Here is a 72,089-nt window from a genome sequence, read left to right on the forward strand (position 1 = left end):
TAGGGCCTAGTATAGGAATTTTCTGTACTCCCCTTCTTTGTATATAATTAATGAAGAAGATTTTTATTCAACTTTCGTTCATGTTGTCTTTGTTTTACTTTATTCTTTTTGTGCTTGCCATGAGAGTTTTCAATAACAAATAGTTAGAGGGAAAACAGAATAAATAAGTATAACTCCTCCATGGAAACAACTATGACTTCAAAACAGCCACATAACTTAGTCTAGACATCAAATAATGTCACAGTTAGACAACTGACATGACAGTTAAACCTTTGTAACTTGACATATTGCTTTCAGTAGGATGTAAGGTCCGAAGACCATTCCTTACAAAAATTTTGCTTAACACTTAAAAATGAAGAAACTTGAGATCCAAATTAATGAATGGTGAGATAATGATTTCCACAAAACGGGTGATCAGAATAAGAACAGTGACAAAATATTAAGAACAGTGACAAGGTTTGTGGTCCGAGGACTATACTTAACCAAGTTTTTGTTTGATTTTTAAGAATGGTAACTTCAAGTGTTAATTTCCCCAAAGTAGGAGGTCCGAGGACCCGGCATAACTAAGGTTCTGTTTAACAAATGACAAGACATCAATTTCCACAAGGTTTGTGGTCCGAGGACTACACTTAACCAAGTTTCTGTTTGATTTTTAAAAATAGTAACTTCAAGTGTTAATTTCCCCAAAGTAGGAGGTCCGAGGACCCGGCATAACTAAGGTTCTGTTTAACAAATGACAAGACATCAATTTCCACAAGGTTTGTGGTCCGAGGACTACACTTAACCAAGTTTCTGTTTGATTTTTAAGAATAGTAACTTCAAGTGTTAATTTCCCCAAAGTAGGAGGTCCGAGGACCCAGCATAACTAAGGTTCTGTTTAACAAATGACAAGACATCAATTTCCACAAGGTTTGTGGTCCGAGGACTACACTTAACCAAGTTTCTGTTTGATTTTTAAGAATAGTAACTTCAAGTGTTAATTTCTCCAAAGTAGGAGTTCCGAGGACCCGGCATAACTAAGGTTCTGTTTAACAAATGACAAGACATCAATTTCCACAAGGTTTGTGGTCCGAGGACTACACTTAACCAAGTTTCTATTTGATTTTTAAGAATAGTAACTTCAAGTGTTAATTTCCCCAAAGTAGGAGGTCCAAGGACCCGGCATAACTAAGGTTCTGTTTAACAAATGACAAGACATCAATTTCCACAAGGTTTGTGGTCCGAGGACTACACTTAACCAAGTTTCTGTTTGATTTTTAAGAATAGTAACTTCAAGTGTTAATTTCCCCAAAGTAGGAGGTCCGAGGACCCGGCATAACTAAGGTTCTGTTTAACAAATGACAAGACATCAATTTCCACAAGGTTTGTGGTCCGAGGACTACACTTAACCAAGTTTCTGTTTGATTTTTAAGAATAGTAACTTCAAGTGTTAATTTCCCCAAAGTAGGAGGTCCGAGGACCCGGCATAACTAAGGTTCTGTTTAACAAATGACAAGACATCAATTTTCACAAGGTTTGTGGTCCGAGGACTACACTTAACCAAGTTTCTGTTTGATTTTTAAGAATAGTAACTTCAAGTGTTAATTTCCCCAAAGTAGGAGGTCCGAGAACCCGACATAACTAAGGTTCTGTTTAACAAATGACAAGACATCAATTTTCACAAGGTTTGTGGTCCGAGGACTACACTTAACCAAGTTTCTGTTTGATTTTTAAGAATAGTAACTTCAAGTGTTAATTTCCCCAAAGTAGGAGGTCCGAGGACCCGACATAACTAAGGTTCTGTTTAACAAATGACAAGACATCAATTTCCACAAGGTTTGTGGTCCGAGGACTACACTTAACCAAGTTTCTGTTTGATTTTTAAGAATAGTAACTTCAAGTGTTAATTTCCCCAAAGTAGGAGGTCCGAGGACCCAGCATAACTAAGGTTCTGTTTAACAAATGACAAGACATCAATTTCCACAAGGTTTGTGGTCCGAGGACTACACTTAACCAAGTTTCTTTTTGATTTTTAAGAATAGTAACTTCAAGTGTTAATTTCCCCAAAGTAGGAGGTCCGAGGACCCGGCATAACTAAGGTTCTGTTTAACAAATGACAATACATCAATTTCCACAAGGTTTGTGGTCCGAGGACTACACTTAACCAAGTTTCTGTTTGATTTTTAAGAATAGTAACTTCAAGTGTTAATTTCCCCAAAGTAGGAGGTCCGAGGACCCGGCATAACTAAGGTTCTGTTTAACAAATGACAAGACATCAATTTCCACAAGGTTTGTGGTCCGAGGACTACACTTAACCAAGTTTCTGTTTGATTTTTAAGAATAGTAACTTCAAGTGTTAATTTCCCCAAAGTAGGAGGTCCGAGGACCCGGCATAACTAAGGTTCTGTTTAACAAATGACAAGACATCAATTTCCACAAGGTTTGTGGTCCGAGGACTACACTTAACCAAGTTTCTGTTTGATTTTTAAGAATAGTAACTTCAAGTGTTAATTTCCCCAAAGTAGGAGGTCCGAGGACCCGGCATAACTAAGGTTCTGTTTAACAAATGACAAGACATCAATTTCCACAAGGTTTGTGGTCCGAGGACTACACTTAACCAAGTTTCTATTTGATTTTTAAGAATAGTAACTTCAAGTGTTAATTTCCCCAAAGTAGGAGGTCCAAGGACACGGCATAACTAAGGTTCTGTTTAACAAATGACAAGACATCAATTTTCACAAGGTTTGTGGTCCGAGGACTACACTTAACCAAGTTTCTGTTTGATTTTTAAGAATAGTAACTTCAAGTGTTAATTTCCCCAAAGTAGGAGGTCCGAGGACCCGGCATAACTAAGGTTCTGTTTAACAAATGACAAGACATCAATTTCCACAAGGTTTGTGGTCCGAGGACTACACTTAATGAAGTTTCTGTTTGATTTTTAAGAATAGTAACTTCAAGTGTTAATTTCCCCAAAGTAGGAGGTCCGAGGACCCGGCATAACTAAGGTTCTGTTTAACAAATGACAAGACATCAATTTCCACAAGGTTTGTGGTCCGAGGACTACAGTTAACCAAGTTTCTGTTTGATTTTTAAGAATAGTAACTTCAAGTGTTAATTTCCCCAAAGTAGGAGGTCCGAGAACCCGACATAACTAAGGTTCTGTTTAACAAATGACAAGACATCAATTTTCACAAGGTTTGTGGTCCGAGGACTACACTTAACCAAGTTTCTGTTTGATTTTTAAGAATAGTAACTTCAAGTGTTAATTTTCCCAAAGTAGGAGATCCGAGGACCCGGCATAACTAAGGTTCTGTTTAACAAATGACAAGACATCAATTTCCACAAGGTTTGTGGTCCGAGGACTACACTTAACCAAGTTTCTGTTTGATTTTTAAGAATAGTAACTTCAAGTGTTAATTTCCCCAAAGTAGGAGGTCCGAGGACCCGGCATAACTAAGGTTCTGTTTAACAAATGACAAGACATCAATTTCCACAAGGTTTGTGGTCCGAGGACTACACTTAACCAAGTTTCTGTTTGATTTTTAAGAATAGTAACTTCAAGTGTTAATTTCCCCAAAGTAGGAGGTCCGAGGACCCGGCATAACTAAGGTTCTGTTTAACAAATGACAAGACATCAATTTCCACAAGGTTTGTGGTCCGAGGACTACACTTAACCAAGTTTCTATTTGATTTTTAAGAATAGTAACTTCAAGTGTTAATTTCCCCAAAGTAGGAGGTCCGAGGACTCGGCATAACTAAGGTTCTGTTTAACAAATGACAAGACATCAATTTCCACAAGGTTTGTGGTCCGGGGACTACACTTAACCAAGTTTCTGTTTGATTTTTAAGAATAGTAACTTCAAGTGTTAATTTCCCAAAGTAGGAGGTCTGAGGACCCGGCATAACTAAGGTTCTGTTTAACAAATGACAAGACATCAATTTCCACAAGGTTTGTGGTCCAAGGACTACACTTAACCAAGTTTCTGTTTGATTTTTAAGAATAGTAACTTCAAGTGTTAATTTCCCCAAAGTAGGAGGTCCGAGTACCCGGCATAATTAAGGTTCTGTTTAACAAATGACAAGACATCAATTTCCACAAGGTTTGTGGTTCGAGGACTACACTTAACCAAGTTTCTGTTTGATTTTTAAGAATAGTAACTTCAAGTGTTAATTTCCCCAAAGTAGGAGGTCCGAGGACTCGGCATAACTAAGGTTCTGTTTAACAAATGACAAGACATCAATTTCCACAAGGTTTATGGTCCGAGGACTACACTTAACCAAGTTTCTGTTTGATTTTTAAGAATAGTAACTTCAAGTGTTAATTTCCCCAAAGTAGGAGGTCCGAGGACTCGGCATAACTAAGGTTCTGTTTAACAAATGACAAGACATCAATTTCCACAAGGTTTGTGGTCCGAGGACTACACTTAACCAAGTTTCTGTTTGATTTTTAAGAATAGTAACTTCAAGTGTTAATTTCCCCAAAGTAGGAGGTCCGAGGACCCGGCATTACTAAGGTTCTGTTTAACAAATGACAAGACATCAATTTCCACAAGGTTTGTGGTCCAAGGACTACACTTAACCAAGTTTCTGTTTGATTTTTAAGAATAGTAACTTCAAGTGTTAATTTCCCCAAAGTAGGAGGTCCGAGGACCCGGCATAACTAAGGTTCTGTTTAACAAATGACAAGACATCAATTTCCACAAGGTTTGTGGTCCGAGGACTACACTTAACCAAGTTTCTGTTTGATTTTTAAGAATAGTAACTTCAAGTGTTAATTTCCCCAAAGTAGGAGGTCCAAGGACCCGGCATAACTAAGGTTCTGTTTAACAAATGACAAGACATCAATTTCCACAAGGTTTGTGGTCCGAGGACTACACTTAACCAAGTTTCTGTTTGATTTTTAAGAATAGTAACTTTAAGTGTTAATTTCTCCAAAGTAGGAGGTCCGAGAACCCGACATAACTAAGGTTCTGTTTAACAAATGACAAGACATCAATTTCCACAAGGTTTGTGGTCCGAGGACTACACTTAACCAAGTTTCTGTTTGATTTTTAAGAATAGTAACTTCAAACATAAGAGGTACTTATAACTTTGAAATGTTAACTAACAAAAGCACATTTTATTAATAATAATACCTTCTAAGATTATTTACATTCCATGGGCGTGGTACAATTCTTTCATCTAGGTCAGCTAGCCGATATGACCCTATGCCTGCTACTGAAACAATTCGATAGGGGCCTTCCTAGTTGGGTCCTAGCTTACCCTAAGCTGGGTTCTTAGAAGCGCCTACAACTTTTCTTAGTACAAGATCACCAGGTGCCAGTGGCCTTAGCTTCACGTGGGCATCATATCCCCATTTTAGCTTCTATTGATAATAAGCCATTTGGACCATAGCTGCCTCGCGTCGTTCCTCGAGTAAATCAAGACCTTTCTCCAGGAGTCCATTGTTATTCTCCGGGCTAAAAGAGCTCATCTTTAGGGTGGGAAAACCAGATTCCAGAGGTATCACCGCCTTGGCTCCATAAGTCATAGAGAATGGCGTTTCTCCAGTGGACCTGCGTGGTGTAGTCCGATACGTCCATAGAACATGAGGGAGCTCTTCTACCCATCTGCCTTTCGCATCGTCCAACCTTTTCTTAAGCCCACTGACTATGACCTTGTTAACGGCCTCGGCTTGCCCATTTCCCTAAGGATAAGCCGGGGTGGAGTATCTATTTATGAGACCCATGTCACCACAATATTGCCTAAAGGCCTTGCTGTCAAATTGAACACCATTGTCTGAGATAAGTGTGTGTGGTATACCGAATCTAGTGATCATATTTTTCCAGACAAACTTCTTGGAATCAACATCTCTGATATTTGCTAAGGGCTCGGCCTCAACCCATTTAGTGAAATAGTCTGTTCCCACAAGAAGCCATCTTTTGTTTCCTGCAGCTCTCGGAAATGGCCCCACTATGTCCAATCCCCACTGGGCAAAAGGCCAAGGACTGGAGAGAGGGTTAAGAACCCTACCAAGTTGATGAATATTAGGGGCGAACCTCTGGCATTGATCACATTTTCTGGCATAGTCCTAAGCCTCTCTCTGCATATTGGGCCACCAATAACCCTGAGTCAGAGCTCTATGGGCCAAGGACCTTCCCCCAGTGTGGCTTCCACAAATCCCCTCATGCAGTTCCTCCAGTAATGCTTCCGTTGATTCAGGGTGCACACACAACAAGTACGGTCCTGAGAAGGACCGTTTGTACAGCTTCTGGTCCTCGGACAACCAGAAACGTGGCGCCTTTCGACGTATCTTTTCTGCTTCAGATTTGTCCTCAGGAAGGATATCATTCTTAAGAAAAGATACAACCGGGTCGATCCAACTAGGTCCATGCCTTATCAGATGAATGTGAACTGTGCTGACAACGGTAAGAGTTGGCTCCAACAAATCCTCCACGAGGATAACCCTGGGCAAGTCCTGATCCGAGGACGTCGCCAACGTAGCCAAAGAATCTGCATGGGTGTTTGCACTCCTAGAAATGTGAGCTAAGACGAAGGAGTCAAATTCAACTTGCTGACGCTTGACCTGGGCCAAATATTCCTGCATTCTGGGGTCTCTAGCCTTCATGGTCCCCATGACTTGGCCGACCACTAATTGAGAGTCCGAGAACACATGGATTTCCTTTCCACCCATCCTACGTACCGTCTGCATACCTACCAAGACTGCTTCATATTCAGCCTCGTTGTTAGTAGCCGAGAATGCCAATCTCAAAGATTTTTCGAAGACAATTTCCTCAGGGGACATTAGAACAAGTCCAATACCAGACCCTCTCTGATTAGCAGCCCCATCCACATACACTCTCCAAGTCGAAGGCACTGCGGCCGTGATCACTCCAACTGATTTTCCATCCATGTGTGCTTCTTTTAGAGTTTCTTCTAGCAATAGTTCAGTAAACTCTGCCACCAAGTCAGCGAGGACCTGACCCTTCACCGAGGTGCGAGGCTTGTATTTAACGTCAAAAGCCCCTAAAATGGTTCCCCACTTTGCCACCCTACCAGAGTAATCGGCGCTGCGTAACACCGCCTTGAGAGGCAATTGGGTCAGAACCACTACGGTGTGAGACTGAAAATAATGAGGAAGCTTGCGCGTGGCGTGAACTATGGCCAGAAGCGCTTTCTCCAGGAGCAGATAGCGCACCTCGGCCTCATTTAAAGACTTACTAACGTAGTAGACCGGTCTTTGCACCCCGCTTTCATTCCTTATAAGGACTAGGCTGATCGCATGGACGGCCACTGCTAGATAAGCAAACAAGACCTCGTCCGCCTCGGGGCAAGACAAGATGGGTGGCCGAGAAAGATATTGCTTAAGCTGCTGAAAAGCTAACACGCAATCCTCGGTCCATTGAAACCCTTTCCATTTATTCAACAATTGGAAGAAAGGACGGCATCGGTCAGCTGACCGAGAGATAAACCTATTCAATGCGGCAATCATTCCGGTCAATTTCTGGATTTCTTTTGGGTTCCGAGGCGACTGCAAATCCTGAATAGCCTTGACCTGCGCTGGGTTCACCTCTATGCCTCTGTGAGTAATCATGTATCTCAAAAACTTTCCGGACATCACGCCAAAAGAGCACTTTGAGGCGCTAAGGCGCAGCTTGTACTTTCTCAACACCTGGAAGGTGTCGGCTAGATCTTTGACGTGTGAAGGTATTGTTTTGCTCTTCACCACCATATCATCTACATACACCTCAATGGTCTTCCCTAGTTGCTGTTCAAACATTCTAGTCATCATTCTTTGGTAGGTAGCCCTAGCATTCTTCAACCCGAATGGCATGACCTTATAGTGGTAGTTCCCTGTTGGAGTAATGAAAGCAGTTTTCTCCTAATCCTCCAATGCTAGTGGAATCTGATGGTAACCCTGGAAGGCATCCAAAAAACTCATTCGAGGATGTCCGACAGTGGCATCCACCAGTTGATCAATACGCGGCATGGAGAACGAATCCTTGGGGCAGGCCTTGTTTAAATCTGTGAAGTCCACACATACTCTCCACGTTCCATTCTTCTTTTTAACCACAACCGTATGCGCCAACCATTCGGGGTAGAAAATTTCTTTAATAGCCCCAGCCCTCTTGAGTTTAAGCACCTCTTCCTTTACAGCCTCGGCATGCTCTTTGGAAGAACGTCGAGGTGGCTGCCTTCTCGGCACAATGGCAGGGTTGACATTCAAACGATGACAAATGAAGTTCGGATCTACGCCTGGATCCTCATAAGGGTCCCATGCAAAAACATCAATATTGTCCTTTAAAAATTCCAACAACTCCATCTTCTCCTGGTGTGGCAAACGTATGCCTACTTGGAAGAACCTCTTTGGATCATCGGCTATCAGAAACTTCTCTAACTCCTCACAATGAGCCTCCTCTCCTGTCACCATTCCAGGTGCATCAGGAGCTGTTAACTGCTATAAGTCTTTGGTGATCAGAGCCAAAGACTCGACTTCCGTCTGGTGCAGCACTGCAGCCGATATGCATTGCCTGGCCACCGATTGGCTGCCGAGGACCTCTTCAACACATTCCCCAGAGGGGAACTTAACCTTAACATGCAAAGTAGAGGAGACAGCTCCAAGAGCATGCAGCCATGGCCTGGCGAGGATGGCTGTATATGGAGAGTGCGTCAACCACAATGAAATCTACCTCAACCGTTTCTGAGCCGGATTGAACAGGCAAATGGATCTGTCCCTTCGGCACAACGGCTCTACCTTCAAAGCTAATAAGTGGCGAGTCATAAGGAGTAAGATCTTCCAGTTTCAATTTTAACCCCTTAAATAGATCAGGGTACATGATATCTGCACCGCTGCCCTGATCTATCATCACCCTCCTCACATCATAGTTCCCTATCCTAAGCGTAACTACAAGAGCATCGTCATGGGGTTGGATAGTCCCTACCTTATCCTCCTCGAAAAATTCCAAGACGGGCAAATTTAGCTTCAACCTCTTCGGCCTGCAGCCCGACTCCTCGGCCTGAGGATGTGAAACTGCCATCACCCTGGTGGGACCCGAGCCGGTCCTGCCAGGTGCAGCAAAGTTAACATTAATTGTTCCTAACGCCGGCCGAGTTGAATTATTCCTCTGATTGTTTGAGCCAGATTGACTGCCCTGCCCGCTAGGTTGGCACAAGTGCTGCTTCAGTTTTCCTTCACTGACAAGCTGCTCCAAGTGGTTCCAAAGGGTCCGACAATTCTCAGTAGTGTGGCCCACATCCTGATGGTATTGGCAGAAGAGGTTCTGATTCCTCTTTGTGGGATCTCCTGCCATCTTGCTAGGCCACCTGAAGAAAGGTTCCTTACGAACTTTCTCCAGCAACTGATGTACTGGTTCTCGGAACACAGTGTTCACGGCCTGAGGTAATGCCGAGCCCGACTGCCCAACGTAATCTCTCCTCGGCTTGTTATTGTGGTATCTGTCCGACCTGAAATCCCTTCTCTCCTGCAGGATAACCTTCTCCTTACCCTTTCCTTGCTGTTGGTCTTCCTCCACCCTCTTGTACTCGTCAATACGGTCCATGAGACGACGTGCGTTGCAAACAAGCTTTTTAGTCAAAGACTTTCTCAGGTCGTGATCAGTAGGAAGACCTACCTTAAAGGTATTGAGAGCCACCTCATCAAAGTCGCCATCTATTTCATTAAACATCTTCTAGTAACGATCGGAGTATGCTTTCAACGTCTCCCCTTCCCTCATGGTCATGGATAACAACGAGTCCAATGGCCGAGGTACTCTGTTACACGTAATGAACCGCGAGGCGAATGCTCTAATAAGCTCCCCAAACGAACCTATAGACCCCAATTTAAGGCTGTTGAACCACCTCATAGCAACAGGCCCCAAGCTAGAGGGGAAAACTTTACACATCAAGGTCTCGTTTTGAGAGTGCACCGCCATCCTCTGGTTGAAGTGACTCACGTGCTCCACCGGATCAGTCCGGCCATTGTAGATGGTAAAGGTGGGTTGAGTAAACCTCCTGGGAAGCCTCCCCTTCTCAATCCTCCGTGAAAACGGAGATTTGGAGAGTTGGTGCAACGCCCGACTCATAGCATCGTTCCCTAAGCCCCTAGAAGGAAGCCTCTTGCGTCTGCGAGCTGGCTGGTCGTCCTCCTTACCAGAGGACATTGCACTGGGGGGTGAGCATGACCTTGAGCTGTAGCTACCTCCCCGTACCTCCTCTAAGGAAGGATCGGATGAGGACGGTGAAGACCTGCGCCTGGCACGACGTAACTTTCTCTTCAAATGATTAATCTCCTTCTGCATGACTTTAGCACCATCCTCATGGGTGGTGCTACCCCCACCATGAGTATGGCTAGCCCCGGGGTATTCTGTATGGACACTTCCCTCACGATCTCTTCGACGCTCAAGACGCTCGAAAAGATCCTCCGGTTGTGATCCCTGTGACTCTGCATGGTGAGAACCCAAGCCTGCCATAGTATCCCAACTCCTTCCAGACTAGATTTCCCACAGACGGCGCCAATTGTAAGTGCACAATTGCACCTGGACCCAAAGACAACTACGGGCTCAGGCCCAATGAGCCTTAGACAATAAAATTTGTAGAGCGTGGGCTTGTAACCTAGATTAGAAGTGCTGAGAACTTAATAACGGGTTAAGAGTTACAAACACATGTAGATAACAAAAGATAACTAAAAATAGGCTTCCTCAGACGTAAGCCGAGGACCACTTCTGTATTATTAATATTTCTTCCTTAGAAGTTACAATTCTTAGTTTTTTTCTTTGTTCCTCCCCCCTTTTTTTCTGACCTCCACCCCCCTTAAATACTTCATTCCCTGATATCCCTTGGACAGTGACTAGAAGTTTCAGTCTTATTGTTCAAGGGTCACTTCCCCATTAATGCGGCCAGGGAGGTAGGTGCAGAGCCTTTAATGCGGAGGTGGCAGCCTTTGCACTTGATATTTTCTTTAACACCGGTGCATCTAGAAGGTTCAGGGTGTCCCCCTTTAACCATTAGTCCTTCCAGAGTTATGCTTTGACCTTCACAATGAAGTTTTGAGTTCTCTTGGATTTGTCCGAGGAGAAGCTCGTTCTCGGCTGTACCCTCGGATCCTCGGCGTATGGGCTAACTTGTAGAGTTTAATTCTAGAGCAGGTCAGCCCTCCATGCTACAGTCCAAAGGCCCATATGCCCATTTGGGTCCTTCTACCCCCCACACTAATTATGTGTGTTTTTTTTTTTGGAAAAACATCTAATTATATATATATTAATTAAAAGAAAGAGACCACCTCTCTCTCTCTCTCTCTCTCTCTCTCTCTCTCTCTCTCTCTCTCTATGTGTGTGTGTATATATATATATATATATTTATTTATTTATAAAAGTTAGATCCATAAAGTAATGGATGCCCAAAATGGTGACACGCCTCCTTTAGAAAAAAAAAAGGAAAATATTAATTAAGAATAGGGTGATATAAATAGTTTTGGTGAAACTATTATTATTGTTGTTGTTGTTGTTATTTTATTATTATTAATATGTGGACTTAATCATTTTTACTAAAATTTCAAAATATTTATTTTTACTAATTAAAATATGTGGAGATGATAATGAAGTTATTCAAGAAAAGTACTAAAATATCTTTCTTTTAATTTTGTTTTGTTATGTGACTCCTTGAGACAGTTAATTTACTTTAAGTAAAATTTTATTTATATATTTTAAAATGACTCACAAATTATTAGTATAGTTTCAATTCATTTATATATAATTTTAATTAAGCTGTGTATTGCACGAGAATAATATTAGTAATTTAGGGGTGGCAAAATCTGACACAATTCGCGAACTTGACACGACTAACCTGTTTATAAATAGGTCATGGGTTGTGGCTAAATGAGTTTGGGTCATATTTGGGTTGACACGGCTAACTCGTTTAATAAACAGGTCGGGTTCGTGTTCAACATGCAAACCCGCTTGACCTGTTTAGCTTATTAAGTTATTAGTTTTTTAGTTTATTAAGTTATTAGGTTTTTATTTATTATTTATTTATATATATTATTGCTTAATTTATGGTTGTTTTTATATGTTTATTACTATATTTATGGTTGTAATTACATTTTAATTTTAGATATATAGAATTTGATAAAAATTATATAGGTTGGGTATGACTTATTAATCAAATAGATTATTAAACGAGTTATTTGTATTGACTTTTATATGACTTGTCAATTAAACAAGTTAAACATGTCAGGTCGGGTTGACCTGTTTAATAAACAGGTTGTGTTCGGGATGAGGATTCCTGACACGTTTACTAAAAAGGTCGGGTTTGGGTCAACCCATTTAGCCAAATACTCATGGCTTGACATGACATGAACCCGACCTGCGAACACGAATTGCCACCCCTAATTAGTATATACCTAAAAGATGAAGCATAACATTTACTGTTGCTGTGCTCTTATTGAGCTACCTTATCTGCCATATCATTGGCCACATTACTCATCCTTTTCATATTTATTTTTTTACAATATTAAATATATAAATATATTGGTTTTACAAATTCATTTTAGGCGGTTTTAACTTTACATATTCATCTACTTTAATTTTGATGTTATAAATAAATAGTAAATCAATTGAAAATCATTACAAAAGTGTTGTCTATATATATTCCTCTTGTGTGATTTTAACTTTAAATATTATTTTTCCCATTTATCTTCCTTTATTTTGGATTTTCTTATTCTCATCATTTTAATATAAATTTTCCACTCTCTCCAATTCTATGTATATTTTTCCCATACAAAAAAGGTTATCTCTCTCTCTCTCAATTTTTTTTTTCATTTTTTGAAGGTTTTTATTTTATTCTTCTTGCATCTCTACCTTAGATTAATGAATTTTTGTGTTTTTTTAAAACTCTACTTTTGGTTTTTTGTAATTGAAAAATGAAATCAATGAATAATAAAAAATATTGTTCTAAAATTTTTCTATAAAAAGGCATTTACATGTCTTGTTTAATCTTTGATGGTAGAAAAGTTACAACCTGATAACTAACCATAGGAGGATCTTCCTTTAGAGGTTTGTACTTTGTAACTCTTATTGGCATATTATTGACTAATTCATATGTGTTTCTTGATGCAAGTTTTTTTTAAAAATAATTTTTTATCTTTTTATTTGCAACACTAAATATTGTTAATGAATGATGTTTGTTGTTGATCTGATTTGGGGAAAATTCATATTATAATATGTCATATTTTGTGTTGTTGTCTGGTTTTACTTTATTTGGAAAACAATAAGATAGTCTAAACAAGTTGATGTAGAACAATCAGTGCAGTTGAAGATAATGGTATTTGTGCAATTTTCTTTTACTGTTTGTAAATATTTTGTTTAACAAATTAGTAGCAAATTATCATGTCTTTATTATATGATTTTCTTAGATGCTTGAGTAATTTTTTTAAGCATTTACGAATATTTTATATTGTTCTTCATCTTCCTTATCATACTAGTGCATTCTATGAGATTTTAAAGAAAACAAATTTAATTTTGTGTTTAAAATTATTATTTATCTATTGAGTTTTCACATGTTGGATTGGATATTACATTAGATTAACATCATTAACACAATACTTCTTCTTTTTTTTTTTAAATTCTCTACTGTTCTCCCCTTTGGAATTGTACTCTTGGTTTTCTTTAAGGAAAAAGAGTTACAATCTCTTATTTCCCCCTTTTTTTTTTTTTTTGAATTTTAGTTTTGTTAAGTTTTATTAAATTTTAGATATGTTTTTCTGTGTTTTTAATAGAATGGTAGAAAAAATTGGGTTTGAGCACGTTTGTTAATTTAAAACTAAAAGAATATTTTCTAAATTTTATATACTTTTTAATGATACACAAAATATTATAAACAACTTTTATTAAAAAATTAATATTTTCACTAACTTACTTTTTGAATTCTTGAGAAAAATTGTAAGGGTGGCAAAATTGGACGCAACCTGCAAACCCGACACGACATGAAATTAGTAAATTATGGATTGAGATTTAATAGGTTCGTATCATATTCGGATTGACACGATTGACTCATTTAATGAATGAGTTGAGTTAGTGTTCAACATATGAAACTTATTTGACATGGTTTATTTTCTTTGCTATATTGTGATTGATTATTTGTGATATTGAGATATGCTTTAGTGTTGAATGATTATTTGTGATACATTTATTCGTTAGTTTTGAATTTTATATTAAAAATATTTATTTGTTTTTTTTTCATAATATATATTTTTTCATTTGTAAAATTTGATAAACATGTCAACACGACTGACCCATTTAATAAATGGGTTGTGTTAGGTTAAGGAATCTTGACTCATTTAATATGTTGGGTTAGTGTTGACTCATATAGTCAGATACTCACGAGTTGACACAACACGAATCCAACACACGAACAAAAATTGCTACCCTAAAAAATTGTATTGTTTTTGTTTTGATACGATAGAAATCATATATTTTACATTTGTGATTATCTCTATAATAAATGAAAATATCTCTATAATAAATGAAAATATGATTATGAATTATATTAATATTTATTAAATTAGTCTAAATAGAAAAAAAAAATTAATGAGTCCACTCTAATAATATTATTACGCGCAATGCGCAGGGTTGACTAGTTACATGTAACAACTAAAATTGTACATGCACGTATTACATGCAACAACTAAAATCGTGATTTGAAGTCACGATTTTGAATTTGAAAAAGTGACTTTAGCATGTTTTATATATTTACCTTCGTATATAAAATAAATCAATTCTTGACCTTATTGCTTTGGCTCAATACTTTATAGTTTTCTTTTTTGGCTGAAATGACGACTATTTATTATGGGTAATTCTTGTTGCACACAGTGTGTACGTGTGTAGACACTACATGCAACAACTAAAAATATGAACTTGAAGTCTAGATTTCAAACTTGAAAATATGACTTAATCACAACTTTAGTTGTGTGGCGATCACTAGTCATATTATATATATTTTCCCTCATGAATTAACATTGCAAAATTGTTATTGGCACTAAAATCTAGATGACTAGAGAGAAGTTATTTTATTTTATTTTTTTGATGGACACTAGAGAGAAGTTGGACCAGTATTATACTATTTTCCTTACCTACTAAATAAAAACAACTACTTTTGGAGCAACAGTGCATTATTATTATTATTTTTTTCGATAGGAGCATTATTCATTCTTAGTGTTGCAAAATGAATAAGAAGGATCTTGTCAAGCAAGTAATATTTGTTCACTCATGACATGCATAATTTGTTTTTAGTTTTTTATAGTCAAAATTGAGACTAACAATATTATTATTTAATTAAATTAGTCGCTAATCCGTACTATGTATGGAAACCTACCTGTTTGTGAGATAGACTAAAATAATTTTATAAAATCTTAAATTGATTAAGAAACTACACCATTATATGATTTGCTCTTATATGACTTTAATTTTGTTACAATTATTGAAACAAAGCAAAATATATATGACTAAACAATAGAGAAATATAAGAGAATAATGTGCTACATTCAAAAGAATAATCCATAACTATAACTATTGAAATGAATTAAAAAATTCAGAGCCTAAAAATTACAGATAATATATATATATATGTGTGTGTGTGTGTGTGTGTGTGTGTGTGTGTGTGTGTGTGTGTGTGTGTGAGAGAGAGAGAGAGAGAGAGAGAGAGAGAGAGACTACAAATTCAGATGCTTAAACTTCCAAAATACCAAAAAAGATATATAATTAAAGAATAAGTTATTAAAAAAATTCAAAAAATATATAACTATTCAAAAGAAAAATACAAGGAAAAGAAAAAAGTATACGAACTCATACAGTAATAAGTTTTAAATTTTAACGGGTCTAAACTTTAAACAAACCTTATCAGTATGTGACCTACGTAAAAAAATGTTGAGCAGTAGACCACGTTGAAATAATGAAAGCATAACTTGAAGTTTAGATTTCAAACTTGAAAACATGATTTGAAATCACAATTTTAGTTATGTGGCAATCACTAGTCATATTATATATTTTCCCCGATAAATTAACATTGCAAAATTGTTACTGGCACTAAAATCTAGATGACTATAGAGAAGTTATTTTATTTTATTTTTTTGATGGAGACTAGAGGGAAGTTGGACCAAGATTATACTATTTTCCTTACCTACCAAGTAAAAACGACTACGTTTGGAGCGACGGTGCATTATTCTTTTTTTTTTTTTTCTTTTTTCGATAGGAGCATTATTTATTCTTAGTGTTGCAAAATGAATAAAAAGGATCTTGTCAAGCAAGTAATATTTGTTTACTCATGTTGAGACTAACAATATTATTATTTAATTATTTAATTAAATGACACGCCATGTAGTACGATTATATTATTATTTAATTTTTATGTTGACAAATAGTTATTTTAGCCTAGGAGAGAAAATTCCTTGACGTAATATATATATATATATATATATATATATATATATATATATATATATATATATATATATATATATCTGCTATCAGAGCCATTCTTTCCTTGGCCGATAGTGTTGTTGTGTCTTTCATCTTTTGTCCGTGTCTACCTGACCTTGTGATACTTTGTTGTTGTGTCGATCTCACCGTCGTTGGCGCCACCGCCATTGTAAAAAGTCCCAGATCCGAACAGTAAGGCCCGTGAAGCCAGGAGAGCGTGAGGGCGTGAGAGGAATAGGGTTGATGTCCGGTATGTGTTATGAAATGCAACGGTTGTGAGAAAAACATAATAATTGAGTGTTATAACTAAGTTAGATATTGATAGGATGTGGAGATCCAACTCCTCTGTTAGCTCTAGGACTAGTTGTCCTCCTGATATTGTAAATGAAGAAGACCACACTGTTGAAGAAAGTGAGTACCCAGATTTTAGAAAATGGAATATTCCTAAAGTTTCTACTAAATCTGTTTATGATCTTAATTGGACTGAAAAAAGTATTTTCTCTGAATATAGAGCTCGAACTGTTGAACAAACTTTTTCTATTTCTAGAACTCATGAAAAATGTTGTTTATTTTCCAAGAAAAATATTAACGAGTTTTTGTCCAAGAAAAATCTTAAATATTTACACATTGGCTTGGTCCAAGTTACTGTTAAACCTTTAACAAGAAAAGGAATTGATGCTTCTGTGCTTATGTGTTTACGTGATGCTAGATTTAAGAAATTTAATGATAGCATTCTTGGCATGATTAATGCTTCTTTGTATGATGGTCCTGTTTATTTTGACTGTTATCCTGATCTTGCTCTTGCTCTTGATGATCCTAATATTATTAAAGCTTTAACTTTGAATATATTGACTTCTGGATATGATATGGATGATGGTAGTAGACCTTTTACTCTTATTTATTGAATTTTTTATAGATTGCTTGATTCCCAGCTAACTCCTCGGTCTAGAGGACGTGATCCTGCTGGAAAAACTATGTTGATTCAATGTTCCACTCCTGATGCTAAGATCCAAGTCCCTAAAATGATTCAATGGCAAGATATTACTCTTCCCAAAGAATGGACTTTGGAACAAGTTGCACCACCTGTTAAACCTGTTTTTGATGAACTTGATCTCACTAAAATTGCACAATATTATGATGGAACTGTTAAAATATTTTTTGATGATATCAAATGTTTTCCTACTCACAAACCTTTGAGAATCAATGAAGGAAGAAAATCCTTTGTTGGATCTGAAAGTATTGTTAAAAGAAATGCTGATGTTGACGAATTTTTGAAAAAGAATTTTGAACCACTTGATTTAAAGCTAAAAGGAGTTGCTAGCAACAATTCCCAAGTTAGCAATACTTATTATTCAACTAAACCCGAATCTCTTCCAAAAGATGATCACGAAGAAGAAGAAGATGCAAAATCTGAAGCTCCTTTTGGATCTGATTTTCCACCTATTGAAACTCCTCCTCCTTTTAAACATTTGCGTGTGATAAACTTGATGGATATGGATGTTGAAACCCCTGCTTTTCAAATTGATATGGTTGCTTTAAGTAATGAATTCTTTTCTAAAGCAAACCGTGATAAAAGAAAATATTACCAAAGTACTTTTGCTTAGTCTGAGAAAGACAGAATCAAAAGGAAATGGAGAGAAAAAATTAATTTGTTAAAACAACATATTTTGTTTTTTGATTATCTTGAGAATTATTATGTTTCAAGAAATGAGGTTCATACCAATTACTTGAATGTAATAAAAAAGTCTGCTTTTGTTAAACATGATAGAACTGTTGCTAAATCCACTCCCTCACCCCTTGAAACTGTTTTAATTACTTGCAAAAGTGATAAAGAAAGCACTGAGGTGAAAGCCTCCCCTTTCAAAATTGCTGATGATAAAACTCCTGTTTCTGCCATTATTGAACAAAACAATTTTACTAATAAAATTTTGCATATTATTGGTCAACAGCTTGACCGTATTGAAGAAAAAATTGATGAAAAACCTTCTATTTCAAAACCTGAGAAACCTTTGATTGATTTACCCAGTCAAAGAAAAAATATTGATTTTAAAACTTCTCAGAGTAAGACTTTTGATTTAGTTAATTCCCAATGATCAACTGTTGAAAAGATTAAAAAAATGCTTGCTGATTTAAAAGTGAAAACCGAGCAAAGTTCTACTTCTAGAAGCGCTGCTTATGCTATTTCAAGAAATGAGAAAGAAGTTGTTTCTGATGCCGACACAAATTCTGACTCATTATCTTCAAAATCTTCCAAAAATGCTTTTGATGATGACATAAGTTTACCAGAAATTAAAAGATTTGTTGGAAAACCCAACCCCACATCCTTTACAAAAAATTGGTATACTAAACCTACTCCTCCTGATGTACAGTTTGAAGAAAGATCTTCTTAAACTCAGTTTTCTGTTTCTGCTGATAAACTTTATGAATGGAATATTGATGGTTTGTCTGAACAAGAAATTATTAACAAAATGGCTCATATGTTTATGGTTGGTATTGCATACATAAATAACCATGACAGTCTTGATCATCCTGATATTGTTGATTTGCTTGCATCTGGTTTTACTGGTTGTCTTCGCGGATGGTGGGATTCACATCTCACAGAAGAATCCAGAGAATCCATTAAATATGCTGTTAAAAGAGATACTAATGGTATGCCTATTTTTGATCAAAATATTAACCGTGGTGTTCCTGATGGTGTTAATACTTTGGTTTACACCATTCTTAAACATTTTATTGGTACTCCTTCCAATATTTCGTCTCGAATTTCTGATTATTTAAATAATTTGAGATGTCCTACTATGTCTGATTACAGATGGTACCAAGATGTATTTACCTCCAGAGTCATGCTCAGAAAGGACTCTACAAAGCCTTAGTGGAAAGAGAAGTTTATTGACGGGTTGCCTCCTATTTTTGTTCATAAGGTAAAAAATGAATTAATTGGTAAAAATGATTCTATTGACTTTGATAATTTAACCTATGGTGATATTTTCAGCACTATTAAGAAAATTGGAATTAATATGTGCAATGATGAAAAATGGTTAAAACAACAGTTAAAAGATAAAAAGAAAGCTAAATATGAAATGGGTAATTTCTGTGAACAATATGGTTTACCTCCTATTGCCCCTTCCAGGGAAAAAGGAAAAAGCAAATATGATAAGGTTTACAAAAGTTATTCCCAAAAAAAGTATAAAAGACACAGAACCCACTTTGTTAAACCTAATGATTTTTATGCTAAAAACAAATCTACTTTTCGAAAACATGATAAACAGAGATCAGGTAAAGGTAAGTGCTTTAACTGTGGCAAATTTGGCCATTTCAGTAAAGACTGTACCCAAAAGCCTGGTAAGTTGAAAAATAAGTTGAACATGCTGAACGTTAATAATAGTGATCAAAATGAATTATTTCAGATTCTTGAATCTGCTGCTTCAACTGATTCCTTTGAAGAGGATTTTTCCTCCTCATCTGATTCTGATTACCACTCCCGTAGTGATGTTTCTAAATCTCCTAATATTAAACTTGGCTGTAGAGATTCTTGTTGTAATGTGATTAAATCTGTTAATATGTTAACCAAAAGTAAAGAAAATGATGATTTACTATTGACAATGATAAGCAAGATTGAAGATCCTAATTTGCAGAAAGATTATCTTGATAAGTTTTTGAAAAACTTAACAAAAGAAGATAAGGTTAAAAGACCTAATTCTACGATAAGTTTTGAAGAAACTCTGAAAAGATTTAATAAAAATAAATCAAATGAGATAACTGTTAATGATCTTCAACATGAGATAAAAACTGTTAAACAAGAAATAATCCAATTAAAAAATGATGTTACAACTATTAAACATGATAATGATCATCTTAAACAAGAATTGTTAATTCTAAAAATTGATAAAACTATGGATAAGCACCAATCTGATGATGATGAGCAAAAAGACGGAGATGAATCCGATCAACAAGTTTCTCCTTCTGGTGATGTTTCTGATCGAACTTTGATTAATTTGATTGATAATCAATTGTCTCTTGTTAAACATATGCTGCCCAAATGGCACACTAAAGTCAAAATTGTTGTTGCTCATGATTATGCTTTTGATGTTGTTGCTATGATTGATTCTGGTGCTGATGTTAATTGTATTCAAGAAGGACTGATTCCTTCTAAATAGTTTGAAAAATCTACTGAAAGATTAGTTTCTGCTAATGGAACTACAATGAAAATAGAATATGAATTAAATAATGCTCATGTTTGCCATGATGATGTTTGCTTTAAGATCCCCTCTGTACTTGTTAAAAACATGACTGATAAAGTGATTCTTGGTTTGCCTTTTATTAACTCTTTGTATCCTTTCATTACTGAGAATGATGGAATTACTACTGATCCCTTTGGATAAAAAGTAAAATTTAAATTTTGTACAAAGTGTGAAACCCATATTAAACGTCTTAACTTTATTAAACAAAAGGATAACTCTACTCAATTGTTGCTAACAATTATTGCCGATAGTCACAATGTCCTGATGAATGATAGATACTATGATAATATGGATATCTCTCTTGTTGACCACTTACATGATGACAAAATCTTTAGTGAAAGGCATATCTTCACCAAAGCTTTTCATATAATTCCTACGAATGCTAAAACTCATGAAAGTCTTTCTTGCATGAGACTTTTGACCAAGTGTTTCCTTTGGTTCATAATCCTCCGTAGAATGATATCCTACTACAACAATGATTCCCATCACCTATCCTACTACAATAATGTTCTCCATCACCCTTTTCACCTTATTCCCAAACACAATCATGGTCATCCTAGTATTCATTGTCCGGCACAACTATTACATATTTTTATTAAACTTTGGTTTTTAAAACATACTTTTCAAAAGAATTTTATTGATACTATTGACTCACACTTTTCAAAAAAATATTCTATTATACTATTAACTATGGCCAACTGGCTTAACATCCTCTCCCTTACTTGGCAGGACAAAATAAGATTTAATACTACCACTACTAAGTGGAATATTATGACTTCTTCGGCAGAGAAGAGGGACAAGGGGAAAGCACCTGCTCAGGACTTTCCTCAAGAAGAAAGGTTCCCAGCGGGATACCCTTTTGTAATGCATGAAGGCGCATCTTCTGGAGTAAAATCCAGTAATGCAACATCCCTTCAGGAATTTGTCCCGGCAGAGGTGACATATTCCAGTGGTGATATCATGTTAACTTTACAGGAAGTATTGAACACAGACTTGCAATTCCATAATGGAATCTATAGTGAATTACCAGATTCTATTAAATTCATTCTAGACAATCTTCAAGCTGCCTATTCTTCAGACCACCACAAACTATTCAACAAAACCATGAGAGCACTTGAAATTCATCTTGTTAACCTTACTACCCAAATTATTGACCCTAATACTGAAAATGCAGCCCTTGCCGACCAACTTTTTAATTGCCTTATTTACGCTCAAAACCATCATGGTGAATCACACATGATTAGTCAACTCTTTGGCAAAGAGGAAATCCATTCAATGGATAGAAAGACTATAATGGGTACTGATTTTGCTAGATTGAGTTTAAAAAATCAATCTTTGCTTAAAAGTGTTGTTGCCAACTTGCCTCCAGAAGTACAAACTTGTATTTTTGAAAGCAAGGCTATGACTAAAGATCTTGATCTTTGGTTAAAACATTTCAAAACTCTTGTTTCAATTGCTCCTACCATTGTTGAACCTGATGGCCCAAACAGAGGCTACCTGAAAAAGAAATGGGGAAAATACTTTGGGAGCAGTCTCAGAGTACATGAAAAAACCCATCCTTTCCCCGGCCTTTTGATTAATTATAAAGATGGTTCTGATGATGATCCTTTTTGGCTTTCTAAAATGTTTGAATTTGGTTTTTTCAGACTCATCAAATTAACGAGTCATAATCAAATTAACCAATTCCCTAATATTATCCAAAAAGCTGTTGCAGATGTTGCAGCAACCCCTTATGTTTCAATCCGATGTTGGAGTACTTTACCCAAATGGGAAAAGAATAATTGGATGAATGTTCAACCTTCCAAGCATCTTGTTCTTATTAACAGATATACTCACCAAGGCCAATGGTATGAAGGCAATGCTTATGTTTCCCATAAACATCCTTATGCTCTTGTTGAATGTTGGAGAAGTTACTTTAATAATCAAATTATTGATGTCTCTGAAGAATTATGGAAAGACTACCATTTCTTTGGCTATACAAATAGAATTTATGTTTTTGTTAACAAACCATATATTTCTGCGGTCCGGCACTTACAATGGGTAGAACATGATGACCCAAGAATATTCCTCACAAGAGATCCTATTCACGAACCATTAATGTATTGTGGTTTCTGTAACCAATATTCAACTTATCATGAACATGAATGCAATGATGATCCCCCATGGGATCCGTTTCCAGGAGACCCTTATGCTGGTTACCTGTCTGATACAGCATCTACTTAGAAGCATATTGATCCAGCTAGATGATGTTACTGTTTGTCGACAATACTTTCCTGACAATAATGACCCATTGTTGACTATTCCAAGACTCAAGACAAAATTATTCTGCTGATACTTTTGGCACTACCAGCCATCTTACTTTCGATCTCAAAAGCCGATTTGATTCCTTCCAGATATTGCACTCCTTTTGCCCCTCACGGGTCCTGATGCGAATAATAAAATGTCATTATTTACTTTGTACTGTTTACTACTTTATTCACTTATATAAGGGGGGTTGTCCCTTATTGTTAAACTCAGAATCTTTTTCTAGGACTTCCCTTAGAACTCTCTAGGACCTCCTTAGATCAAGATATCTCACTACAAAGCTTGTAACTAGGAACCAGAACTAGCTTTCAAGCCTTGTACTATTTACCCAACCTGTTGATTACCCAACCTGTTGATCACTGTAATCTTGTTGCTACTACTACTGTAAGTACTTTGATGTATATTCAATAAACAACTGCTGTTTTCAATACTTTGAATTATTTTGATATACAACTACTTGGCTGGTTCTACCGCCTTACTTTCAATTATTATTTACTTTGAATTAATCCATATATCTGCTATCTGTTGTGCTTCCGCCTTCTGCGCTGTCGTCCTTCCCCCTTTATGGTATATATATATATATATATATATATATATATATATATATATATATATATATATATATTACTTTTGCTTAGTTCTCATAGACAGAGTCAAATGTTCACTTTTGCTTAGTTCTCATAGACAGAGTCAAATGTTCAACATTGGAAATGTTGCATCCTAAGGCATATGTGCTTTTATCAATAGTTACTGATTTACTGGTTTTAGGTCATTGGTTCAATCACGAGATTAATAATTCATATATTTTTAAAATTTATTCATAAATAAGTTCAAAAATACATTAAAAAAGACAATAAAATATAAAATATGAGATGATGTCCAATTTAAAAAATATAAATTTGCAAGGATACTAAATATTGAAACTAATAGAATATTATTATTCAAAAACTTATATAAAGATAGATTTTAATATTTTATATATTGAAATGATATTTTTCTATAAAATTGTCGATTTTTCATGGTTTAATTGGTTTCCTTGCAAATTCGATATTCTTTTCATACCAACCTTGAATTTTGTATTGTTTATAATTTGAGAGTTTAATTGTTGGTTTGGTACAATTTGGATAATTATGATTTTATCAACCTATGTGCCCCTAAGCATTTTTAGCAGTTTCTCCAAATTTTTGTATTATTTGAAGAATGAATAGTTACATTTATCTTTTACCTACTGATTATTTTAAATACACTTTCTAATAGACTCTATATTCTTTCTCTGTCCCATACAAATATTTTTTTTTTCCATTCATTCTTTATTCTTTCTTTGAATGAAATCAAAGAAGAAAGAGAAAGTATTGACAAAATATTTAGCTATTGGAATTTTCTAATGAAAAAAAAACTTCATTGCTAAACTACAGTAACCCTTCATGCTTAGAGAGATTGTTGGGGCAATGTTTTATGGTTTCACTCTATCCTGTAAAGAGTATTTTGGGTTTAGCTAGATTATTGGAGATGCTCCGTTAATTTATAGTCCAACTAAGTTATATCAAATTTTCAATATCTTTACTTTTCCTTTAGTTTGACTTCTACTCTCTCTCTCTCGTGCGCGCGCGCACACACACAACAATCTTCCTTTTGAATGTGAGTTATTGCCTCTTTGTGGGTTTCACCATCATTCTCTTTTCGGGCCAAGAACAAGTCTTTACTAACTACCATATAATTTCATATGGACTTTTTTACTTTGTACGTATATCAATCATACGCCATCTATGAGAGCTCATGTTAGAGAGCACAAACTACGAACTAACACCCTATATGACGATGCCACTCATAGTGATATACCCAACACAATTTGGTACAGTATAAATATATGAAATTTTAGTAGTAAATCGTGTTGGGATCAAACTTGGACAAACATACGTACAATGATTCTTTTTCCACACCTTATTGGATAATTAATGGACATTTGTAAAAGACAATAGTAATACAGATGGAAAAGATAAAGAATTAGCCTACGTCAACTCCATAGTTTGCGGCATTAAGTTAAGTATTAATTTACTTGCTATTATGAATAAGTGTGACTTCATCAGTTGAACATAAGCAAAGTTTATACATACATATACACAGCTCTTTCTACCCTTTTTCTTGCAAGTTGAGGCTCTCCAAGTTCAACGAAAATGGCTCAGATGATTGGTACAGATGATATAGAGTCACTGAGAATTGAGTTGGCAGAGATAGGAAGAAGCATTAGATCATCTTTTCAGCGTCGTTCCTCAAGTTTCCGAAGCAGTGCTTCAGGATTGAGTTCTACAAAGGGTGGTGATGTTGATGCTGATGCTGTATATGCATTGCAGTGGGCTGCCATTGAGAGATTGCCAACATTTGAGCGGCTCAGATCATCCTTATTTGATGAGGATGGTGATGATGTTGGTGCTAATGATACTAAAGAAAAAAGGGTTATTGATGTTACCAAGCTTGGAGCTCAAGAACGGCATGTCTTCATAGAGAAGCTCATCAAGCACATCGAGCACGACAACCTTCGCTTATTGAGAAAAATTAGAAACCGGATAGACAAGTAATTGAGCCTTCTACTTTCTTGTTTACTTTTTTCTAGTAAAAAATCATACATGCAAGATATGAATGTAGAATCATTGTGAATGGAATTGATGCCATAGTAAATCATACATATATAGAGAAACAAAAACTTGCATTGCAATATGAACATTCGTACTATGCAGTATTTGAACATTAATTGGTATATCATGCTGCTATTTTTCCTAGTAAAAATCATGTGCAAGTACATACAAGAAACTCGTATGTAGAATCATATTTGAATGGAATTGATGCCATAGTAAGTCATACAAAGAGATTAGAGAAACAAAAAACTTGCATTTCAAGATACGAACATTCATACTACTATTCATTATTGCTGCTATTAATTGCTCTTAGGATTATTTTTCATTGCTCAACGAGCTAATTAATGTATATATTGCACTTCTTTTCATGTATTCATTTATACTTTTGTTCTTGTATATATGAAGGATTCATTTTGTTGAAACTGAACTGTATTTGCAGAGTTGGTGTAGAATTGCCCACTGTGGAGGTGAGATACAAAAATCTGCGTGTGGAGGCAGAGTGTGAGGTGGTTCATGGCAAACCATTACCAACTCTATGGAATTCTTTTAAAAACATGCTTTCGGTAAGTACTTTCTTTTTAAGAGTATTTACTATTCAGAGCTTGATCAGATACTATTTTGTCAATGGATTCTGGACTACCTACAGTATGAATATGGCCAATTAGCAAAGAAAAATGGATTAAGAGTTAGGACCGATGAGCAAAAAAAATAGTGCAGATGCACGGGAAAATGCATACAATTATGCAAATTGTCTGTACTCTGATGTGGCTATCTGACATTTGACAATTTTTTATTTTTTTTTTTTGGGGTAAGACAGTTGACAATTAACCTAACCGAGAAACCTAGATTTTGAGAATCTTCTTGAATTGAATAAACTATAATTTATTACAGATATAAAATGTTTATATTATCTACTATATATAAAAAAAAAAAAATTTAAAAATTTTACTTTATTTTTTCCAGTTATTTTATAACAAGTATTTTTTCTTTCCTTCTTTCTTAATAGGTATTCACTAAACTCCCAAGTTCGAAGTCACGACTGGCTAAGATAAGCATAATTAACGAAGTTAGTGGTATCATAAAGCCTGGAAGGTAACTTTATGCCTTTTTTTGAGTCAATTTTATGATTTAGGTTTTATAGTCTTTTATTCAATATACTAGTAGTATATATGTGCGGTGTATAGATTAGTTAAAAATTCTATGTAAAAGATAATTGATTTTAAAATAGTAACAAGATTTTAGTGAGTAACTTGAAATTTTAAAATAGAGTTTCATCTAGATTAAATTATCGAAATACAAACATATATTAAGCTACTTGATATAAGGATGATATTTAATGTAAATTATATTATATTAAATTAAAATATTATGATAAATTATCAAAATAATTGAAACAAATTTTAAATTTTATTTTAAAATCTCAAAATTTTATTGAAATAAAATTTTAAATTTTTTGAAACTTAGCTAATAGAGTTTAGCTGAAATAAACCATAGTTGGATTAGAATTTTAACCTTCTTGAAACTTAACTAGTAAATTTTTTTTTCTCAAAAAAAAAAAAAGACCTTATACCTAATAAATTAAGGGAAATGTTAACGAATGCTCTTAGGACATTAGTTAATAATCCATTCAAAGAAAATTTTTATGGAAAAAGAAAAAAAAACAATTAATATTTTGACAGTTTTTTTCATTTCCCATAAAAATTGTGTCAAAACTTTTCTAAAATGGATTGTTAACCAATGCTCTAAAGGCACTCGTTCGCATGACCCATAAATTGATAGCCATATTGAAAAAGGAATTTATAAAGCATATGATATGGCTATCTTCTGTCACCTTACATACATTTTTGTCTTCCTTGTAAGCTTTAAACTAGGCAGTAGGGCTATAAATGAGTAGAGCCCAAGCAAAAAAAGAAAAAAAAAAAGAAAAGGGTTAATGAATAGGCTCGTGATCAACAAGGCTTGATAAAAAACAAGTCGTGCCTAGGCTCGTTTGTGGGCTTATTAATAAGTTTTATATGGGCTTGAAAAATAGATTCATATCATAGTAAGTTTTTCCATTCATTGGGAGTTGAGAGAACACTCTTCCAAATCAAATAGGCATGAGAATATGCTTAAAATAGGTGTGATAATGTATTTGTGTAGGATCTTAAGCTCAAGATCTTTATATTGAGCTTGAGATTGGCTTGAATAATGAATTATGTTGAACAAGTTGAGCTTTAGCTTTTAGACATTTTGATAAGCTCGAGTTCAAACATTCTTTATAGGCTTGGTTTGAGCTTGAACCAAGTTTGAACATTTTACTTTTGTTGATGAGCTGAGTTTGAACATTTAATACTTGACAATGTTTGGTTTATTCAAGCTAAACCCTTTTTAATCTGCTAAAATATATTTTCGAAGGACTTGCAAGATGAAACTTTCTAAATTTTGGGGGAAAAAAATCAAAATTAAACCAACATTTTAAGAACAAAATTATGTTTCAGCCTTTTCAGTTGTCATTGTAGTCCCTTGAACTTGGATATATCATTTCTCGTTAGTATTCATTCCCATCTTTTCCCCTCTGATTCAATTGTCTTTGAGCTTTCATCTTGCTGCTAATTGCTATCTCAAACTTATCATGGATGCAGTCATGTTGTGTACTATCATTTCTTGTACATGTCACCCTGTTCATCTTAGCTGCACTTCAAGTTGATTTTTTTCTTGAATGCCCATTAACATACATAATAAACATAATCATTAATTGAAAAGGAAAAAAACCTGAAAGATTTTTGGTAAAGGAAATTGCAATAGTTAAAGTCCAATGGATCTCTTTTACTGGATAAAAAAAAGTTAAATATGTATTTACTGTTTCTATGGTGCATATCAGCACATGGATGAATAGAATTATAGATATACTTAAATTTAGGTTCATCACTTTGTTGGCTTGTCCATAAATCTTCGAAATGGTATTTATTTTAATGATAAAATTGGATATTTTCATTGCAGAACTTTCACTTGGGAAGGTTATAATACTTTGATATTTGTGATCTTCATTGATATACTACCCTCATAATTTATGATGCTTTGGACTGGGAATATTATCCCTTCAATTTGCACTTTCTTGTATAAAACAACAAGAACAATAACAACTACATTAGAGTCCCAAAACTTTGTGGTCAGCTATGAATCTTCCAACACTAATCTGGGCAGGAAATTTGTAATCTTTTCTATCAATCTAAAAATCATACTCTATTGCCTCCTCAATTGACATGTTCTCGTTCATAAAAAGCCATATGGGAATTTTTTTATAGAAATAAAGAAGTTGAAAGAAGTGTATTTACATTGTTTTACCTTTCTTGTAGGATAACTCTACTGCTTGGTCCCCCGGGTTGTGGGAAGACCTCCCTTTTGAAGGCTCTGTCAGGAACTCTAAACCAATCTCTCAAGGTTTCACACTTTCACAATACTGAAAATGACTATATAAACCATCAGAATGAAGATATAAAAATCAAGAGAATCTCAAAGCTAAACCTATCTACATCCTGGAAACTTAAATTTTTAAAATTGAAATATGCTTATCCCCTTGCCTTAAAATTAAAAATGCGCATAAAAATGAATAGATTTTTTGAGCTGTTAACTTTTTCGATGGGATGTACTTTAGTCTGTTCGCAAGTGCTGTATTATTTATCTATTTTTTTTTTTCCAATAGATTACTGGGGAGATTACTTATAATGGATACAAGCTAGAAGAGTTTGTCCCTCAAAAGACTTCAGCTTATATTAGTCAAAATGACAAGCACATTTCAGACATGACTGTCAGGGAAATACTAGATTTTTCAGCGCGTTGTCAGGGTGTTGGAAGCCGAGCAGGTAAGCATTCCTTAGTGTTCACATTATAGATGATTTAGTTATGATGTCCCTTCACTGCACAACAGTGACAATAATAACAGCACCATTGGTTGTTGGCCTAATGAAGATATTATGGTGGAGGTCAGTAAAAGGGAGAAGGAAGCTGGAATTATTCCTGATCCAGATATAGACACTTACATGAAGGTACCTGTTGCATCTCCCGTCTTCTTTTCCTTCATGTTTGTGTAGTCATATGTACTTCTGTAGCATGGCTGAGTTTTTGTTCTCTATATGTATTATAAGGAGAAGCCAACTGATTTTGCTACATGAAAATCAACATCAAAGGTTAACTTGCTTATCCTAGTTTTTAACAACAAACTTGGAAACAAATCCCATAAAACTACACGAGAAAACATTTTTGCTAAAATGATGGAAACAATCATATTATTAGCAAAAGACATTGAAATGTGTAGGATTCTGATTGTGCAATATTATATTGCTTTTGGAATGACAAAAATATGACGTCAATTTAGTTTCCTTTTAAATTTAGATTCTTACTTCATAATGTTATGTGTATTTCGCATCTGATCTATGTAATTCTATTATGATTTTCATTTTGGATTTTAAATCAAACTATAAATAAGAATCAACAGGCCTATTTTTTTTGTTGTTGGTAATTTAAAGTTTTCACTCAATGCATTTGAATGTTTTCATTAGAATATGTTCTATAGCAGCATGGGTTACATGTGTGCATTATAATGTGAGTTGATATAAATCAATGTACAGAAGAGTATATTTTGTATATTTATTGATTGATGTCAAATGGAATACTTGAAATACTATAATTCTTATGCAAGTCTATTTAATACTTCACTACACAGTCATGTTGATATTATTTTGTTCCTACTCTTAATGGTATTCATGAGATTAGATGTTGTAATATTGATTATGCTATTTGTTCTGACAGGCAATTTCAGCCAAAGGACTAAAAGGAAACCTTCAAACAGACTATATACTAAAGGTCATTCTTTTTTAACAGAGCTGAAAGTAAACATGTATTCTGTAATTGATATTTGCCTTACCAGTTTATATATGTTGCTGCCGTGGCTTCTCAGATCCTTGGACTTGATATCTGTGCCGACACTCTAGTTGGAGATGCCATGAGAAGAGGTATCTCTGGAGGTCAGAAAAAGAGATTGACAACAGGTAATTTGAATAGAAGACTGATAGCTGTTCTGCTATCTAGTAGTTTTAGTTATAGAGAGAACTAAACCCAGTTTCCGATAAGAATTTTGACCACAGGAATCAAATTAAATTTTGGCAGGGGAGATGATTGTAGGACCTACAAAAGCCTTGTTTATGGATGAAATAACGAATGGATTAGACAGTTCCACTGCATTTCAAATTGTTACATGTCTTCAGCAGCTGGTGCATATCACAGATGCTACTGTACTTGTTTCACTTCTTCAGCCAGCACCAGAAACCTTTGATATTTTTGATGACCTTATTTTAATGTCAGAAGGGAAGATTGCGTATCATGGTCCACGTGATCATGTTCTGAATTTTTTTGAGGATTGTGGTTTTAGGTGTCCTGAGAGGAAAGGGGTTGCTGAGTTTGTCCAAGAGGCAAGTGAATAGAAGCCTATACTCGTCTTTTTTTAAAAAAAAATTTTTGTTTGAAAGAACTACTTCATCCCTTCTTTATGCAGGTTATCTCTAGGAAAGATCAAGCACAGTACTGGTATCAAATGGAAGTACCCTACAGTTATGTTTCAGTTGATATGTTCTCTAGGAAGTTCAAGGAATCTCCTTATGGAAAGAAGCTAGATGAAGAGCTTTCAGAAACATATGATAAATCCCAAAGCCATCAAGATGCTCTTTCTTTTAGTGTGTATTCTCTTTCTAAATGGGAACTATTTAGAATATGTGCTTCAAGGGAGTATCTTCTCATGAAAAGGAATTCTTTCATCTATATATTCAAAACAACTCAGGTGAAGATTCATACTTTGGCGTTTGTTTCTCATTCTTTTTTTTTCTTCTTTTGGACAGCCACCTGGTGGGGAGGTAAACCTATTAATCTGAAAATATGTTTTCCTTTTCTTTTCTATCTGCAGCTTGTCATCACTGCATGTATCACGATGACTGTATTTTTACGGACCCGGATGGATATTGATATTCTTCATGCAAATTACTATATGGGTTCCCTGTTTTATGCTCTTATCATCCTTCTTGTTGATGGAATTCCAGAGTTGTCCATGACTATTCAAAGGCTTGAAGTCTTCTACAAGCAAAAAACATTTTGTTTTTACCCAGCTTGGGCATATGCAATTCCATCAAGTATTTTAAAGGTTCCAATTTCATTTGTGGAATCTCTAGTTTGGACATGTCTTACTTATTATGTTATTGGATATAGCCCTGAAGCCGAAAGGTGAGGTTGACATGAAAATATGTAGATTTATTATTGCATTTCCCCCTATTTTGGTTCATCAACTAGCAATTGCATATCCAAAGCTTCTCAAGTGCTATAACCTCAAAAAAGCATTTTATATTAGTACATTCTTTTGCTCAAGAAGTCTCATTATTTTTAGTTACGAATCTTTGATCGTTTTCTGTGTGCTCAGGTTCTTCCGTCAGTTCATTCTTCTTTTTGCAGTGCATTTTTCTTCATTATCCATGTTCCGTTTCCTGGCATCAGTCTTCCAGACCAATAATGCTTCCATGACAGCTGGTAGTTTTGCAATATTAATAGTGTTAGTATTCTCTGGCTTCATTATAACTCAATGTAAGGTTATCTTACCTCTTCTCCAATCTCATTCTAATATAATCAATTAAAAGGATGAGCTGAGCTGTGCATCTGGTTGCAGCTTCTATGCCTGTTTGGTTGAAGTGGGGTTTCTGGGTTTCTCCTATCACATATGGAGAAATGGGCCTTTCTTTAAATGAATTTCTTGCCCCACGATGGCAAAAGGTGAGTCTCTCATTACATAACAAATAATCCTTTGTCTATTTTTAGCTAATACAGCTACTTATGAGCAAGGGGCAGACCTACTATTTGTATGGCTCCTCCAAAGAGATCGGCATTGAAAGACAGTCATCTCTGATCAATATGTTTTTTCTTGAATACCAATATTCTTGCTTAATAGTGAATCTTAGCTGAAGTTCTAATGTCTTAGCTGGCTTCAAACACTAAGCACTAAGTAGTGCACAATCTAATTACAATTAAACATTGTATACAATAAATTGTCTGCTTATACATGCTACTAAACAACTAATTTGGCTGTAGGACATGTGCATTAATACTCCTCGTATAAACCTGTCAATAGCTTGCCATTTCTGTAAATAACTTTTTCATTAGCATCAAGAATATATATATGGTCTTATTGGCTAAGTTTGTTTTCCTTTCTTGTCTGTAGATGTTAACCACAAACACCACCATAGGGCAAGAAATACTCGAAAGCCGTGGACTGAACTTCGATGGATATCTTTATTGGATATCACTCAGTGCCCTATTTGGATTTATAATTGTTTTTAACATTGGATATGTCCTGGCCTTAACTTTCTTGAAGTGTAAGTTTGTGTTCTTGATTGTTATTATATTTTAACTTAAACAGAAATGCAACAATAGCTAGATTTTGATTCATCATCGTTTGATAAACATCTAGCTCCTGGATCATCTCGTGCTGTTATCTCGCATGAAAAGCTCTCCCAAATACAGGGAAGTGAAGATTCACGTGATGGTTCCTGTCTAGAAAAAAAGTCTGGAAATTCTCCTGCACAGAGTAGTATAGAACCAAATAAAGGTTTTATCAATTTTATTGTTCTTCTGCTTATTTTTCAGATCATTACTGTAAACATATATTTCTCCAACATTTAAACGAGTGTCTTGTCTCAATTAACAGGTAGAATGGTATTACCATTTACACCCTCAACAGTAGTGTTTCAAGATGTGCAATACTATGTTGACATCCCCTTGGTAATTACATTTAATTCATATAAGGTTATGGTTGCTGCTGGATTGACAGCTGTTTACATTACATCATATTAATTCCTGTCATTGTTTTTCCTTTTTGGCTTCTGGGAAATGAGAGAAAAGGGATTCACCAATAAAAAACTTCAAATTCTTTCTGATATTACGGGTGCATTGAAGCCTGGTGTTCTTACAGCATTGATGGGTGTCAGTGGAGCTGGGAAAACAACTCTTCTCGATGTCTTAGCCGGAAGAAAGACCAGTGGCTATATTGAAGGGCACATAAAAATTGGAGGGTATCCCAAGGTTCAAGAGACGTTTGCTAGGGTGTCGGGTTATTGTGACCAAACAGACATACATTCTCCTCAAATCACAGTTGAAGAATCGGTGATATTTTCTGCTTGGCTACGACTGCCTCCTCAGATAGAGTCAAAAACTAAAGCTGTAAGTTCTCTATGTACTGACATGAATCAAAGGTTTGATTTTATATTCATCATTGAGATAATATTTTGTGAAAACTACTATGGCATCTCATGCAGGAATTTGTGAATGAAGTCTTGGAGACCATTGAGCTTGATGGAATAAAGGATGCCTTAGTAGGCGTACCTGGCATTAATGGTCTATCAAATGAGCAGCGCAAGAGGCTTACAATAGCTGTGGAGCTTGTTTCTAACCCGTCTATTATCTTCATGGATGAACCAACAACGGGTTTGGATGCAAGAGCAGCTGCAATTGTTATGCGAGCTGTGAAGAATGTAGCTGATACAGGAAGAACAATTGTTTGTACCATCCACCAGCCAAGTATTGACATATTTGAGGCATTTGATGAGGTAAATTTTTTTTAACAATTTATAATTGTAAGGGTAAGTAAAATTGTAAGACCAAGAAGCTGTTACCTTGTCCTAGGAGTTTAATTAATCTCAGAAATACATGCATTTGTACTGAGGGAATAAATAAAGGCCTAGGAGTTTTTTAGATTTGACTGAAATGGAGAAAATATTGTACTCTGAGGAGAAGCAACCAGATTATAAATTTGTGAGATGCATTCCAGCCTACTACCCAAAAAGAGTATATGAGACCCTAATGTTGGATAATAAGCAACAATTTTCTTGTTATCGAATCTAGAATAGTTACTTATCTCATGCCTTTCTTGCTAATGCAGCTAATTCTTCTAAAAAGTGGTGGACATGTAATATACTCGGGATCATTAGGACAACATTCGGCTTGTGTTATAGAATATTTTGAGGTCAGTTTGATGTAGCAACGCATTTTATCTATTGCTTTTTTCCCCCTACTTTCATTTTCTTTAAGTAATACTATTTATTGAGTAATTAATTTTATTGATCTTCTTGTTACTGAACTTTTACTTCGACAGAGTATCCCTGCAGTTCCGAAGATTAGAAATAATTACAATCCAGCAACATGGATGTTAGAGGTCACTTCTATATCCGCAGAAGCAGAACTTGGTGTAGATTTTGCACAGAAGTACAGGGATTCTGTTTTATACGAGTGAGTTGCTGAGTTCAGCTACAATTGTCATTGGTTTTGTTGCTGTATAATGTGAAATAATGTCTCTACTTGGTAACTTTGATACCATGGAATTTCTGCCATAGCTTCTTCTTGACGTAAAGATAATTAAATTAAAAACCATTTGCTTTTCATCCTTCTTGAAATGCATGGGGGAATGGCCTTGTGTTTTGTTTGTCCTTCCTTATGTGGCCTTAGTGTTATAAGGTATCAAGGTTGTGCTAGTCTCTCTTAAAAACATCTATTTTGTGGAACAAAATATTGTCCTTAAGATGAATGATCTACATATGACCTGCATTGGCATTTTAAAATTTGATGAGATTTCTAATATTATGCCATTTACAGGAAAAACATGGAGCTTGTAAGGCAGTTGAGTAGTCCACCTCTTGGGTCAACAGATTTGTATTTTCCTACACGCTTTTCACAAAATGGTTGGGGACAATTAAAATCTTGCCTATGGAAACAGCATTTGGCTTATTGGAGGAGTCCTGCATACAACCTTATGCGTATCATGCATACCCTTGTAACAGCTTTAATTTTTGGGGTTCTTTATTGGGACGAAGGAAAAAAATTGTAAGTTTTAATGTCTAAGATTTCTACTACCTTTATAGAATGTTTATTACATTTTAAAAGTTTCTAGTCTTACCTACCGGATACCTTGGCTAAATTGAGCTTGCGCATTGTAAGTGATAGTAGAACCAAAATTTCTTTTATGAAGTGTTTGTCTAATAAGCGTTATTCTTACGGTTGTAGATTTTTCTTTGCTTAAGATTTTGCATCTATAAGATATACAATTTTCTGCATGATGTTGTAGTTATGCAAATATCTAATTTTGATTCTTATTTTATCCATTAGGAATAACCAGCAGAATTTGTTCAATATATTTGGTTCCATGTATGTTGCCGTGCTCTTCTTGGGCATAAATAACTGCTCAACAGTTCTACCATATGTTGCAACAGAGCGAACTATTATGTATCGGGAAATATTTGCAGGGATGTACTCCTCATGGGCTTATTCACTTGCACAGGTATAATTTTCTTTGGAACTAATTGAATTTATCATTGGCTGCTTTCAGGGCATTATGAGTAATCTCAAACGATGTAAATTTGATGTACTTTTTATTCTTGCTAGATCTTCGAGAGAGATAGCATGAGAAAATTATCTCATCTATTCCAACTACTTATACATGTTTACTTGTGCTAGCTTGATCCAAAAAGGGAAGAGAGTGAAAGAGAGGCGGAGTTAATATCTTGATATGAACCTCTTTCTTTCTTCTTCTTCTCTTATTTATTTTTAATTTTAGCTATATTCAATGCTTAGTAGTTGTGGATACTAATTTTGTAGGTGATAGTGGAGATTCCTTATCTCTTCATCGAAACTGCTATTTTTGTGACGATCAGCTATCCAATGATTGGATATTATGGGTCAGCTTATAAGGTTTTTTGGTACTTCTATACAATATTTTGTTCCTTGCTCTACTACAACTATTTGGGAATGCTACTTGTGTCATTGACGCCAAACTTCATGGTAGCTGCAATTTTGTCCTCAGCCTTCTACACAACATTCAACCTCTTTGCTGGTTTTTTGATTCCTAAACCGGTGAGTTAAGGCTACAAAACTCCTCTCTATTGTGGCCATAGAGTAGGTGTGGCGCTAAGATTTAAAAAGCAGATATAGTAGAACTAATCATATTGTTCTACTCTTGCAGCAAATTCCAAAGTGGTGGATTTGGATGTATTATCTGACCCCTACATCTTGGTCACTCAATGGTATGCTTACATCACAATATGGAGATATAAATAAAAAGATTGTGGTATTTGGAGAAACCAACACAGTTGTTGCCTTCTTAGAAGATTACTTCGGGTTTCACCATGACCAGTTAGCTATTGTGGCGGTTGTTCTCATTGCCTTCCCCATTGTTTTTGCATCCTTGTTTTCATACTTTATCGGACAGTTAAAATTCCAGCGTAGGTAGAGGATGGAGATGTTGTCCATTGCTTGCAAGCCCTTTAGTTTGCAAGTAATTGTTGATTCAATGTAGTACGCATATTTATCAAGTAATATATTGCTTCAATGTAATAAGAACTACTATAAACTTATCAAGTTAAAAAATTATGTGTACGTATTTACATTTTAGATAACACGAATTGTTAACATTAGAAATTCAAATTACAACATGCATTGTCTATAAACTGCCTTGCTAAGATATTGTGTTGTATGTAACTCTATACATTCTAACTTCGAAAGGCTTATTCACAAACACACTATATATTTGGGATTTGTTGCGTGATAGATCAAGTTTTATAATGGACATGTTGTAAATTGTAGGTGAAGTTCCCTATCTCTTCTACGAAACTGTTATATTTGTGACTGTCATATATCCAATGATTTGATATCATGGGTCAGCTTATTAGATTTGCTTGATACTTTTATGCTAGACTTTATTCCTAGCTGTACTACAATTATTTGGGAATGCTACTTGTTTCATTCACACCAAACTTTATGGTAGTTGCAATTTTGTCCTCAGTCTAGTACATGATATTGACCCATTTTGCTAGTTTTTAGTTTTTGATTCCAGAACTGATAAGCTAAGGTTGCAAAACTGTCTCTAGTGAGGCCATAGTGTATTTGTGAATGTGAAAACTTATGAATATATGGTTGAACTTGATTATATATTGTACCACTCTTGCAGAAAATTCCAAAATGGTGGATATAATTGTATAGTTTGGCCCTTACATATTTGATGCTGAATGGTTTGTTTACATCGCACTATGGAGCCATAAATAAGGACATTGTGGTATTAGAGTATTTTAAACAATAAACTAGTAAATTTAATGAAAAGACATGGAAGTTTTATGCAGTAAATGAGGAGTTAGTGTTTTAGTCATATTTTGAATCCCCAGTGTGGAGATTTATTGGGTCTAAGTGTAATTTTTCTTTTAATAGTATTCACTAACATTTGGCATTTGAAAAACCTAAAGCTGTTGTTGCAAAATCTGTTGTTGCTGATGTTCTGAGTCTTCAAGTCCATTTTATGTGCTTTGGGTTCTTCATAGATCATTAAGGGCTATAACATGAATATGTTGATTTTATGTAGCTTATTGGAAATTAAGGGTTAGCTTATATGGTTTTCTAGTATTTCTATGCAACATTTTTTCTACTTCAATTATCTGGCAATGCTACTTGGTTCATTGATACCAAACTTCATGGTAACCGTAATTTTGTGCATGACCTTTTGCAAGTAATTGGTTGATTGATGTACTAATCAATGATGATAAGAAAATTTGTTGTGTTTAGTAAGATTGGTTGTAGTTGATCAAGTTATCATGCAAGCAATCAATCTCAAAATACACACCAAATTTTACGTGGAAAACCCTCAATGTAGAGGGAAAAACCACGGGAGAAATCCGATCAATCTATTATAAGGAAAATAGAGATTACAATACTTAAGTTTATGCTTACAACTTTGAGTACACAACAAATTGGGAAAATACAAGAATATTAATTCTTTAGGAAAAAATATAATCTCACCACAAAACCTGAGAACTTGGTCAAGTACCCACCATACCTTTCATGTTTCACCATGTGATGTGATACGCAAGCTCCAATGCCACTATGAAATGGTGAAGGAGTTTCTTTCGTAGGTCTTTCTCACAAGTGCATCCATGAGTTAAAATTTGCTCAAGTACAAAATATTCTTTGCCACATACTAAAATTTGAGTTCTAGTTAAAATCTGACCAAAAAAAAAATAATAACAACATGAGGGTTTGACATACACAAAAAAACAATATGGAAAAGCATGTTATGATAGAAGGTTAATAAGAATATGAGGATTTAGCTTACATTAAAATAGCACAATAAAAAAAAAGGTCAATTATCTTGTGACATAGCATCACTTGATAATGATTTTTTCAGAAATTTATAATTAAATTCCTAATCACTAGGCATGAGAGTTATCATAACATGAATAAAATGTGCAAGATTGACCAAAGAGATAAGGGGAGATAGTTGAGTTGAACTGGAAGGAAGAATCCGAATTCCAAAGGGTTGAATATGCAGCATCAGATGCGTGTTGATATCTGTCTTAAGAGTTGGCCATGATAGTTTCAAGTTATTATGTTCCTCAAGGTCCCATGAGAGTACCTTGAAGCCAATGTTGACAAGGAGGCTATCAATCCCTGGAAGAATTTGCTTATTTTGAGGGAATAGGCATTTGCTTATTCTTTGGTTGTTAAGGATTTTGAAGATAGATATAATATTTATGAAAGTTTGTGTAGAAAGAATTTGTTCATAAAGGTTTAATATATTAGTGCATGTCAAATTTGCAACTCCCTATGTAAATTCCCAATTACAAAATCTACTAAGATGTTAAAGGTGAGATGCAATCAAGTACTAAAGTCTCCAACTCTGCCTAACTATGAAGCAGAAGCTGAAGTATGACCCTTCTCAAAAACAGAGGAAAATGTCCTAAGGCTGCGATGCATGCTAGAAATGGAAAAAAGCTTATAAAAATGCATTCCATATCCAAATGTCTTGGGCTGCTAGGTATGTCAAAAGTGGAGAATCCAAGTATTTTACTACTATTACCAACAAGTTGTGAAGATTGGCCACTAATGAACATTGAAAAGCCCAATTTCCACAAGAATAAGAAGAACAATAAGAAAATATACCCTAAAAGGGGGAGCGGGGGGGATTTCTTGTCTTTTCTTGAAATTGATTACTGTACCAACTGAGTAAACTCACAACAACAATGATTATGAAGAGGCCAACACCTTTTAACCATCAACATTCATGTTGGAACTAGAAAACAGATACTTGAATATGCACTGTACAGGATCAAAAGATAATGTTAAACAAATGGTACCACATCGGCAGCTTCCAAACAAGCATGTCACCAGCAGGAAATTAACTAACAACATAAAAATGATCATGCCACGATGTTGATAATCAATTCTATGCCAACTATAACGAATCTTTTGAACTGTTTCAATCAAATCCATGGACAGTGAACCAAGAATAGAACTTGAGTTGTACCAGTGGAAAACATAAATTGGTATTCACTAGGCCACAAGACACTACATCTTCAAAAATTTAAGTGCAAATACTACACCAATTGTTAGTTTACCCTTGTTCTGGACCTGACCAGTGCCCTAATTTGTCTTCTTAGAAAAGCTACATAAAAGCACCTTAGATATGAGAAGGGGAGGGGGGGGGAAGGAAAAATGAAACCTTCCACGTAAGCCTGATGACGAGGACAAAATAAAGTACACGAGGACACAATGGACAATATTGGCTGTAGCAGACCACCATTCTCCATGCTTAGAACTTTAAACACTAGCTCACTAGCTTAACAAACTTCATCTTTGATCTGATCCATGAATGACAACCATACCCACAAATTAATTTAGAGAAAGATATAAGAAACTAAGACTTGCATGCCAGATAGAGCAATAATTGAAAGACAAAACTGAGAATTGGTCATTGGCAATAGTACTATCTATGTAAAAAGGGAAAACTTACTTCATTTGGCAGTTCAAAATCCATGCTTGCATCCCCAAGTGCTTGCTGAACATATTTTCTCCGTCCTCCAAGGTCTTCTAGTGGCAGGGATTAAGGGCTTATTTAGGGTAACAAAACATCATTAGAAGCAATAACTTTGCAAAGAAAGCATACTTTTTTAAATGATTAGAATTTTAATACTTTTAATCAAAATGAACAACGATATTAACAATCTAAAATAAATATATAGTAGCCTTAACCTCTATTGAAAGGAGCTATAACATGTTAAAAGGAATTTCAAGGTATAAGTATTAAACAAGGGATGAGCATTATGAGCAATACATGAGAAATCAAAGAGTAATAAGGATGACTCTTTCTTTTTTTGGTTTTATTTTTAATTTTTAAAATTAGGATTACTTTCTCTAAGAATAATGAAATCCCTTCAACTCCGCGGACACAGGTAAATTGCCGAACTATATAAATATTGTCTTGTGTGTTTGTTTTCTTTGGTGCACATTTTTCTTCTATTTTTGCATCTCACATATTTGGAAATTTCGTGCTCATATTCCCTTCTCATTGTAAGCTTGAATATTTTATAAGGGCCAATTTACGTAGGAGGAGTTTTGCTTAGAAAGTTCAGACTATGGATATTTTTGGTTTCCTGCAAAGTTTTTAAGATTTTGCAATTTGAAATGTTTGACTGCAATGATTGGGATGGTTCTTAGAAAGTTCAAATACTTCTTCTTTTGGGTTCCACACAACTTCTCAGATATTGCAATGTACATATGCAAATAAATTAATAAGCTGATAAAAAAAAAACCCCCTAATCCTCCACTTTAAGCAGAAAAGGAAAACAATAGTCAATAAAACAAAAACAAAAAAAATCTAGGTTCACACTGTTTTTTCTAACTCTTGATGTTACCTATTGTAATTAGTAAATAATAAAAGTAATATTAATTATAAGCCTTATAAATATGATGTTTACTTCTATCATGGTTTAAATATGTTATGAAAGTGGTATCTCTAATCAGACTCAAAAACAAAATCAACAATAATCCGTAGAAAAAGCAAAGGCACCATAATTGTAGCCCAGTACAAAATATCAAAGATGACCCACCTTCATTTATTGTAATTTGTTATTTTAAACCTAATGGACAACTTTGGTTTAGTCCACCATCGGTTCACACCACGATTATCAAAGTCAAAATCTTACAAAAGATCAAAGAGATAATCATGTGGATTGGACTGTAGGATTGAATTGAAGATAAAAAATCGCTAGATGCTATATCTAATTACTAATTGACATATGTTAAAGAAATAAATTTGACAAAAATTAATTTATAAAAGGTATGAGAGTCCTTTTTTGGACGGTACCCAGGCCCATGTAGAAACAAGGGTCTTGGGCGCTTTACTTGTTGTTTGGTGGATTGAGCTTGGTTCACCGCAGCTAAATGAGGGCTGATTACGAACCAAGTTGTGTGCAAGTCACATAAATCTCCTCAAGGCAAAAATGCGATTCCTCCGAAGCAATAAAATATCATTATAAGTGTTTTAGTGTCATAAAATGACCATTTACTCTTACAAAATAAGTAAAATAAGTATTCATAATATTCACAATGAGAAGGAGATTAAAATAGAGTATTTGAAGTTTATCTTTAACTGTATAAACATTTAAAAGTGTTCTTTCACTTGGTACCTCGGGTGTACTGTCATGGTACCCCCGGCATGAAGTCATGGTTCCTAGGGGTACTGGGCCTGTAAAATCCCAGAATATTGATCCTCTGATCTATACAATCTTTCTCCATGCTTATTATGCAATGGAGTTTTGTCATTTCTCTTTACCTCCATAAGTCCTGCATAAGAATACACTATACAATACACATATCTTCAAATAATTGTTAGTTTCTAAGATTAAGATAATACATTTTAATAAATATACATATACGTAAATGAATTTCATGAGAATAATTCAGCCACGAAAATCCTGACCCCAATTCTCATAGACTTAGTGCTTTTGCACAAGATCTATGGGATTTGGAACTCAAGTCCAAGTGGCTTTACTTGGGCATTGCCATCCAAGATAGTTAGGTGAGGAGGATTTTTGTAGGAGAGAGTGATATTTGATGTGCGCATGTTTTTGACTTATGTTTCTTTGGAGGCTAAGTGATATTTCAAATAATCTCAAAGATATGGGACAAATTTCTACTCCTTGGCTCTCTCTTTTGTTTATTTCTTTCTCTTCCTTGTTGGGCTTTTAAAACTCTAAGAAAATGTGTTTTAAACCTCTGAAATTTTCCCCTGAATACCCATTTTTCTCCCATCCGAATCCCTCCTTTTCTGCTATGCTTTGTGTTCATTTCATAGCAGACCTGGCCTGATACCCCGAGGGAGGACGTGTCAAGTTTGTTGGGTAAAACTACATCCTCTGTGACCTAAAAATGTGCATTGGGCAGAGGTTTAGCTTATTTAGGCAATTATAACTCAATAGGGGCATTTGACTTTAGCTATAAATGAAAGATTCATTCTTGGAAATTTAAATGGAATGGGTGGGCTGCCCGGTGTATCGTGATAGCTTTGTTGAAAATGACAATTGAGAAGAAATTGTGGGGAGGTTTCGTGCACATGGTGGAACTGAGTTTTCCATTGGTTCATGCATTCCAAGCAAATATATGAACCAAGGGAAAGTTTCGGGATCCTCCTTTCACAAAAATCACTCCCCTACCGACTAAACCATTCCTTCTTTACTATCCACTCGGGATCCCACGGGCTTGGACCATGGGTTACAAAGATAATACCTAGTTTTTTTAATTTTTTTTTTCTAGATTTTTAATGGCTTGGTTTTTGTTGGAAATCTGGACATACATAGGGTCTTGATGTTGATTCTTCTTGCTGCATATCCTTTGGCCTGACCGAGATCCTTGCTACATGTCTTCTGGTCTTCCTGAGATCCTTGCCCGAAATCCTCTTCTTTTTTTCTTTATTATTATTTCTTTCTTTTTTCTTCTTTTTGGGATTTTGGGCCTTCATGGTCATTCTTCATGAATTGGATCTTCTCTGTTAAGACCCATGGTCTTTCCTTACTTTTCATGGAATGGGCTTTCTTTGTGAAATTTTGGCATTCAACAAAAGGTAATTACTCCTATGTTAGAATTACTAATAGAAACAAATGACAAACTCCAAATTTCAAAGTTACATGTTCCAATACCCAAAACATACTTAAATTTCTAAATTAAGAATATAATGCAAAAAATAATGTTTCTAACCATGTATACCATGGTAATAATACAAGCATATAATAATGAATATTCAATTATCCAAATTAAGTTCTTTATTAATTTTTTGAATATTTTCTACTCATTTTAAATTCAAATTGGTCAAATTTATGTTCATTTTGAAGCCTTGAATATATACTTTATAATGGAATAAGTAGCACTCAAATTTTTTTTAAAGATAGTCCTACATATAGATGTTTAAGTAAGCAAAACATCTACTAGAATTCACTAAAAAAATTTGAGGGCCAACTCTGGTCAATGGTAGTCCACACCAAACTTGATCAGATCACAGTTCACACTAATCTCTTCTCTCCAACCCACTGACAAGTAAAATGAAATTTCTCCACTTACTACAAAGTCACAATTTTTTTTATAAAATTTTTGGACTATAGTTCTTTTTCTTTCTTTGTCCTCCATGATGGGACCCTAAAAAAAGTAAAAGGAAAAAGACATTTGAACTCAATTTGGCTTACTAATAATGACCGGTATGGTTCTTAGAAAATTCAAAGACTTTTATTTCACTCAGTAACTTCCTTGATATTGCAAGCATTAATTGAAAAACCTATTTGATTATTTACTTAAAGTTAACAAAAATATAGCAAACCTAGAAAAAGTGAGTCTTTAAAAGGAAGAATATATGCAAATAAATTAATAAGCTGATATGAAAAAAAAAAATTAATCCTCCACTTTAAGCAACAAAAGAAAACAATAGTCAAATATATGCAAATAAATTAATAAGCTGATATGAAAAGAAAAAAAAAATCTAATCCTCCACTTTAAGCAACAAAAGAAAACAATAGTCAATAAAACCAAAACAAAAAGTGAAATTAATGGTGAGTTTTATAAGAATAGTGTTGTAACGGTTAAAAAAAAAAAAAAAAAGAAGAAGACATTTGAACCCAATCTGACTCTTACTAATAATGAAAAATCATTAAACTCTCGTCTATAATTGAAGGCCCCATATGCTTCGCCTAATTTTCAACATAGGCTTAGACTGTGGGGGGTCATATCAGGCATTTTGTAGGCTCAATTAATCAAGAAAATGTTATTATTGGAGATGGTAAAGAATTGCTATTGATTGTGGAAAAATGGGCGTTAGGCCCGTTTCACAAATTAGAGCCTGAAGCAATGAGCTTTAGAGATTATTTTGAATGATAGTGGACTTCTAAATTTGGGTCCTGCGGACCAAATTTAAGCTTACTTGGTCCTATGGTGGGTTGGATTGGGCCCAGCACATTAAGGAACGTTAGGAATGGGACCTAGGAAATGTGGCTTGGAATTGGACTTTGCTCTATACAATTGCCCGGGTTATACAGCTACCTAGAACTATAGGAAATCAAAATCATTTTCTTAATAGTCTTTCTCGGACACAACAAAATTCATAAACATATTCAAATTAGTCCATCACATCACACATGAGCTAGAAAAAAAATTTTAAATTACAAATTGTGGTGACCAATATGTGAGGTGGTAGGTTAATTTATGTGAAATTTTAAAATTTTTGTTGTGTCCATAATTTTATTGTTTTAAAGGGCACCATCCCTAGGGACTAGTTCACACCAATCTAGTTCTGATTCCCAGAATCCCTCACCCGGAATCAATGTCACATACCTATTAGCCTATGCAACACACTTTACAAAGTAGTTTTATTCGTTTGAAAAATTAACTAAGCATTTGTGTCCTTTCCTGGATGACATTTTTCATCCCAGTCAAGTAGACTTTGGCTGTGGTAGAAGAGTGAGTGAAAATATTATAATTGTACATCAATTAATTAAGACAATGCTTAGAAAGAAAGGATTTAAATAATGCATACGGTAGGTTTTATTTGAAACACTTCACAGATTTATGATTTTCCAACCAACATTGTGAACCTTGTCATGATGAATATGATAACTTATGTGACTCTCCTAGTCTTTATTTGGTTGAATATGCATGTTGGTATACGTCTTAAGAGTTGACAATGATAATTTCAAGTTATTCTGTTCTTCAAGGACCCACGAGAGTAACTTGTAGCCAACGTTGACAGGAAGGCTATCAATTTTCTGGAACAGATTATACAAACCGATATTTATGAAAGTTTGTGCAAAAAGAATTTGTTCAGAAATGTTTAATATATTGGTGCATGTCTCATTCGCAACTACCTATGTAAATTCCCAGTTACAAAACTACTCGGATGCTAAAGGTGGTGCAATGCACATGGGACTTCATTGCATTGACCTTTAGCAAACTGGTTGATTCAAGAATATTAAGATTCCAGCACGTCTTTCAGCTGCAATATTTTATGTTTGGTTGTTAATGATCATAAAGCTGAAATTTGAAAGAAATATTGGTTATACAAATAAAATTTTCCTCTTAACAAAAGCAATCTACGTACTTTTGAAATCTTGATAACCAGTCATTCACATTCAAACAACAAAAGAACATGGAAACAAGAATTTACAGATATAGATAGAGCCAGTTGATTCCTATCCATATGTCACTGCTTGACATTGTTTCTTCTTGACATCCATGATATGTTAGATTCAGGATGTTGATTGGAGCCTCATCTATAAGCCTTTTTGTGTCCATGACTTTTTAAACAAGGACAATGCTTCGGGGAGGAGAGAAACAGAGCTTTGTTGTTTTGATATATAGAACTTTTCCGTTCTGCATATGGAGCCTTTTCAATTAGCTATCTTGCACCAAAATGTAAGACATGGCTATATGAGGTGCATCATTGCTTAATGATTTTCACCAGCATAAGCTACACTTCTCCAATAAGTTTAGACTGCATAGGGTCAACAGAGAAGGTCGTAGCTTCAGGACAAAGGACAGAAAATACAAAAGCAAAGCTTGAGAATTAAAAAATTTCAACAGGTTTGTTATGGAAAATCAAACGAAATATTTTACTTTGACATGAAAATGATTCTAACAATTAAAAATATTCAGCAAACTTCTCTTCTATTTCCTTATTATAGTCTAAATCTCAAACCCATTGCAAGATCAATATGGTGTTTTGATTTTCCACCCACAAATTCTCAATTAGTAAACCACCATACTGAATATCGTAGTAAATTTCTGTGCTTGACATAACCATTATAGCACTGTAGCATTTTATTTAATTGATGCTAGAGGTTTAGCAAAATTCCAAACAGTGCGTGACTGAGATAAAATCAGCAATTGAAAAACAGCAATATGGAAAATGTAAGCTTTGACTAGACCTCTTAATCCCCAGTAACTTCCAATTTGTTGACTATGATTTAAAACTTAGATAACCACATGGTTGAATGGTGTTGAGCTATTTTATTGGAATCATATAGAACTACATAATGAGGATTACACACACAAATATACCTCCTAGATAACTTAAAAAGGCTAAAAGAAAAGCACCTTAATTATGAGAATTTTAAAAAAACAAAGGAAATAAGTAAGGATTTGGCAATCAAACGGACAAAATGGAAGTTAAAGGAAAAATATACCATATAATATATTTGGGAGGCATCATCTTCCTCAATTTCCTTTGTGGGTGGTGGTGTCAAGATCATGTTCATTTCCTTCCTCAAACTGAATTCTTGACGTCGTTGATGGGGTTTCCTCTTTGAGATTGATCTTATCTTTCGCCTGATATTAAGATTGAATCAAACCAAATGAGGAAAGAATATTTTGCATGATGTTCTGATTGAATGGGACCAAAACATTCCTAGGCCCTAAAGGGTTGGAAATAAAAGTAGTTGGGCATGGATTAAAAAGCAAATGCAATAGCATCAGAAGAAGAAAAAGAAGAACATAAAGGTACCTTCAGGTGCATCAGAATTGAATTGCCTTCTTCTTCTTCTTCATCTTTTTTCCTGAGCAAGGGCAGCCACCCAGATCATCGCAACTGCTTGATGAAAGAAGTGATTAAAGAAGAGATTAAAGTCGGAAAATGATGCAGCCAACTGAGATTTCAAAGCTCTGGCTTTTTATCGGGCCCACTTGACTCCACTATTTTTTATGCTGTCCTTATTATTATTATTATTATTATGGTGAGAACTCATGATCTTTTTTATTATGAACTATTCTATACTTCTCTTTTCTTTTTTATTTTGTATCATTTGATGGTGTTCCGATTACAATTTATTACACTATTATTGGTTCTAATTTGTACTATTATTGATATTGTATTTTATTAATTTTATTAGCAACTTGTCCTTTCATCATTTTAACATATTTTGTGATTCTAAATTTATTGTTTACTATTTTTTGTTCCCACAACATGAATTCACTATTATTTTAAAAATAAAATCACGAATTCACAGTAAGCCCGAATCTTTTATAAGGGCCTAGTTTCAGTCTTTAGATATTTTTGGTTTCCTGCAAATCTTTTAAGATTTTGCGATATGAAATGTTTGACCGCAATCTCAATATGATTCTTAGAAAGTTTAAAGACTTCTTCTTTTGGGTTTTACGTAGCTTCTCTGAAATTGCCATGTATAAGAAGTGGGTCGTTAAGAGGAAGTAAATATGAAAATATATTAAAAAGGTGATTAAAAATAATAATAACAAAAAGAACCTTTTTTTTAGTGCACAGTATTTTTTTCCAACTATTGATGTCACCTATTGTAATTAGTAAATCAATTATAAGCCTTATAAATATGATGTTTACAACATTGTAAACATCATATTTATAAGGCTTATAATTGATGTTTATTTTCATTAAAAAAAAAAATGATGTTTACTTTTATGATGGTTTAAATATGTTATGAGAGGTACCGTTGGTCCTCTTTGGTGTAGTGGTCATTCTACAAGTATAAATGCTTGTGGGGTGTGGGGGACAAGCAGGACTGTAAACAAACCAGGCCGTTCATGAACAACTCGAGCTCAATTCGATAAAAAGTTCATTCATGTTCGTTTGTTTATAAATAAGTCAAGCTTGGGTCTTAGTTTTAAGCTTGTTTGATAAACAAGCCAAGCCCAAACAAAAAAAATTGTTTGTGAACAAGTTCGTGAACAATAAGGCTCGATAAAAACATGCCAAGCTTAGGCTCGTTTATAACTTAATATATGTTTACTAAATAAACTCATTATTATGACATTACACATATGTTTTAGAATGTTAATTTATACCTTGTTTATTCATATATGTTTTGAAATATTAATTTATTTATATTTGTAAAGATTATAGTTACATGGATGACAAATGTGAATGTAAAAATTGTATGTTGAACAATTACTCAAGTTATAGACAATGAATGATGAATGGATGAATTTAATTATGTAAAGTTGTAATTTGAACAATATCTAATCACGGGTGGAATTAGAAGCACGATAAAATAAGTATATTATTGTTTTTTCTTTACTTTTTTTGGTGATATAAGCATTTGATGATGCATTTTTTTTTTATCCCAAGCTAAAAAGCTTGACTTGAGCTCAAGTTTGAGCTCAAGCTTGGCTTGACTAATTAATCAAGCCAAGCCAAGCTGATCTCAAATTTTATGTCATGCATTTTGCACCCTATCATCTTGCCATCTGCATCTTTTACAAAATCTTGGAAGAAAGACCATGTGGTTTAATTTTCAAAGTATTCTCTCGCCATGATTTCTATTTCCATATTTGCCTTTGACTCAATATAACCATGTGACATCCACATAAATAGCAATTCATCAATAAAAAAGACAATATTTTGGAAAGACAGCACAATATGATAAACATTGTTTCAATAGTGAGGACAAATCATAATAACTCAATAACAGCGGTGCAAAAAGACCTCTTCCCATATCTTCTAATTCCCACAAATTACTATCTAAAACATTCTTCCATTGTTCTCTACTTCTCTTGAAGCGCATGAGGCTCCCTAGAGTCTTTGTAGCAAGTGGCAAGCCTTTGCACTTCATTGCTATTTTCCTACCAAGGTCTTCAAGTTGCTTATGTTCCTTAGAGTTCTTATCAAAAAACGCTATTTTACTAAACATTAGCCAACGATCTTCATTAGACAATACCTCCAAATTGATTATGTCCACATTTCCTATGATCTTAGCAACTATGTTTTTACGTGTGATGACTACAATTCTACTACCTTGGTTGCCATATTTAAGTGCAAGTCTAAATGGCTCCCACAATGTAGGATTCTCATTCCAAACATCATCTAAAACAAGAAAGAACTTTTTTCCCATAATTTGATCACAAATTCTATCTAATAGACTTTGCAATGAAGTCATGTCAAGGGACTGACCAATAGATTTAAGGATTTTTTTGGCAATCCTACACTGATCAAAAGGTTCGGAAACACAAACCCACATTCTTTTTTCAAAATGGGACTTCAAATCATGATCATTGTAAGCTAGTTGGGCTAGAGTCGTTTTTCCAATACCACCCATTCCCACTAAAGAAATGACATAGGGGCTTCTTTCATCTACACTACCCTTGCCCAGTAGGATGCTTACTAGGTCATTCCTAACCTTATCACGACCTAAAATTTTAGAAACATCAACAAAGGAAGTAGTTTTTGGTCGTTCAACTTCTTCAATGCCCCTAGTCAATTCAAATCCATATGTCTCTCTCTCTTTGTTAATCTCATCGAATTTTTCATTTAGTTCTTTTATCTTATGAGCAATATCACGATGCTGAAAAGGACTAGGAAGTGAGAAATTAAAGTTGATAAGGGCCATACCTTCCTCTTCTTAGCAGTACTAGTTTCAGCTTTCTCTTCTTCTCTTCTTCTTCTTTTTCTTGTTTCTCAATATCTGCTTTGATCATGGCGGTGTTCCACTCATCTAACACGTCATCCATCTCATAGGATACGTCTTTGAGCTTATCTAACCAAAGCTTCACAGCTTCGTCCTTCAGTTGCCTTTTCTCTGCATCGTTGAGCACTGCCTGGATGGTACGGAATTTGCTTTCAAGCTTTTGGACTTCTTCCTTGACACTTACAGTCAACCTGAGCTCTGAAGCAATGATGGAACCAAGCTCCTCGGCAATTGCAGAAACTAGAGCACGAGCCATACTTGAAAATGGAAATTTGTTTGGATAATCCAAGAGACTGAAAGAGTATATGAAAACTGGTTGATAGATCAAATGTACTGCTCTTTTACTTTCCACCTCTTATAATGGATTGGCAAGGCCAGAAACAATGGACTCAGTCGGGCACAAAATAATTAAAAGATATTGATGCAGTGATCGGTAGCATGGGAACATGTCACGTTCACATTGGAAACACTTGATTTAAGGGAGGTGGGAAACCAAATAAAAGAAAAAAGCTTTACATTGGGAATTGTAGATTCTTATCTTAACACATGCCCAAGACACCAACTGTAATTTTATATATATAAAACTGCTCTTAAGTCGTATGCAAGTTTGCATGGGAACATGGCACGTTTGATGGTTAAAGCACATGCTACGAACTCGGTCATAACTTAAACCCAACTTCTATGTGCTACGCTGTCCTATTATACTTTTCTTGTTTGCTTATTTTTAAGGTATCAAGAGAATAAATACTAAAATATATACCTAACATGTGAAAGATTATTGGTGATATAATGAATTTCTAATGAGATAACAATATCTCTCTCTCTCTCTCTCTCTCTCTCTCTCTCTCTCTATATATATATATATATATATATATATATATATATATATATTCTTTTTTTTTATGGATGTTTAATTCTTTAAATTGATGAATTTTTATGCTCAACTCTACCTTAGGTTGATATGATTTGGTTATATTTTAATTTTTTTATCTTTTTATTTTTATTTTCTTTGTTTGTTACATGTTATCTTATGAAATCACAGAATGATTTAATGTTATTGTACTACATATGACTTGGATAATTTGATATTTACAACTATACATTTCTTTTGAATATTCTTCTACTCGTCTTTTTTTATATAATTTTTTTTGTCTCACATTCTCTTCCAAAAAAAGGTGATTGTTCTCTCTCTCTCTCTTATTAATTATTTCTTGCAACTCTATTTTAGATTGATGAATTTTTTTTTGTGTCTCTACTTTTGGATGATACACTTTGGTGGTGTGTTTTTAAGGTTATTTATCACATGTACTCTCTATCCCTCTTATAGTTTTGGTTTCAGTTAATTTTTAGATATTTTAGAAGTGAGATGATTATGTATTTGAATGTCTCTATAAATTATTTGAGTAATATGAATTGTAAATTTGTGATGAGGTTTGGTTATCATGATAATCTTTTTAAGAAAATAAGAAATTCAAATAATTAATTTTGGAACTTAAAAATTTTAGTTGTAGGAAAAAAAAATCCATAACACACTATACAAAAATTTGAATATTATAGATCACTTGAAAAACAAATAGAATTTCTATCTTTTATGTCAAAAAGAAAAAATGGAATAATATCAGTCAAATGCGCCTAAGTTTTTCAAAAAAAAAACTCAAAATAATAGAATGATATATTTGTAGAGATAGAGAGATGAAAAATAATTTTAGAAATAATATCTAAAGTACATTTTATAGAATAAATTATACATCATACCATGTTACAAACTAATTGTATATTCCCACGTATCGTGTGGGTCTGCAACTAGTTTATTATAAAAGAAAATAAGAATTTTTTTTGATAAATAAAAATAAAATAAAAGAAGAAGAAGAAGAAGAAGAAGTTGTTCGTAACATTATTGGTTCCAACAAGAATAAAAATATATTCTTGCTTTCTCCTAAACTCTTACCATTTGTTTTAAAAAATATGATTTGACTCCGGATTGCCCTAAATACAGTTCATCGATTCCAACAAGGATGTATCCAGTAGTCATTATTTATGAGAAATGAATCTTGGGATCCCAACTTTCTTTTTGTTAATATATATAAGGAAATGTTACCGAAAGCCCTAAGGGCATTTGTTATCGTATATAGTTTTAGGAAAGTTTTTATGGGAAAAGAGAAAAAAGAAATTAATATTTTGACAACTTATTCACATTTCCATAAAAGTGGTATAAAAAATGTGGGGGGTAAAAATTCCTGAATAAACATTTGGGCTTTGGGCCTGTTTGGCTGGTACCAGTTTGTTTTTGATTAAGGCCTCTAGGCCCACAAGTTAGTCTGCACTGTAAAGGTCCGAGGAGTTGTCCGAGGAGGAATGTCTCCTCGAACAGGCCCGGCGATGACCCTGGGACTTGCTAAGAAGGTTAAAGGCAGAATTTTGAAAAAAACTGATGCGAAAGAGGGTGATCCAAGCACCCTCTAGAAGTAAGGATGTGAGAAAAATATCTAAAGAAAAGGTTGCTACCTCCACATTAAAGGCCCTGCATCTACCTCCCTGGCCGCATTAATGGGGAAGTGACTTGTGAACAGTAGAATTCAGCCTACTTGCTATTGTTTGAAGGTTTCAAGAAAGCGGTGGATGGGACAAGTATCCAAAGGGAAGATTTGTATGACACGTGGATGAACCAGTGAAGGAGAAGTATATAAGGAAACGAGAGAGGAAAGAGAAAGTGATCTACACTTTCTGCTGAGAGAAAATAAGAACCAAGAGTTGTAAATTTTGGCATAGAAAGAGAGTATATGTATACAAATCGTCCTCGGCTTACATTCGAGGAGGTTTCTTTATTGTATTCGTTCACCATTTGCATAGATTGGGGCGCTCTAGTCTGCTAATCAAACTTCTAACATTTTGAACCTAGATTTTAAATCCATACTCTACAAATCTTAATGCATAAGGCTCATTGGGCCTGAACCCAACACTTGTTTTTGGGTCCGGGTACACTTGTGAACTTACAAAAAACGTTCCTAAAATGGTTTATTAATAATTGCCCTAAAAGTACCCGTTATAATTGTTTTTTTTTTTAATTTTTAATTTTGGGTTTAGGGAAACAATATTTAAAAGTAAGATAGAAATAATGTCCTAATTTTTAAGATTTTTCTCTACATGAGAGTTGATAAAATTTTGAAAGCCTAAAACTTGAGAACTTTTTTTAAAATAGTAAATTACTTTTTTAACCAGTCTATATTTTTAAATTTAAAATTATTTAACTAAAAGATAGGGGTATTTTATAGAATTTAAGAATTTTTGTAAGGATATTTTAGTACGCAAAATCATGAAACTCAAATAGGGAATCTTATTATTAATATACTAGACTCATCACACGTGTTTTGTGCGTGCAATAATACTCTTTTTTATTTATTTGTTTTTTGGTTTAGTGTTATAATCATGTGTATTTTTTTTTTTAAGAAAGAGGTAAGGATTTCTTTAAAAAAAAAAAAGAAGGTAAGGTAACATGGAATAATTTTTAAAAATGAGATAAAAATAATCCTAAGTTTTAGGCCAAATGGAGAAGATAAAAGAAAAAGCCTAAAACTTAGGAATAGTAAATTACTCTTTTAAGTAGTTTGTGTTTTTTAATTTAAAATTATTTAACTAAAAGATAGAAGTATTTTATAGAATTTAACAATTTGTGTGAGGAAATTTTAGTACACAAAATGTTAAAACCCAAACAAAAAATCATGTTATTAATAGTATGTGTATATATATATAAACAACTCAGGGTTAAAGAAGGTAGATCCAAAGGTTGGAAACTCGTTTTTGGTGGGAAAACGAGTTTCCAACCTTTGGTATATATACAAACAACTCAGGGTTAAAGAAGGTAGATCCAAAGGTTGGAAACTCGTTTTTGGTGGGAAACGAGTTTCCAACCTTTGGATCTACCTTCTCTAACCCTGAGTTGTTTATTTCCACAAGAATCAATAATACTTTGTTCATACTAAATGATAAGTATTGAAAAAAGACTAATAGTTAAGTGGCATAGTTTGTTACGGTATTTTTTATTAGTTAGATCTCCCTCTTTTATTGTTGTAAATTGTAATTACTGAATTATAAAAAAGGAAAAAAGAAAAAAGATTAGTATATATTTATCATCCGTTATGGATCACAATTTGTTTTTTAAGAAATAATTACAATATACTACTAATCCGCAGTTCGAATCCATTCCCTTACATCACCACTTTGTACATGAAAAAGTGTCAATTCAGATGCCAATGTTTAGTGTATGTTTCTATATTACACAACTAAATGAGTTTATTGTGAAACAAACAGTAATTAGTTTTGTTTGTTTCAAGCCTTACCCCCCCCCCCTGCTCATTGGATAGAGGTCTATCTATTGAGTAGAGTAGATATATACCAAAAAGACTTATATAAAAAAAATATTGTAATATAAATATGTAGTAGGTATGGGGTTTTCAAAATCTACAAGCAGAAATGTTTTAACCCTGTTGTTGAAGAACCTGATGTCCTCCCACCAACATGTTTCAAATGGACTAGTCATACTTTCTATTTTTGATTTACTTAGTTTCTCTCAATTTCAGGCTAGGAAGTATTGCCCCATTTGAAGGTACCTGGCAGTGCAGTGTGTGCAATATGATCAAAGGAGATTGTGCAGGAGAGATCATGTTAATTAATGAGTGCAATTGCAAGTACCAGCTATATTTGCTGCAAGTCATTCTTATACTTTTACAAGGTGATCCTTAAATGTATCTGTGTTATTTGTTGCAATTCTAATTTTGCGATCTCTCCTTCCAATTATGTTTTGCTCTAGTGCTGTTAATTTGAACATATTTTTTAAAAGATTTATCTCAAACCTCAGCTTATGCAAAGCTTTTGCATAATATTTCTTGTAGAGCCTGGGATTGTTGATAATTTTTGCCTTTTTCTTATTGAATTAGAATTTTGAAGTGTTCAACTCAATTAAACTAAATTTATGGGTTGCATGTTAAAGGTTTTGGAATAATGAACTAATGTATCAGTGTTTTTTATTTTATTTTTTATAATAAATTTCTTATGTGTGTTAGTGCTGTTAGAGTATATGTTTCATATGTTTTCTAGCATTGTACAAATATTGGACTTGGTAACCCATTTGGAATAGTGTAGTTTGATTAGCTTGTCAACCTAAGGAAGTTGCTGATAGTTTTCTAGGTGCTTCATTGTCCATTGACTATGAGATAGGCAACTTAGATTGCTGTGTAGTAGAATGTAACATCCTAGTTTAGTGATCGTGGATCCAATTATGTTGACTGGAAAAGAAATTTGGACATTGTTTTAATTGTTGAAGAGCACAAATATGTGCTTACTCAACCATGTCCTAACTTTCCTTCATTAGATGCTTCTCTTCAGGAAAAACAATGATATGATCGTTGGCAGAAATCTAATGAGATGGCCAAATGCTATATCCTAGCATCTATCTCAAATGTTCTACAACATCAAATGCAGGATGTAGAACTAGCTTCGGACATCATACTAAGTTTGAAGGAGATGTTTGGTGAGCAAGGCCGTTCTGCAAGGCAAGAAACCATAAGGCAAATTTATAATACCAAAATGGCTAAAATCATGTGTTCGGACATAGTCTTTGGGTCATTCTTGCATAGAGAGAACAAGAACTTACCATTTTGTAGCCCGTTCATGAATGCTGCCACAAGTATCTTGTCATCTGCCTCGTCTATCGAGAGGGATTCCTTGTTAAAGCGGGCTATATATGTTAGGATTTGTGCCCTTAAATCCTATTGTATGATGCTATGTATGATATTATGTATGACATTATGTAAGACATGATGTATGACTTAATATTGTGATTGATAAAGTTATTTTATTATTATCTAAAATAATGGTAACATGAATATGAGACATTATCATATAGTCCATGAGATGCATTGTATGTGATTTATGTGAAAAGTCACAGAAGATGTAAATCACAAGTTCTTTGTAAACTCAGAATTTATAGTTCGTAGTCGGTGATGAAATTGGGCATTTCATCTGCGAAAATTATAACGTGTCAACTAAGATGATTTGTCTTGATCATGGAAGTGGAGACTTCTAGTTGATATGTTTTAAGAGTTAAGACATATTGAACAGGACCGCTGTGAGATTTATTATTCTCCTAATGACTGTCAAATGAATAATAAATCTCACGAGTTCTATTTGCATGAACTCTTAATCCTGAGAGAATAATGGACCTGATCATGAAGTGTAGGTTGCTTTGATATATCAGGAGTGAGATTTGAAGTGACGGTCAAAACCTCAGTATGTTGGACAGCCACATTTAGTGTTGATGGAACATATATTCTCAAGATGGAATTCATAGTCTCTTAATGGAGATATAAAATATTCCCTTGAGATAAGTTTAATAGTTTCAGTTATTCAGAGAGTTAGGCCTAACCACTTTAGTAAGAAATTACTAAAGTATATATTTATGAAATTGGATTTCATAAATATATAATGAATAACTTTAAAGAATTAAACCGGGTACTCAAGGATAAGATGTAGTAATTTACAAAGTGGCAGTCTACGTTTATGACTTTGTGTTACTACGAATATTTTATGAAGGGGTTACGTGTATAATAAAGTCTTGGGATATAATTTATTAATAAGGCCTAGAGTGAAATTATATTTATATAGTGGTATTAAATATAATTAATGGTAACTTTGGACTTGTCAAGAGTTGACGGAAAAGCCCAAGGCCCATTGGAGCTAGTGTCTTATTAGTCCCTTTTGGTCCCACTCCAAACCACACACTAAAGCCCAATTGGAAAGGCCCAATAGGCCAGCCCAATTAGATAATCAGTTAGTTATAAAGGGAGAAACATACAGAATTTTTATGAGAAGAGATTAGAAAAGAAAAAGAAACGGTGTGTGAGAAAGTGTGAGACACACTTTCATTCTCCCTTTGAAAAACCGATTGAGAGACCACACATCTTGGGCGTAAAGTAGAATTGGAGTGAAGATTAAAAGTGTTCCCAAGTACTTCTAATCTTTGTTTTGAATTTCTCCACACCAAGGTACGCCATCTTGTTCTTAAATTCTGAAATTTACATGGTGCACGTTATCAATCATGAATGAAATAGACCCTAGTTCGTCGCTTCCGCTATGGGTTTTGCATGAGATGCAAAACCAGAATTTTTCCTTCAATATATGACCTTAATGTCTCATCTTCTCGTTGCTTAATACTCAGTATACACGCAGTAGACCTCTTGTGTCGGTGACTTCCAATAAAGTGTGATACGAACTGTGCGCCTAGTTCCTTAAAAGTGCCGATGGAATTAGGCGTCAGCCTGCTGTACCAATCCCTCGCAGGCCCTTTCAAAGTAGTGAGAAAAGCCCTGCACATGATTTCGTCCGGTACGCCCTGAAGATGCATTAGGGTTCTGAAGGATTCCAAGTGGTCCAATGGGTCCTTGGATCCATCGTAATTCTCCATGTGTGGCATGCGGAATTTTGGAGGAAGAGGGCATGAATTCACGAGCGCTGTGAAAGGTGAATCCGTCCTGTGGACTAGGTCGTCCAGGTTGCTGGATACTCGTCCTCTAAGGGCGTTCATCATTACGTCCATACGTTCCCTCATTTCTTGCATCTCAGCAGCGATGTGGGTCAGCAAGGTGTCCGAGACGGATGGTTGATTGGTCTCTTGTCGTTCCGGTCTGGTCGGGGCGTTGCTACCCTCAGGTCCTTCCGCGTTCCTTCCTTCCGGACTAGCGCCTTCCTGGTCTTCCTCTGGTGCACTCGGGTGTGCAGTCCTTTGTCGCAACTGTTCCTCCAGATCATGGTTCTGCTTGGTGAGGCGCTCAACCGCCGCTGCAAGCGTTTGGACCTGCCTCTCTAAAGCTGTGGCGTGCGTATCATCGCCTTGGTTGTTATTCGTTGTCATCGATCGAGTGAGTACCATGCAACTTTTTGTCTCAGGAATAGAGCAAGGCTGAGATACTCGAAAATGTCGTTTCCCACAGACGGCGCCAACTGATGATGCCAAAGAAATCACCAGTAAGCTGCGAATACTCCTCAGATCGAAGCAACACCTGCGAAGAGAAAATAGATGATCGAACAGAGAGCACCGGTGTGGTGCCGACCAAAAACCCTCCGACGATCAAGTTAGAGTCTTTTAAACAACCCTAAAGTGCAAGAGTTGAGATAATTGTGCATACCTTTTGGTCAAGAGGGTTTTTGGGGTATATATAGTAGTATGGGGCCGAAATAAACGCCTTGGTGAAGAAGTACTTTCCTTTTAGAAGAGTAATTTGTGGATCTTTGCCTATTGTATAGAGCCCTTTCCTTATAGGAATCTTCTTGACTAAAGTCGAACGTGTAGCGCAAGAACTTTCCTTATATTCACGTATGTAGAAGTCAAGATAGGCTAAGAATGAAGGTTGGATTACTCCTTCAGCTTTTACCTGCCAAGGTCGTCAGCCCACGCGTACCTCCTACACTGTCGTCAGCCTATGTATGTCTCCACAAAGAACGTCAGCCAAGGACCTTTACAACCAAGGTCGTCAGCCTTGACTCTTCAGCTTGATCCGTTAGCCTAACGTCGCTACGTAAGGGATATGGCCTCAAACGTCAAAAGGAGGCATCCTAATGAGACTGGCTGACGGGTTGTATATTCCCGTCAGCCTCCTTAACGTATTGACAGCTTGTAAAAAACGTCACTATCACTTACTTTGAAAGCAATTGAACAAGAGCAACCAATCTAGCAATGTGGAAAATGACCAAAGTTCATAGTAGAAATGGAAGAGAGTGAGAGAGAGTGAGAGAAAATCTAGTGCAATCTGCTATAAACAGAATATCAAATATTCTTCAGCAACTGTGGGGCTTAAATCCAGTGTAACAAGGAGCAGGACAAACGTTATATAAATAAGTGCATGGAAATACAACGTGTACTTCCAAATTCACCAAATAAGAGATTTTGTTTCTCTGTTTCTCTATATTCTTGTAGATTAGAGAGCAAATTGGTGAAAAAAGAGTTTGAAAGGAAATCTAAAAATGAAAAAAAAACAAAAAAAAATTGTTGTAAAACCAAGAGATAAACGAGCAGTTAGTAACAACTAATGAGATAATTGTGAGAAATCAAATCCCGCAAATCTTGGTGGGAAATAATACTAAAGATGTTAAAATCTAAGTGGGCCAAAAATAGAGAAACAAAAACAAGCCCATAAAATGAAACTATTGGGTCAAGAGTAATTACAAATCAACTCTGGCAAACGAGAGGCCCACCACAGAGAGGAATTAGACAGAGAAGGTGATCTTATAAAGCCTCCCCATTCTGCCACCGTAAATTTAAGTACCCAAATCTACAAAAACAATCTCGGATCTCCCTCTCCCTCCCATATTATTGGTTTTTATTTTTATTTTTATTTTTAATAACAATCGTATTATTGGTTTTTCTATTCCATATTATTTGGAAGTCCCAAAATATAATACTATTTCAAAACAATAAAAAGTTTATTGATAATTATTATAACATAATATTTTTTTTATATAAAAAGTCAATATTTTTCTTTCAATATAGTTTAAATAAAGGAGCTTAATTTTAAAAACTTTGGATATTTCTATTTGAAAGACAGTATTGTTCTTTTAAAAATTTATTTTTCAAAATGAAAATGTTAAATTTATGGTCCATTTTACTATATAAGTTTGATAGATGTCACATTAATAACATATAGATAAATTATTTAGTTTATTTTATTTTGGATATAAAAATTAATAGGAAAACCAATACTCACTAGGTTGTATAATTTGAGTTTGTTACGTACCTTTGTGTTAGAATCTCTTTTCTTCTTCTTGTGTGTATGTTTGTTTCTAAAAAAAAAATAGTATAATTGAGAGAACAAACCTCTTTTACGAGAATAGGCATATATATATATATATATATATATATATATATATATATATATATATATATATAGTAAGTTACATATTTTTTACATCATAAATTATGAGAGATTTAATAGTTAAAAACATATCATTAAATGTTATTACCTTCAACCTTATTACCTAATTAATACAAGTATTCTCTTTTTCTTTATTTATTGCTTTCCAATTTCTTTTTAGGAAAATAAAGGGCACATTGCCATTTTCAATAACCTGCAGACTGTACTCATCTACTAAAGAGCACCCACTATAGCCAAACCTCCCATTTCAGCAAACAAGCAATTGATCAGGGCACCGTACACCAGAAATTTCTAGCCATATAGCAAATAAATATTAAATTTTAATTTTATAATTCCAATATAATAGGATCGTAGGACATATTTTGAACTTCAAGAATTATTTGAGAGTGCCACTGCAAATAATTCTTGTAGTCCCCTTCTATTTATTTATTTTTTATCTAATATCTGTTGGATATTGGTCATGAGATTGTAGCCTAGCAAATTATGTTAATTGCATATTTAATCGAGAGATATGAGATTGAAATTACAGAATGAACATATGCTATTCGGTAAATGGTGATGATGATTTTGATAGAGATCTTGCTGCTAGGAACAGTTTCATCAACTCATCCATTAAGTCAATCAGGAAGTCAATGAAAAGCTGAAGGCCTATGCATATGTAATGTCTCAGTTAGTTGATTAAGATGTTTAGAGCCACCCCATTTTAATTGGTAAGGTTTAGCTGAGTAAAGTTGAGCATGGTTGCTCTTTCATATTTTGACTAAAAGACATGAAAGCATGCCCTGTGCAACTAATGTAAGTAACTCTTTCTTTAATATTTGTATGATTCTTCTCAGTTCTCACTGTTTAGCTGCTTTAGTAATTCAATCAATATCAATGATGGTCTATAGCCTCAACTTTATCCTTGGTATCAACTTGTTTCACTAAGATGATTGAATTACATGAAACTTTTCTTTTTGGTATCATTTTCTCCTTCATGAAGCATTCACACTAAATCAAATTGCAAAACAATTCTCAAAAGTCTCTGTAGTTGAAAAATGAGCGTGTTCTTTTACTACGTATACACTTCTCAAGTTCTCATTGCTTTTTCCCCCTTGAGAAAAGGACATTCAAAATCTTTATGCTTTAAGTGGCATTAGAATTATGCAAACCCTCTTACAAAAGAAAAGAACAATAAGCTTCTTCAAACAAGCAAAGTATAATAATAAAAGAAAATTTTGATTGAGTAGTTACATGCACTTAACTTCAATTGATTCTTAGGTTGTGTATGCCAATTCAATGGACATTAAACAATTTTTTTAAAGGGGAAATTACATTTTACCAACCTGAACTATATATTTTATTACACTTTGCACTCAAAACTTTTCAAATGCACGTTTTGCACTCAAAACTATAATTCTTGTTACACTTTGCACCCCAACACCAAGTTTGCCGTTAACTTGGATAAAATATATAGCACAACGTGAAAAGACCTAATTGTCCTTCTTTTCAATCCTTTAAAAACAATATGCTTAAAAAAAATTATTATTACAGATAAGGATGTTGAAACTCTTTATGCTTTGCTTGGCATATGATTTATGCAAACCCCTTTACAAAAGAAAGATCAATATACTTCTGTAAGTGCACAATTGCACCTGGACCCAAGAACAGTTATGGGCTCAGGCCCAATGAGCCTTAAACAATATGAATTTGTAGAGTGTGGGCTTGAAACCCAGGTTAGAAGTGTATGAGGATGAAATGACAAACTAAAGATTGCAAGTACTTGGAAACAAAAAGGAGTAATGTAAATAGGCCTCCTCGGACGTAAGCCGAGAGCTGTTCTTATATTATATCTCTCTCTTTGTCCTTTTTCTTTTTAGGTTACAAAAAGTTCCGTCCCATTTCTGTCCTAGGTCCCTCCTTAAATACCCCTCTTTTTAATACTTTATCCACGTGTTGCCCCCAATTCCTCCCTTAGCCTAGATATTTCTTTTCTTAGTGCCTTTGAACAGTAACTAGAAGTTTCCCTTCCACTGTTTAAGTGTCACTTCCTCATTAATGCGGCCAGGGTGGTAGGTGCAGGGTCTTTAATGTGGAGGTAGCAGCCTTTACCTTTGATATTCTTCCAATATCGGCGCTTCTAGGACATTCAAGGGTTCTCTCCCTTTAACCATTGGTCTTGACCTTGTCATTCCCTAATCTTTACCATTAAGTCTCAGATTCTTTGATGTCAGTCCGAGGGTAAAACCATCCTCGGCTGGATCCTCGGATCCTCGGCGTATAGGCCGACCCATAGCACCAACAATCTCTAACCCCAGGGTCAGGTCGGCCTTCCTTAACAAGGCCCAAAAGGCCCACGTTCCCACCAGGATCCTTTTGCTCCACACAATAGCCCATCAAAACTCTAATTTTCGACATCCGAGGAGAAAAATAGGGTTTTGATCTGACGATGATCCCCTCTACACACTCTATAAGTGATGGCACGTGTGGAAATCGTTTCACGTCCCAGAAGATGACACTTGGCGGTTTTATTTTCAAAAACGCGCGCATTTATTACTGTAAGTTACTCTTTCTCTGCCACGTTCAACGGTGAGATGGGCATCCAACGGTTCTCATTACTCCACGAAATTTTAGGCGGGACAGACATAATTTCGAGGCCGCCTTTTCGCACGTCGTGACGCTTCGGGAACCCGCGCCTTCATTTAATTCCTCAGGGGGTAATCCCATCAAGACATCAGCCATCATACCTTACTTTGCAGAAAACCGTGGAGATTTGCACACCTTCAACCTTGTAAGTTCTTGCTCCTATTCTTAACCTTTTCTCCTCGATATTTGTCCTCGGCTATCACTACAAACACTCTCTCTTCTAAAGTCTAGTCTATCGTCCTTCTGTAATGGGAAAATTCAAGTGTCTAGTTGATACCGCCGCTGGGATGGAAGGCTTTAGAGCCAAATACCATATTCCGGCGACGTAGGGTTAAAATGCGCCGGCAACGGCCGTGGCCGGTTCTAGGACAGAGGGAGAGGTTATCATTCCTATGATAGCCTTTATAGAGGGTGGGATGACCATACCAATGAAACCTGTAACTAGGGAGTACCTCCGCAACCATCGGTTGTGTCCCGATCAATGTCTCCCAAACGTTTTTAGAGTTCTAGGTAGTGTAGATGCTCTAAACGAGCAGATGGGTTTAAATCTCACATGGCACGATGTCGTGTTCCTATATGAGTCCCATAAACTTTCTAAGGTAGGTTATTACATTAAATCTCGGTCTAGCACCGTTAGACTAATCTCCTGTCTGCCCAAATCAAACAAAGGCATGAAGGACGACTACTTGATCGTGTCCGGGAACTGGCACGACGGCTTCCACTGCCCAGTTGAGTGGGGGGATCCAGGTGCGACGCCGTAGGATTAATCTCCCCACAACTCAACTTCTCTTAACACATACACACAGAAATGCGTATTCACACTTGCTTAAATTTGTTAAACTTCTATATAAATCTGACCAAGTTTGTTTGTTTGATGTCTTTTTTGCAGATAAGCAACACGTGCGTCCTCGTCTAAGTCACTGTAACGTCGCAGATCTAAACCGGGTACTTCGCTCCGAGGTGTTCGTTAGTGAAGACCTGCAACTCCGAGCTGCTCATCTTATTCTAGGGTACACACCCTTATCCAAAGACTTCCGGGAGATAGAGGACGCCATTATTGCAGGCGACCGAAGACGAAAGAGGATAAACGTAGCTCGGCCCCATTTTTTGGACGACCGTGACCTCCCAGACGCTCCTAACACCATTCTGTTCAACCGGGCGATAGCAGCAGTCCCCCTTGCCGTGCACTCACAAACAACTGTCATTCCGGAAGAGCAGGTGTCTTCTTCACACACACTCGACGACGAGATAGATCAATTCCATCTCGAAGACACCGAGAGACCTCGCGGGAACCAGTTTGTGGTACTTTCCGACGAGGAAGAAGAAACCACCGAGGCTTCTGGAATTGCATGGCTTGTAGTTGCCCTTCCCGAGGACGAATTTGAAGAAAACATGGGACGAATGGAGGGTCTTCTCACTAGTAGGGCTGCTAAGGTTGCAGAGAAGAAGAAAGCGGGAACGTCCCAAGTTCCCCCAGCTTTACCTCCTCCTCCTCCTCTAGCTGAGCCAAAATTGCCAGCCGAGGACCCCAAGAAGAAGAGAAAGGGGGATAATGAGGGGACGATTACTAAAGACCCCAAGAAACCACGCCAACAACTCCCACCGGCCCAGCAGCAGAAGCTGGACAAGGGCAAGGGTAGAGCCCGTTCAGTTGAACTCGGGGAAATCAGGAATGAGGCTGTAGTGCGCCGAGCACCGACCACCTGGTCCCCCGATCTAAGGCTGGACGGCGCTCCCATCTCCTGCCAGTCCAGTATAAGGGCGGTTCAACAAGGCCATGCCCACCACCTGGCCGAGGTCTTGGAACGTCCTCTTCTGCTGCCCAAGGACATGGAGACCTTGGAGAAGATGGGCCAGCCACAACTATTCCTCTCTCTAAAAAGAGACTTAGCGCTGGTAAGTTTTTCTACTTTTTTTAGGAAGATTCCACCTTTAATAATATTTATAGGCAAGTTTGTTTTTTTTTTTTTTTATTGCTCCTAACTCCATCGTACTTTGTTTTAGGCTATTCAGGAGGTCTTTGTAGCTGAAAAGTTTATTGAAGACACTCGGAAAATAGCCAGAGCTGAGCTCGAAACTAGGGTGGAGACTGAGAAAACCTTAGGTACAACCCTTGCCGAGAACGAGAAGCTGACCTCGGAGGTAGCAGAGCTGAGGAGAGAGAAGAATGGGGTCGAGTCAAACTTGAAGACCATGAAGACCCAGATAGAAGGACAGCGCAAGCTCCTTCATGAAAGAGATGAAGAGCTCTCCCAAGCTCAAAGGGAGTGCTCGGATCTTAAGAAGCAACTGGCGCTGATGAAGGAAGAAGCCAGCTCCTTCCAACTCTCTTCAAGCCGCCAAGCAGTGCAAGTTTCGATGAAGGGGTAGCCACTACCGAGGAGCGGTGACAGAGGAGTTCGCGGGTTTATTCCGCGAATACAGTCCAAAATTATTGGGGGGAGCTTTAAAACTAGCAGGCCTTGCTCAATCTTAGGATTTTTGGAAGTGCCAGTACGTTTGGCTTACCCGAGAACTAAAGGAGATTGTAGAGGCTCCCGTCGCTACTCCTACCCCTGAGACAACTCTTCCTGCCCTACCTCCGATGGTCCCACAGCAAATTCCTGATCCTACAGAACCTTCTGGTTCCAATAAAGAGAAGGAAGGAGGAGTGGATGCAGAGAAGGACTTGAGCCAAACAGTGGAACCCATCGTCCTTTCAACAACGACAGTGGATAAAGGAAAGCAGATTATGACTCCTTTTGAGCTGGAGTTGAGAAAGACCAAGGGCACTAGTACCTCTCAGCAAGATCCTCCTCCAACAGCTTAGGACTTAGCTTAGGGCTTCTCTTTTTCCATTTTTTTTTTTGAATTATATGTAATGCATACTCAATTGATTAATGAAAAACGATTTCGTTTACTTTTCACTTGGATTGTCTCTGTTTCTACTTTACTCTTTTTTTTGTACTTATCACAAAAGTTTCCCATTAAGTCATATCAAAAGTTTCTCAGAGTATAAAAATCTAACTCCAAGGATTGCACAATCATAACTTCCACATAATCATGCATATATTACTAAAGATTTAATACAAGGTGACATAGTTAATACGTTTGAACAATGCCTTGATTAAAAAAGGAAAGAGGACTTCATATAACGGTCAAGCCCTTATAATGCACAACACTGTTTCTAGTAGGATGTAAGATCCGAGGACCATTCCTTACACAAATTTACTCAATACTTAAAGATATAAAACTTAAGATCCAAGTTAATAAACAGTAAGGTATTAACATCCAAACACAATCAGAAGTTAAGTTTAATCAAAGTCATAGTCCGAAGATAAATCTTAAACAATCTTTCGTTTAATTCTTCAAAATTGTAACTGTAAATGATAAGACATCAATTTCCACAAGGTTTGTGGTCCGAGGACTACACTTAAACCAAATTTCTGTTTGATTCTTTAAAACAGTAACTTCAAATGTTAATTTTCCCAAAGTAGGAGGTCCGAAGACCCGGCATAACTAAGGTTCTGTTTAACAAATGACAAGACATCAATTTCCACAAGGTTTGTGGTCCGAGGACTACACTTAACCAAGTTGAGTTTGATTCTTAGAAATTGTAATTTCAAATGTTAATTTTCCCAAAGTAGGAGGTCCGAAGACCCGGCATAACTAAGGTTCTGTTTAACAAATGACAAGACATCAATTTCCACAAGGTTTATGGTCCGAGGACTGCACTTAACCAAGTTTCTGTTTGATTCTTAGAAATTGTAACTTCAAATGTTAATTTTCCCAAAGTAGGAGGTCCGAAGACCCGGCATAACTAAGGTTCTGTTTAACAAATGACAAGACATCAATTTCCACAAGGTTTGTGGTCCGAGGACTACACTTAACCAAGTTTCTGTTTGATTCTTAGAAATTGTAATTTCAAATGTTAATTTTCCCAAAGTAGGAGGTCCGAAGACCCGGCATAACTAAGGTTACGTTTAACAAATGACAAGACATCAATTTCCACAAGGTTTATGGTCCGAGGACTGCACTTAACCAAGTTTCGTTTGATTCTTAGAAATTGTAACTTCAAATGTTAATTTTCCCAAAGTAGGAGGTCCGAAGACCCTCATAACTAAGGTTCTGTTTAACAAATGACAAGACATCAATTTCCACAAGGTTTGTGGTCCGAGGACTACACTTAACCAAGTTTCTGTTTGATTCTTAGAAATTGTAATTTCAAATGTTAATTTTCCCAAAGTAGGAGGTCCGAAGACCCGGCATAACTAAGGTTCTGTTTAACAAATGACAAGACATCAATTTCCACAAGGTTTATGGTCCGAGGACTGCACTTAACCAAGTTTCTGTTTGATTCTTAGAAATTGTAACTTCAAATGTTAATTTTCCCAAAGTAGGAGGTCCGAAGACCTGGCATAACTAAGGTTCTGTTTAACAAATGACAAGACATCAATTTCCACAAGGTTTGTGGTCCGAGGACTACACTTAACCAAGTTTCTGTTTGATTCTTAGAAATTGTAATTTCAAATGTTAATTTTCCCAAAGTAGGAGGTCCGAAGACCCGCATAACTAAGGTTCTCGTTTAACAAATGACAAGACATCAATTTCCACAAGGTTTATGGTCCGAGGACCGCACTTATCCTAGTTTCTGTTTGATTCTTAGAAATTGTAACTTCAAATGTTAATTTTCCCAAAGTAGGAGGTCCGAAGACCCGGCATAACTAAGGTTCTGTTTAACAAATGACAAGACATCAATTTCCACAAGGTTTGTGGTCCGAGGACTACACTTAACCAAGTTTCTGTTTGATTCTTAGAAATTGTAATTTCAAATGTTAATTTTCCCAAAGTAGGAGGTCCGAACACCCGGCATAACTAAGGTTCTGTTTAACAAATGACAAGACATCAATTTCCACAAGGTTTGTGGTCCGAGGACTGCACTTAACCAAGCTTCTGTTTGATTCTTAAAAATTGTAATTTCAAATGTTAATTTTCCCAAAGTAGGAGGTCCGAAGACCGGCATAACTAAGGTTCTGTTTAACAAATGACAAGACATCAATTTCCACAAGGTTTGTGGTCCGAGGACTGCACTTAACCAAGTTTCTGTTTGATTCTTAAAAATTGTAACTTCAAATATGAGAGCTAGCCATAACTTTGAAATATTAATTGACAAAAGCTTATTTGATTAATAATAATACCTTCTAAGATTATTTACATTCCATGGACGTGGTACAACTCGTTCATCTAGGTCAGCTAGCCTATACGACCCTATGCCTGCTATTGAAACAATGCGATAGGGGCCTTCCCAGTTAGGTCCTAGTTTACCCCATGCTGGGTTCTTAGAAGTGCCTACAACTTTCCTTAATACAAGATCACCAGGTGCAAGTGGCCTTAGCTTCACGTGGGCATCATATCCTCGTTTTAGCTTCTGCTGATAATAAGCCAATTGGACCATAGCTGCCTCACGCCGTTCCTCAAGTAAATCAAGATCTTTCTCCAGAAGTCCCTGGTTATTCTCGGGGCTAAAAGAACTTGTCTTTAGAGTAGGAAAACCAGATTCTAGTGGTATCACCGCCTCGGCTCCATAAGTCATAGAAAATGGTGTTTCTCCAGTGGACCTGCGCGGTGTGGTCCGATATGTCCACAGAACATGAGGGAGCTCTTCTACCCATCTGCCTTTCGCATCATCCAACCTCTTCTTGAGCCCATTGACTATGACCTTGTTAACGGCCTCGGCCTGCCCATTCCCTCGAGGATAAGCTGGGGTAGAATATCTATTTGTGATACCCATGTCACCACAATATTGCCTGAAGGCGTTACTGTCAAATTGAACGCCATTGTCTGAGACAAGTGTGTGCGGTATACCAAATCTAGTAACAATATTTTTCCATATAAATTTCTTGGAATCAACATCTCGGATATTGGCTAATGGCTCAGCTTCAACCCATTTAGTGAAATAGTCTGTTCCCACGAGCAACCATCTTTTGTTGCCAGCAGCTCTCGGAAATGGCCCGACAATGTCCAGGCCCCATTGTGCGAAAGGCCAAGGGCTAGACAGAGGGTTAAGAACCCCTCCAGGTTGGTGGATATTAGGGGCGAACCTCTGACATTGATCACACTTTCTGGCATAGTCCTGAGCCTCCCTCTGCATATTGGGCCACCAATAACCCTGAGTAAGGGCTCTATGAGCTAAGGACCTTCCCCCAGTGTGACTCCCACAAATTCCTTCATGCAATTCCTCCAGTAATGATTCTGTTGATTCAGGGTGTACACACAATAAATACGGTCCTGAAAAGGATCGTTTGTATAGCTTCTGGTCCTCGGACAACCAGAAACGCGGCGCCTTTCGACGTACCTTTTCTGCTTCAACTTTGTCTTCGGGAAGGATGTCATTTTTGAGAAAAGATATGATCGAATCCATCCAACTAGGACCAGGCCTTATTAGATGGATGCGAGGTGCGTTAGCAGCTACAAGAGAAGGTTCTACCAAATCCTCAACGAGAATAACCCTTGGTAGACCTTGAGCCGAGGATGTTGCCAACGTAGCCAAAGAATCTGCATGAGTATTTCCACTCCTAGAGACATGAGCTAAGGCAAAGGAGTCGAATTCGGCTCGCCGACGCTTGACCTGGGCCAAATATTCCTGCATTCTGGAATCTCTAGCTTCCATGGTACCCATGACTTGGCCGACTACTAACTGAGAGTCCGAGAACAAGTGGATTTCCTTGCCACCCATCTTACGTACCATTTGCATGCCTACCAAGACCGCTTCATACTCGGCCTCATTATTAGTAGCCGAGAAGGCCAATCTCAAATATTTTTCAAAGACAATTCCTTCAGGGGACATTAGAACAAGTCCAACGCCAGACCCTTTATGATTAGCAGCCCCATCCACATAAACTTTCCAAGCCGAAGGCGATACGGCTGTGATCACACCAACTGATTTTTCACCCATGTGTGCTTCCTTTGAAGTTTCTTCTAACAATGGTTCGGCAAACTCGCCACCAAATCGGCGAGGACACGACCTTTCACCGAGGTGCGAGGCTTGTATTTAACATCAAAGGCTCCCAAAATGGTTCCCCACTTTGCCACTCTGCCGAGAATAATCAACCTTTGCGCAACACAGCCTTGAGAGGCAACTGGGTCAAAACAACCACAGTATGAGACTGGAAATAGTGAGGGAGTTTACGCGTGGCGTGGACTACCGCCAGAAGCGCTTTTTCCAAGGGCAGATAGCGCACCTCGGCCTCATTCAAGGACTTACTAACATAGTAGATCGGCCTCTGTATCCCATTTTCATTCCTTATAAGAACTAGACTCACCGCATGAATAGCCACGGCCAGATAAGCGAATAAAACCTCATCGACCTCAGGGCGAGATAAAACGGGTGGCCTAGAAAGATATTGCTTAAGCTGTTGGAAAGCTGACTCACAATCCTCAGTCCATTGAAATCCTTTCCACTTGTTCAACAACTGAAAGAAAGGGCGGCACCGGTCAGCTGACCGAGAAATAAATCTATTCAACGCAGCAATCATTCCGGTCAATTTCTGAATCTCCTTTGGGTTCTGAGGCGGCTGCAAATTCTGAATAGCCTTAACCTGCACTGGGTTCACCTCTATGCCCCTATAAGTGATCATATATCCTAGGAACTTTCCAGATCCCACGCCAAAAGAACACTTGGCGGCGTTAAGGCGCAACTTATACTTCCTCAGCATCTGGAAGGTGTCGGCCAAGTCTGTCATGTGCGAAGGTACCGTCTTACTCTTCACCACCATATCATCCACGTATACTTCTATGTTTTTCCCCGATTCTTTGCTCAAAAATTCGGGTCATCATTCTTTGGTAAGTAGCCCCCGCATTTTTCAACCCGAATGGCATGACCTTATAATGATAGTTCCCGGTTGGTGTAATGAAAGCAGTCTTCTCCTGATCTTCTAACGCCAAGGGAATTTGGTGGTAACCCTGGAAGGCATCCAAAAAACTCATCCGAGGATGTCCGACAGTAGCATCTACCAGTTGATCAATCTGTGGCATTGGGAATGAATCTTTAGGACAGGCTTTGTTCAGATCAGTAAAGTCTACACATACTCTCCACTTGCCGTTCTTCTTCTTAACGACAACAGTATGAGCCAACCATTCAGGGTAGAAAACTTCTTTGATAGCCCCCGCCCTTTTGAGTTTAAGAACCTCTTCCTTCACAGCCTCAGAATGTTCTCGGGAAGATCGCCGAGGTGGCTGCCTCCTCGGAACAATGGCCGGATTGACGTTTAAATGATGACAAATAAAGTTCAGATCTACCCCTAGAGCCTCATAGGGGTCCCATGCAAAGACATCTAGATTATCCTTCAGAAATTTCAACAACTCCATCTTCTCTTGGTGTGGCAATCGTATGCCAACTTGGAAGAACCTCTCTGGATCATCGGTTATTACAAACTTCTCTAACTCCTCACAAACAGCCTCTTCCTCTATCATCGCTCCAGGTGCCTCCGGAGCTGTTAATTGCTATGACTCCTGGATGGGCAAGGTTGATGACTCAATTTCTGACTGACGAAGCACCGCAGCCGATATGCATTGCCTAGCAACTACCTGGCTGCCGAGGATTTCCTCAACATGCTCCCCCGAGGGGAATTTTACTTTAACATGTAAGGTAGAAGAAACAGCTCCCAAAGCGTGCAGCCATGGCCTGGCGAGGATGGCTGTATATGGAGAGTACGCATCAACCACAATGAAATCTACCTCAACCGTTTCTGACCCGGTTTGAACGGGTAGACGGATCTGCCCCTTCGGCACAACGGCCCTTCCTTCAAAGCTTATAAGTGGGGAGTCATAAGGAGTTAAATCTTCCAACTCCAACCTCAATCCTTTAAATAGATCAGGGTACATGATATCTGCACCGCTGCCTTGATCTATCATCACCCTTCTCACATCATAATTCCCTATCCTGAGGGTAACCACAAGAGCATCGTCATGGGGCTGGATAGTCCCTACCTTATCCTCCTCGGAAAATCCCAAGACAGATAAAGTGCTCTTTAATCTCTTCGGCCTGCTACCCACATCCTCGGCCTGCGGATGGGAAACCGCCATAACCCTAGTGGGACTTGAGCCGGTCCTACCAGGTGCAGCGAAGATAACATTAATCGTCCCCAATGCTGGCCGAGATGAA

The 72,089-nt window shown here is 35.9% G+C and overlaps 2 protein-coding genes across 4 annotated transcripts; one reads left to right on the forward strand and one right to left on the reverse strand.

Moving 5' to 3' along the window:
- Positions 1-25,135: 25,135 nt before the first annotated feature.
- Positions 25,136-37,135, forward strand: LOC142625691 (pleiotropic drug resistance protein 3-like). Its single transcript, XM_075799373.1, has 24 exons — positions 25,136-25,544; positions 26,045-26,168; positions 26,612-26,697; positions 28,944-29,028; positions 29,291-29,450; positions 29,557-29,633; positions 30,397-30,450; positions 30,545-30,635; positions 30,754-31,055; positions 31,139-31,420; positions 31,544-31,857; positions 32,051-32,211; positions 32,294-32,397; positions 32,843-32,996; positions 33,092-33,229; positions 33,329-33,401; positions 33,507-33,840; positions 33,936-34,226; positions 34,559-34,642; positions 34,772-34,905; positions 35,269-35,496; positions 35,779-35,950; positions 36,268-36,522; positions 36,632-37,135. The coding sequence occupies exons 1-24, from the start codon at positions 25,147-25,149 to the stop codon at positions 36,896-36,898; spliced, it is 4,368 nt and encodes a 1,455-aa protein (XP_075655488.1). The 5' UTR covers positions 25,136-25,146; the 3' UTR covers positions 36,899-37,135.
- Positions 37,136-45,972: 8,837 nt separating this feature from the next.
- Positions 45,973-50,723, reverse strand: LOC142625948 (putative disease resistance protein RGA1). Of its 3 annotated transcripts, none has more exons than XR_012842429.1 (4): positions 50,324-50,723; positions 47,471-47,554; positions 47,154-47,295; positions 45,973-46,341 (listed from the first exon to the last, which is right to left on the reverse strand). XR_012842429.1 is itself a non-coding variant. In XM_075799710.1 (3 exons), exons 1-2 carry the CDS (start codon positions 50,653-50,655, stop codon positions 47,482-47,484), a joined length of 405 nt encoding a protein of 134 aa, XP_075655825.1. In that variant the 5' UTR covers positions 50,656-50,723; the 3' UTR covers positions 47,189-47,381; positions 47,471-47,481. The 3 variants fall into 3 exon arrangements, 1 of the variants encoding a protein (XP_075655825.1); XR_012842428.1 differs by having other exon boundaries at positions 45,973-46,462; positions 50,324-50,722; XM_075799710.1 differs by lacking the exon at positions 45,973-46,341 and having other exon boundaries at positions 47,189-47,381.
- Between the last annotated feature and the right edge of the window lie 21,366 nt (positions 50,724-72,089).

Source organism: Castanea sativa, chromosome 2 (assembly GCF_040712315.1).
Source record: "Castanea sativa cultivar Marrone di Chiusa Pesio chromosome 2, ASM4071231v1".
Classification (NCBI taxonomy): Eukaryota; Viridiplantae; Streptophyta; class Magnoliopsida; order Fagales; family Fagaceae; genus Castanea; species Castanea sativa.

Coding starts and splice junctions, on each gene's coding strand:
- LOC142625691 (XM_075799373.1), top strand. CDS start 25,147: ATGGCTCAGATGATTGGTACAGATGATATAGAGTCACTGAGAATTGAG. Junction 30,636..30,753: donor GAAAAAGAGATTGACAACAG/GTAATTTGAATA, acceptor AAATTTTGGCAG/GGGAGATGATTGTAGGACCT. Junction 35,497..35,778: donor TGGGACGAAGGAAAAAAATT/GTAAGTTTTAAT, acceptor TTTATCCATTAG/GAATAACCAGCAGAATTTGT.
- LOC142625948 (XM_075799710.1), bottom strand. CDS start 50,655: ATGGCTCGTGCTCTAGTTTCTGCAATTGCCGAGGAGCTTGGTTCCATC. Junction 47,555..50,323: donor GTACTGCTAAGAAGAGGAAG/GTATGGCCCTTA, acceptor TTCATCAAGCAG/TTGCGATGATCTGGGTGGCT.